Here is a 72,089-nt window from a genome sequence, read left to right as displayed (position 1 = left end):
TTATATCAATGATAACTTGCTTCATTGAGCACACCTCTAAAAACCAACCAACCCGTGATAGCCACTGAAGGTTAGTCAATCAGTAGCCAACTTACTGTAGTGAAGTGTTGCCTTAGTAAGCACACTTCCAAGGCTAACATAGCCTAACCCTACCTCTAAAACCATGACAATCCCCACATTATCCCTGACTCCAAAACTTTACATAAATACTGCCGTCTGCTTTGCTTTTTGGTGAGATTGCGCCTAACTAGCATGTCTTTATATTACTTAAGCTAATAATGAAGCAAGCCCCTGTGTTTAACTCCCTATTCATATATTCGCTCACCCCCGTATGTCACTATTACGTTTTGTTTTAATCTTTTTTTTAAACTGTTTACCACCTATGTGTGTACCCCTAAACTGAGTATCTGGCACCAACCTAGCTGTGTAAGGAAAAACTAACACAGCGTCTGTTATATGAAGACTCCCAGAAGTTGAGCTGGGTGGAGTCTCTTGGCCTTAGCTTTCTGTCTCAAATGTTAAGTGGCAGCCTTTTTCTTTTACATAACTATGGGTTTGAAAAACAATGACCAAGTGCTCACTCACACTTAAGATCACTCCACTCTCGCATCAGAAACTGACACGGGTGTGGACGTGTTACTGTTTACAACTTAACGTTGGACATTTCAGGTCCCATTTGTGGTTCTACTCCTCCAGAGTCTCTACATTGCTTGCCCCAGTCTTGGTCCTCCTCAGCTTAAAACTCCCCTCCAGCACCATGCCAAATCTAATAACGCCTTCTGGAAGACTTCCGCCTCTTCATGGGACAAGAACAATCAGTTATCCAAAGAGAAAGAGTGCTGAATGGGTAATCGGGACACTTGGGTTCAAGTCCCAGTTCAGCAAATAATCAGCGAAGTGACCTTAAGCACGTGTCCTCATGTTCCTAACTGTGCTTCCGTTTTCCTGTGAAATAAAGCTTGAACCAAATCAATAGCTATCCACCTTGGCTGCACATGAGAATCATCTGGCAACTATTTTGAAATACTGACTCCTAAGCCATACCCTAACCAATTAAATCAAATCTCTGAGGGTGAGGCCTGGGCTTCAGTATTTAAATCTCCCACATGATTCTAATGTACATCCAGGGTTGAGAGCTTCGACCAGATGACTTCTGAGGGACCATTCAGGGCTTATACTTGGAATTCTAGGAAGTACTGTGATACATAACTGAATAGGTCAGAAATTATGTTGGTAGGACTCTGTTTGTTGGGTTTCTAAGAGAATAAGAAGCACGTAAAAGGCACAACACAAGAACATCTATGATGCAATTTGTCTATCTGACACATATTGATGAGCAGTATGCATAATGGAAGCTTGTAGAAATCAATGAACACAAAGTGCAGACTGTAATCTTTTCTCAACCATGCCTGTAACTGGTGACTGTAGTTGTGAGTGATAAACATGGTGGGTAATATCCATTAATCACCCTCTAGCTTACTGAGGCTCTATGTGTTGGGAGAAGGGGTAGCTCCAGCTTGTCAGAACCTCAGTCTAAGCAGCTGAAAGGCACGGTGACCACATCTCCAGGGGCCGGGGTCCCTTCTGAAGCAAAGGTTGCACCCAGACTTGGACATCATTAAAGACATCATCCTTGTAGTCGACACTAATTGAGGTGGCTTCCGAGTGCTCCCCAATGTCTGGCTCTGACACCCAAGAGGGGGCAGGCCTCTAGGGGCCATGTCTGAACTCTGTGATTTTGCCCTCCAGGAATCTTTTTTGCAAAAGTGGTTTCTTGGGAGAAAGTCCACTCCTCCTGTTTCTGAGATCCTTGAAGCGGTTCTGTTATATGCCCATCTTGCACCCAGGTTGTTTGGCTATTCCTTTGATTTTTGTAAGCCATCCCAGTACCCATCAGACAAAGTTCCTTTTTCATTTAACTTAGTTTCTATTGCTTTCAACCGAAAGAATCTTAACTATCACAGGTCCCATCCTCAAATAATACTAACTTCCACTTATTGAATATCTGGTATTCACCAGGTACTTAAATATATTATTGCTAATTCTAAAAACAACCATATGTCCCAGGGTTGCCCAAATAAGAAAATAGAGTTTTGAGTAATTTGCTCAAAAGCATAAAGCTAGTAAGCAGCAGAGCCAGGATTTGAATTTACTTCTAACTGAAAATGCTATTTTTTCCCGCTATTCCATGCTAAAAAAAATTTTATTATCTAATGACTAGTCTTTCTACTACCAACTTCTACCCATATCCAAACTCACTCATACTAGTCTCTGAGTAAACCTCACAGAGAGGATGGGGAAGGGCGTGGGAGATTAATCTGTGCCCCACATGCACCTGTCCTTTCTCCTGACGACAGGAGCTTGCTGGGGTCAGAGCCAGGCTCTCAGCACTGAGGGCTTGTGGATGCTTAGCCAATACTAATGAATGGAGATGATAGGAACAAAATTCATGTCCCAAACTTCAGCAAATGAAGAGTTAGCATCAGGAAACTTACAACTTGCATGGACATCCCAGAATAGATGTAGATGAGGATCCTGTGATTGATGAAGAATATTGCTGGAAGGGACCACAGGAGTTGTTTCCTTTTAACTCCTGCTTTTTTTTTTTTTTTTTTTTTTTTCCAGTTGGGAGAACTGAGGCCCAGGAAGAGGAGGACTGAGAAGGAAAGGGTAGCCAGGTTGTCCTCAACGTTGTGGCTAAAGCAGCCAGACCTCTACATCTATGGATTTTTCCCACTGGCTTATCCCCCATCGTCTGTCACCTTAATATCCCTATTTCTGTTGGCAGTGCTGCTTTTGAAAGGGAGTCAGATTTAGAAATTGGCCTATCTTTATCCCCCATGACCTGACTGTGTACATTTCTACCAGGTTTTGTCCTCAAGTCACCCTGGCTCTGAGAAGGAAGTCCTCATCTTCTCACATAGATATCCTGTAATCATCTCTTTCTCTCTGGGGATCCTTATTTTCTTATTAGATTTCTGAAATGCAGGTGTTCAGAAGTGAGAGAAAACTGATGTAGTGGCATCTGAGAGACAAGAAACCCAGAAGGATTTGGATTTCAGATGGACACCCTCAGTGTCACAGGTGATGTTCCCCTGATGACTACATGCTGGCAACGCTGCTCGGGGAACCCAGCCCATCAGTCTCTCTGCCTCAGATGTTGGCAGACATGGAAGCTCCATGAGACCTGAGGATGTACAAACTTCTCACTGGTGAAACCACTCACTGCTTCCTTCAAAGGGTCACTGCAGATCGAAGGGGGTCCCCAGACTCGGGAAGATGTGACACACGCCCGCTCACCGTGCCTCACATCACTGATTTCAGCATGTCTGTGGCAGACAGAGTCCTGCCTCAGGGTACAGAGGAAGCCTCTGCTTTTCTGCCTCCGGGCTTTCTCCAGGGCTGCAGGACTTAGTCCACACCTAGGCGCAGCCAGGAAATGCTGGGGAGTTAATAACCGAAAGGGCAACTCCCAACTACTGGGGGACAGAAGCCAGTGGACAAATATGCCAGGCTTCCATCCTTCAAAGGGACAATTCTGAGGTATATTCTATATGGTTCCCTAGGGTGGTCCTTGCATGACTGAATCCCAGTTTCCCACTGTGGTCCCCAGCTCACTCAATAATGCACTTTAAAAAAAATTACAGCAAATTATATATACACACATATATATGTATATATACTTAAAAAGGGTTAAAATGGCATACTCTGTTTATACATGTACATTTATATTATATATTTTAATATTTTATATTGTTTATATATTTCAATATATGATAAAGTATGCCATTTTAAGTGTACAATTCAGTGGTATTAATTTCATTCACAACGTTGCACCACCATCACCACCACTGATTTCCAAACCGTTTCCATAATAACCCTGTACACCTTAAGCAAGATATCCCTCATCCCCTTCTACCCCCAGCCCCTGGTAACCTCTCATCTACTTTCTGTCACCATGACTTTGCCTTTTTAAGAGATTTCATATAAGTGGATTCACATAATATTTGTCCTTTTGTGTCTGGCTTATTTCACTTAGCATAAGGTTTTCAAGATTCATCCATGTTGTAGCATGGATCAGAACTTCATTCTTTTTATAGCTGAATAATATTCCATTTGTATGTGCAGACCACATTTTGTTTAGCATCTGTTGATAGACACGGTTGTTTCCACCTTTTCGCTATAGTGAATAATGCTGCTTGAGTCTCTCTTCTTCACTCTTTTAGGTATATATCCAGGAGTGAAATTCCTGGGTCATACAGTGACTCTGTATTTAACTTTCTGAGGAACTGCCAAACTATTTTCCATAGTAGCTGAACCATTTTGTATTTCCACCAACAATGTATGAGTTCCAATTCTCCACATTTTTGTATTGTTATTACTGTCATCCTAGTAGGTGAGAAGTGGTATATCATTGCGGTTTTTATTTGTACTTCCCTAATAACTAATGATGTTGAGCATCTTCTCGTTTGCTTATTGGCCATTTGTATATCATCTTTAGAAAAATGTCTAAGTCTTTTGCTCATTTTTAATTGGGTTGTCTTTTTTTGTTGTGTTTAGGAGTTATTTATATATTTTGGATATTAAACACTTATCCAATATATGGTTTGCAAATATTTTTTTCTCATTCTGTAAGCTGTGTTTTCACTTTGATAATGTCCTTTGCACAAAAGTTTTTAGTTTTGATGAAGTCCAATTTACATACTTTTTTCCTTTGTTGCTCATGCTTTTGGTATCATATCTGAGAATCAATTATGAAATCCAGGGTCATGAAGATTCACCCCTTTCTCTAAGAGTTTTATGGTTTTAACTCTTATATTTAGGTTACTGATCGATTTTTGAGTTAATTTTTATATAGTGTGAGGTACGAGTCAAACTTCACTCTTTGGCATTTGGAAATCCAATTTTCCCAGCACCATTTGTTGAATTGACTATTCTTTCCCCTTGAATGGACTTGGTACCCTTGTTGAAAATCAACTGACTATAGATTTATGGGCTTATTTCTGGACTGACTCTATTTCATTGGTCTCTATGTCTTTCTTACACCAATACCACTGTTTTAATTACTGTAGCTTTGTCATAAATTTTGAAATTGGGAAGTGTGTCTTCCAACTTTGTTCTTTTTTTAAGATTGTTTTGGCTACTCAGGGTCCCTTGCAATTCTATATAAATTTGAGGATCAGCTTTTCTATTTCTGCCGAAAAAGACCTGGAATTCTGAGAGTGATTTTGTTGAATCTTTACACTACCATCTTAACAATACTAAATCCTCCAAGCCCTGAACAAGGATGTCATTCCATTCATTTAGGTCTTAATTTTTTTCAGCAACTTTTTATAGTTTTCAGCGTACAAGACTTTCATCTCCTTGGTTAAATTATTCCTTAGTATTTTATTCTTTTAGATACTATTGTAAATGAAATTGCTTTCTTTTCAGATTGTTCATTGCTGGAATATAGAAACACAACTGATTTTGGTGTGTTGATTTTATTTCCTATAAACTTACTGAATTTTTTATAGCTTCTAATAGCTTTCTTATTGTTTCTTTGGGGTTTTCTAGATATAAGATATGTCATCTGTGAATAGGGATAATTTTACTTCTTCCTTACCAGTTTTGATGCTTTATATTTCTTTTTCTTGTCTAATTACTCTGGCTAGAATTTCCAGTACAATGTTAAATAGCAGTGGTGAAAGCAGGCATTCTTTTCTTCTTCCTGATCTTAGAAAACTTTCAGTCCTTTTACCATTGAGTATGCTGTTAGCTGTGGGTTTTTCATAAATGCTGTTTATCATGTTGAGGAAGCTCCTTTTCATTTCTAGTTTTCTGAATTTTTATCATGAAAGGATATTGGATTTTGTTAAATGTATTTTCTGCATCAATTCAGGTGATCTGGGGTTTCTTCCCCTTCATTCTATTAACATGGTTTATTACCTTGATTATCTTATGTTAAACCACCCTTGCATTCCTGGAATAAATCACACTTGCTCATAGTGTATCATCTTTTTAATATGCTGTTGGATTTGGATTGCTAACATTTTGTTGAGGATTCCTGCATCTATAGGCACAGAAGATATTGATCTATAATTTTTTTGTGTGTGATGAATCTTTATGTGGCTCTGTTATCATGGTAGTGCTAGCCTCAAAAATGAATTAGGAAGTGTTCCCTCTTTTTGTATACTTTGGGAGATTTTGAGAAGGATTGGTGTTAATTCTTCTCTAAATGTTTGGTAGAATGCACCACTGTAGCCATCAGGTCCTAGACTAATAGTATATTCTTTTTTACTTTTCCCTTATTCCAGTTTTTCTCTCCCTATTCCCTCGCTTCTTCATCCAGGGATCACCTTCCAAACAAACTCACTGCACCCAAATCTTGCTTCAGCCTCTGTTTTCAGGGGAATCCAAACTAAAAAAATATATAATATGAGAGACTTTATCAATATATGAAAAGGTAAATGTTGTGTGAAAGAACATAACTCATTGGACAATCCAGGGAGATGGAGAGAAGGGGAGAGGGCTTTTCTACCCAACACTGGTGAACTAGGTATCATTATGATGGGCTGGAGACTGGAGATTCAAGAGAGAATGCTGAGACTTCCAGGAAAACTGAATGCAACAAGAAGAGAAATAGCTGGATGTGCTACTTAAGAGTGAAAGAGCTGGAGAAGGGGTCACAGCCCTTTAAAAAGATAAAAAGTAGACCACACAAGAGGAAGAAATTTCGGGGAAATGAAGAACACACCGGTCAAGATGGAAGACTTAGTCTCCAGCCACTGAACAAGGCAAAGGGTAAAGGCTAGTGGAGGAATTTCTATGGAAAGAGAACAGGGTGAGCTGGTAGATATGGTGGGGGGCCGTGGCAGCCCTGAGAATATGCCCTGCAGACCTCCAACTGCAGGGAACTTCGTTGTCCAAGGGCCCCCACCGCTGTGCTCTGAAATCCAATATCATGTTTGCACCAGGGCAATGCTGCATGTTTCAACAGGCTGCTCCCAATCCATGACTGAGTAGCAGGGATACTAAGGTAAGCAAGTCCCGAGAGACGCAGACTCCTCTGACAGGGGACTTTGGCTTGAGAACAACAGCCTTGCCAAACCCTTTTAGAGTGCGTGGAGGCCTAGGGTGTTTCCAGCCAGCCTTCCTTCTCTCTCTCCTTCATTCAGGGCCAGTCTTACCTTGCAGTCTGATAGCTCTTCTGGCCTCTCCTAGCTTCCCTCCTCATCTTCTCCTTTAGTAGGTGTCCCCCCATACTAAAACCCTTGCACATTTAATTCTATCCTAGCATCTGCTTTTTGAAGGACCTGAACTAGACATTGTCTGAGACATGCCCATTTTGACCCAAAGTTAAGGAGGTGGACCTGGTGTCTAGGCAGAAAGAGGCCTTGGTTCATTAGACATCATGGGGAGCAAGGAGACTCTGCTGGCCTGGGACAAGAGAGGGGTGATCCAGCAAGAGAGGGCAGTGGGAGGACAGTCCCAAGGACAGAGAGACAGAAAGAGCCAGTGACTGGGAGGACCCTGGAAACAGCACAGCTGAGACAAGCCCACTGAATGCATGAACTGGTGCTAAGTCACTTGGGTGAGGTGTTTCATACTCCTTATCTCTGTTTTGCATGGTTGGTGCCCTGAGGTCACCCACACTGTATTAAAAATAGCTGTGTATACTCCAGCGACTGACAACACTCCTGTCCATCTTTCCTTTTCAGGTGGTGGCCACAGGCATTTACAAAGCGCAGAAATGCCAGGCACCCGGCCTAAGGGACACCTCCAAACCCCACCCATCTGCCTCAGGGATGCTTCAGGAACATCTCAGACTTCTTCCCACCTCTTCCCTGAAGCATTTTAGATCAGCCCTGTCTCTCTGTGCCTCTTTCTTTAGGTTGGCGGGAGATCACCCTCCACGGAAAAGTATTTTTTAGATCTCCAAGAAACACAAAGTCGGTGGAAGGCTTTTTAGGTGCCCTTAAAGCCATTCCTTTCAACGTCTGAGGGTCAGGCTAGGCTGAGCATCCTTTGGAAAGATGTCTCCACAGGGGAATTGGGCCCCTAACCAGGCAGGGAGGGCTTGGCTTCTGAGGGCTCAGATGGGAGAGCTGGCACCCTGCCGTTTTCCAGGGTTAGAAAGCAGGACGTGGGACTTCCCCTGAGAACTTCCTGCCTCCTCAGAAAGCCTTCTGGATCTCAATATACCCAGAAGGAAAAGGGTTACCTGATTAAGCATCTGAGGCTTTCTCAAGACTGACAAAACCATCCAATATGTCCACGAGACAGAACATTTTTATTTGTGAACAGGTGCAGATAACTTCATAGAAATCACTGAGCCAAAGTGATAAATTGAGCAGGTGAGTCTCCAAGACTCAGCCCTGTTGGTGGAGTGAGCATCCTTGTTTGAAAGGGAGAGTCCTCACTGGACATGTGTAGAAGGGGGTTGGTGGCTCAGGGGCAGAGGTTGGCGAAGGAACGTGTATCAGCCAGGTTCTGTGCAAGAGATGGAAAGGGATCGAACACGTGGGATTAGGTGCCTAAACATCTCAGGAAGGGCTGGAACCATACGGGTTTCAGTCTGGGTGCAGGACCCTGGAGCTGACCTACCAGTGGAACTGTCCCGAGGCCACCACTGTCGGTCCCAGCTGAGTTCAAGATCACACCCACAGCTGTGATGCAGGGTCCAGGAATCCAGGTTAGGGAAGCCAGCCCTGCAGCTGTGCCCGTGTCATGAACCACTGTCGATGCTGGTAATCAGGTCTGCAATGTGCTTTTTCAGCCACTGTGTCCACCACAGCTGCTTCTCAACACCCGAGAACATGAAGAATGGGCATTTGAGTGCTGCTGTAGGGGGAAAAGTCACATCTCCACAGCCTCCTTTTCCAGCAGGGAAACAGCTAAAAGCAGCAGCAAGACAGCCTCCACATCACCTTTGTCCCCCAGGTCTTGGGCAAGTACAAGGAATTAGAGAACTTAATTCACATGCAGAATAATAGCTACAGAGAATCTAAGGAATGTAAGTTTTAGCTTTCCAGCCTTTGCAGTGCAGGGAGACACCCTAAGAGTAGGGCTGAATGGAGGGTGGACCAGCTGCTCCACAGCGCCCCCCCGACAGGAGGCCTCCTACATTAGGAGGAGCCTGTGGGCATGTGTAAAGCCCCCTTAGGGGCTGCCCATTCTCTCACACCTTCTCCATTCTCCTCTCAGAAGGGCTCATGGAGACCCAATATGGCTGGATCCAGTATGCCTCATGTCATATCAAAATCCACTGGACAATAAATTGTATACAGATTTGATTTAGTAATTTTATGGGGTGTGTGTGTGTGTGTGTGTGAAAGAGAGAGAAGGAAGAGAAGAGACACAGACACTGGCATTTTTGTTCTCTGGAGTAATGTTGATATTCAACTGTTCGAATAATTTCATGTCCCCAAGATAACAGAGGTTTTGGATACACACAGACCTGGGTTTAAATCCCAGCTCTGCCACTATGTGACTAGTTGCTTGTCTTTTCTGAGCTCAGTTTTTTCATCTGTAAAGTGGGACTAGTGATATTGCCCTCACAGGGTTATAGCGAGGAATAAAGAGAAAAACCCTGGAAAGTTCCTGGTGCAGTGCCCGGCACACGTACACAGGGGCTCTAATGGCTATCCTGTTGTCCCAGTTAATACATTTGGCAGGAATTGCCAATGCCTATGCCAGGAAATTGACTGTCCGTCTGATAAATATCAATTGTCTCATGGTGTTTGAGAAGGAGACGTGATGAGATTTCTTCCCTCGTGCTTCAGGGAGCCCTCCATAGACCCGCATCACCTGGTGTTCTAGGTGGCACACCTTTCCAGAGATCACCTCTTCCAAACAGAAGGGGTCACATGTGCAGCACAGTGAGGAGGCAGGGCAGTAAGAGGTTCTCATACAATCATCAGGAGCAGTGTTTGTTTAAACTGTAGGTCAAGGCCCGTTAGTGAGGAGCGTTGGTGGTTCAGTGGTAGAATTCTCACCTCTCATTAGTGAGAAGCAAAACCAGTTCAGTGGGTTGTGACCAGTATTTTTCCAAATGGAGGAGGATGGAAGGAAAATAAAAAGAGAAAAGAGGAGGGCTTCCCTGGTGGCACAGTGGTTGAGAGTCCGCCTGCCGATGCAGGGGACGTGGGTTCGTGCCCCGGTCCGGGGAGATCCCACATGCCGCGGAGCGGCTGGGCCCGTGAGCCATGGCCGCTGAGCCTGCGCGTCCGGAGCCTGTGCTCCGCAACGGGAGAGGCCACAACAGTGAGAGGCCCGCGTACCGCAAAAAAATAAAAAAAAATTAAAGAGAGAGAGAAAAGAGGAGATAAGAAAAGAGAATGTGGACGTGCTCGAGCGCCAGGTCACAATGTGAAATATACATTATTTGGATCTGAAGCATGGCTAACAAGGTTGTGAAATAGTAGTCAAGGGAGCCAGCCCCTTACTTTGGAGTGGGGACAACATCGATAACCAACCTGCTATACAACTTGTCACGAAAAGGGATTTGATTGAAAATAACTTTATCGCCCGGGAGATAAGCGTATACCTAGAAGTCTCTCAACAGCCGCACTGCTCACCTCCCAGCTCCTGTGGTCACTGTCCGGTGGCCGCAGGTGACCCAGTGTCAGGTTGCGGATGTGTCTCGTTCAGAGCCGCCACAGTGGCCGCATACCCGCCCCCTGTGCCGCCCCCTCCCTTGCTGCCCTCCTGTCCCAGGTGCTCTGTATCCCGCTCTCCTCCCTGGCTGCTTCCTTCTGCAGCTCCACTCCTGCTGTCTCACCTGCTGCTTCCACTGCTAAACGGCCTTCTGCTCTCAGCCAGCAGACAATTCCCCTCACTCCACAGTCTGCATCCAGCCACCACTGCCGATACCGGGCTGGGCCATCTCAGGCTCTCGGGCTGTCTCCTGGCCCCGATGATGGGACATGGGCGGCACCAGGGAGGCCTGCCACTCGGACCTTGACCTCTCTGAGCCTCTGTTTCCCCATCTGCACAATGGGCATGATAGTCACACGTGCCCAGGCTGCTCATCAACACGATGCAAGCGCCACCCAAGACGATAAAGTGACTCTCAAACCAGTGAGGTCCTTCCCAGGAGCTGTGCAGGTTTAAGGTGTTTTGTGCTCGTCATGAACCTCCCTGTCTGACTCCTCTTTGCCCTCCCCCCCTTCCTTGGTGCTGCTTAGAGCAACCCATCTAAAAACTGTTGATTCCTATGTGCCGTGGCCCTGCATTTAGGAAACTTTTGTCTTAGAAGGAAAGGACCAGCAGGGGACAACCCTCGACCCCTGGACGCCCAACACCACCTCATTTTTCATGCTGTCTGTTATCCTTACTTTGAATCCCCCCGAGTCAAAGGGACCCTCCACTCCCACTTATACTTGGTTGATTGTAAGACAAATGGAAGTGCTTTAAAAATGTAATGGTATGCATATTGGAATATATATGGTTTGACTCCCGGATGGATAAACAGGATCATCGCTGCCCCCCATCTGGTTTTGGACAATGGGGTGCCACATACTAAGCCTCACCACAGGCAAGGCTCTGAGCTAGGTGTTGCAGGTGAACGTTGGGCCTGAAGGACCAGGGAATCTCCTGGGAATCAGACCAGGAATCATGCTTAAGACACAGGAAACACCTTAGAACGGCACTGTCCAGCAGAACGTTCTGTGATGATGGGCATGCTCTATTCATGCTGATACAATAGCCACTAGTCATGCGTGGCCACTGAACACGAACATGAGTGCTAGTATGACCAAGGAACTGAATTTTTAATTTTGTTATATTTTAATTAATTTTCATGTAAGTGTAAGTGTAAATAGCCATGGGTGGCTAGTGGCTATCATACTGGACAGCATAGCCTGACGATCTCCTTCTAGTTCCTCCTCCTTGGCTTCCCCCTGGGAATCTGGCCCGAGTCACTGCTTTCCACGCAGGACACTGAGTCTAAGAAAGGTGAACAGGAAGGTCTCCTTGATCCCCTGGGCCCAGCCTCCTGCAGCCCTCCATCCCCACGACCTCCCCTCCTCCAGCATTCAACAGCCTCCGAATCCAAGATGCAGCTATAATGACAGCAAAGACAGCAGCCCAGAGAAGGGGAAAGACAGGAGGGTAAATACACATTAAGGAAACCAACATGAAGATCAAGTGATTGAGGGAACAGGGCTCCTGCTGAGACAATCCTGCCTAATGGAGCATCACAGACGTCAATCTTTGGACCACGACACTCTATGCCAGGGCCCAGTTCCCTCCCAGCCAAAGAGCTGCCACTTCTTCACTAGCTACGGGTCACCTGCAGCCAGGGACCCCTTCCCTCCCAATAATCCATCTTCCAAGATGAGCTGGGAAGGTGCCAACTCATTTTTCCGTGAGCCTTTTCAAAATCAACAGAGGGAATCCAGGCTGCATACAACCACCATCAGGGGCACCCAGCCCGAAAGCAAAGCGCCGGCCTGGGAGACAGCGGGAGCCCAGGACAAACCAAGGGGCCCTGGAAGCCAGACCCACCTCTGCTGTGAAATCTCTCCCCCAGGTAGGTCACTCACTAGGATCTAGCTTTCCCATTTGTTATGCGGAAATGATGATTAAGCTTAAACAGGAGAAAGGTCTGTCCCTAGCGCTCCACACAATGACTGACACATAGTAGGCACCCAACGCGTGCCCCATACTCATGGCTTCATTGATTAACTCAGCTGTGCAGCTAGTAATTATCAGAAATGGTGAGCACTCTGACCAGACGCTGTATATGGCCCTATAGGGTCCCATGCAGTAGAGGACCTGTTTCAGGAACTGAAAGGGATGAATTTTCATTTAGGAGTAGAAGGAATCTTATTTTTCCTGCTACCCACTGCAGGGAAGACTGATCTCTCTCGCCTTCCTGCTGGCACAGGGGCCCTCAAATATTCTGATTTATAGGCACAGTTTTGCTCCCAGCACGCTTGGTAACTTCGGGCCTCAGTTCCTCCCTCTGTAAAATGGCGGTGGATTCCCCTCCAGCTCTGCAGCTCAAAGATCCCACAGCTTCCCTGCAGAGGGAGACATGCGCATGCTTGGGGACTCTGTTTGACAAAGATTTTCCATGTTGTCACATTTCCTCTTCCCTGTCTCTCTATGAAGATTCTGATTAGGCTCCAGGGGGACCTCCTCCTCCCTTATTGTTCCTTCCCCCACTCACATCCTCTCTTCCCTGCTGTTTCCAACTAGCCTCTTTCGTTCCTCAGCTCTGAGGGTGAATTTGCATATTAATTTGAAAATGAGATCAGTTATTAGCCATAACCTGTCATGTATCATCCAATGCATCTGGACCTGGATTAGATTTAATATTGCCACAGAATAAAGACGGGGGGGGGGGGGAAGAAAACTAAATAATTTAAACTCATTAATTTACTAATCCTCCCGCTTGGCTGGGCTCAGGAGGTAATTGAAAACACGGAGGTTCGCTGAGAAGGCATTTGAGATGAACAATGCCAAGGCAAGCCGTAGAACTCATGGGACTTCATGGTTTTTCCCTCTCATTTGCCCACAGGGAAGGAAAGAGCATGGTGGGGTGAGGTGGGGAGAGACCCCAAGAACACCGGGGAAGAAAGATGGAGTTTGAGGGCATAGGGCCCAATGCCAACGGGGTCAGCGACTTAGTTTCCAGTACAGTGCAGGGGAGTCTCTGCTCCCCCTACAAGGTTCCAGGAAAAGGGAAGAGGGAGGACGCTGTGAGCCCCGCTCCTGCAGACCTTTACCCACCCTGCTCCTTCTGTGCTCTTTCCAGCCTTACACCTAAGAAAGTGCTAAAGTGAGAGTCTGCAAAGGGGCAGCTCGGACTTGTGTTTTGTTTGATCTGATTGGAGTGTCTTTTGTAAAAGATGAGTTTAACGCCAACACTGTCATATCAGGAAATTTCCCATAGAAATTCAGTTTTCTGCTTCCCTTGACAATGCAAAGCTGGGTCCAGTTTCTTGAAACCATTGTGGGCGGGAGCTGGTCAAGTTGTCCACTAACTTAAGTGGAGCTTGGGGTCCCTGGAGAACCACCAGGCGGGCTTCGTTCCTTTGTTACGCGCCTCAACCCCGCCCCACACACACGTCTGTGTTTGCAATCCCGCGTTTCAGGGGATAAAGGCCCTTCCCTTGCAGCTCTCAGGAAATGGATCAGTTGCAATGCGGATAATCAGAATCCCAGACTCACCTTCATCCAGGTATTGTAAGGGTCAACCATATAAGGGCAGGGGCAGGGAACTGATGTTTCTAGAGCACATACTCGGCCAGGTGCTGGCCAGGTTAACAAGAGATGAGACATGGTCCTTAGTGTGGGGAGTCTTAGAGGGGAGATGGGCTGTGTCTGTATAAAGAAAACAAACCAAGAAAGAACTTTCTGACAGGGGTTCTGAGAAAGACTGAGCTGGGATTCCCTGCCCTGGTGGAGCTCCCTAGAGACAGTAGTTCACGCGGCAGAGAGGACCAGACACAGCCCGCTGGGGACAGATGGTGCCCTGACCCGGGTATTCTAGGAGCAGAACCTCTGCAGGGCTGGGGAGAGAGCCCCCGGGGTGGGCAGAAATCACAGTGGTCTGGGCTCCAGGGCGGGCTCTGCCAGCAATTTACTTAGAAGATTGCCCTGGGGCAAACTGCCCAACCGCTCTGAATGCCAACTTCCTCAACCATAAATGGAACTGCTGGTGCTTCTGGCCCTCCCTCTTTCCAGGAGCAGAGAGTAAGATCCGGCAGAGCAATTGCCTCCACTGCAGGGAACTTAGAGGGATGGCAGGGCTGCTCTACGGGAGACTGGAGTCCCGTCCATTCCATGTGCAACCTCTTTTAAGCTACCCAGCCCCTCCCCTCCAGAGAGTGGCACACCTGGCACCAGCCACAAGGGACCCCATCTCCTGTCACAAACCAAATGCTTGGATGTTAGCTCTGTTTATCACTGCTGTAGGGATTAGCTGCTGCTTAATTAATTCCTTAACGAAGAAAACGGTGCGCGTTCCTGCACAGCCAGACACATGGAGCAGACACTGCCCTCCGCCCCCACCCCCCGCCCACTCCCGCGGGCCGGCACTATTATTATAAGTTCTCTTTTAAGGCTGCACCATGAACAAGTCAATTGTCCTCTCTGGGCCTCAGTTTGTTCATCTGTACAATAGGGAGTTAGAACATCATTCGCAAGCATATTATTTTCTGTTTCTTGTCTGTGCATCATTCCCCCGCCCCCATCAACTCCATCATCCCCTGAATCTCAAAACAAAAAAGAGAGTGGGCAATAAAAACAACATACTCTGGTTTTTCATCAGTTAAGCCCTCTAATCATTCGAGGAGCATTTCATTAATCGTTTCCACCCAACCTAGCCTCAGCTCTGTGAAGGGGGGTAGAGAGTCCCTTGATGGCTCCCTAAGTAACTCAAGGAAATGAAGCCAAGTAAATCCCCAGCTCATATCTCACCACTGCGACTCTGGCAGGCTTGTTAGTGAACTTGGAAAATGACCTGTGGTTGACAAGGTCTCTCTTGGGTTGAGAATGAATCTTACATTTGGGTTCGGTCCCCACACATCAGATCCCATGAATCACTGCTGGCTCAGCCCCCGAGGTGCTTTGTACAGCCCTTATCACCAGCATCAGGCTTCTTTGTTTACCAGACTGTCTCCTGGGGTGGGGGGGGGGAGGGAGCGGCATCCTATTGGTCCCTCCAATGTCTGCCCCAGAGCAGGCCCTCTGAGAATGATTGTGAATAAATAAATGAATGATGTGTAGTACCCTAGAACCATGAATTCACTGAGGATTAAGGCTGGGAGGCTCTGTCCAGTTTATCTGCAGTGTGTTCTGGCTGGGCTGTCCCCCCGGGGCTTCTGCAACACCTGGGGTCCTGGGCCTTCACGTTAAGCCTTGGTTGCTCCCTTTGCCATGCTCCTCAAGCCCAGGCCTGCTGTTCTGCATCGTAAAACGTTGGTGATTAGGGCCAGGATTACAGTGAGGTAAGTGAGACACTTGCTAGGGTGTGAAATTTCAGAGGGACACCAAAAAAAGACCTAGTAACCAAGGATTTTAACACACTATTTCCAAAAAATCCAAACGAATGCAAAACTATCCACGATGAACAAAACATCAACATTTTAAAGAAAGACAGGATCCAGTCCTACACTTGCAAGACCCTGCCTCATTCACCTCCCCCTGAAAGAGCCTTTCAGGAGATAATGCCTCAAAAAGAGCTCAGACTGGGAATCTGGCAGTAACATTTCCATCTATTGGCTATGACATCGGTCTCTTGGTTTCCTGAGAAAATGTGGCCCGGGGTACTGGTTTTCAAATTGGGGGTGGGGGGTGGGGCGGGATCCCAGTGTGTGACATTAGTGTCACCTCCCCCACCAGCCCAGTTAGAATTTGAACTCCCCAGACTAGACAGCCACTGAAGCCCCTGCCAGCTAGTCCGGAAGACAAGCGTTTTAAAGAAAGCCAATCAGGGCCAGGCTGGCCTTGCAGTGACCCACAGTGCACGTGAGGAGGTAGCCACGTACTACTCCATTGCTTGGAGCCAGGCCCTGCCATAATTCTGCTGCCCTAAAGGCCGTGGGGTGGTGGTTGCTCCATGTGACGGGATATGAGTGCTGAGTAGGCCCTTATGGATCTTCCGAGCTTCGCAGTACAGGTAGAGCCCCTGCCTCCCACCCCCAGGGGCGTTTGGCAATGTCTGGAGATAATTTTCATTGTCACAATTGGGGAAGAGGACGCTGTTATCATCTAGAAGATAGAGGCCAGGGATGCTGCTAAACATCCTACAAGACAGCCCCTCAAACAAGGAATTACTCAGTCCCAAATGTGAATGGTGCCAAGGTTAGAAACCCTGAGGTAGAGAAACTAGGAAAAATGGGTTCAAAACCACATGGCGGGTGAGTGCGGGACAATCCCTGCTTCTCTGACTCCTCACTGAAAGGCAGCCACCTCTGAATCTGTCCCCCCGAGTCCTGAAAGCTTTGCGGTCAGTTCCGCTGCCCACACCTAAGACCAACCCCAACTCAGGCATTTATGAGAGAGGATTTCATAATTTCCTTAGGTCCTTATAGCTTTCCTTGGCTTTCAGCAAGTCCTTCCTGAGGTCTAGCCTTAATCTCTCCTGCTGCCGTTCAAGAATGTTTGATTTCTCAGTAAGGGTAAGCTCAGATGTCTCTCTCCTGCTCCAACCCCTTTTGATCATTTGAAATAACCTACCATAATATTGCTGATTGAGGTTCCCCAGTCAAAGAAGGGAAAAACAGCTCAGGGATCACGAGAAAACAGCAGCTGTTTCCTTAACACCTTCTACGACCCCCGGGCTCTCAGGCAGCTTGAAGAGAAATCCCTCTTTGGCTCCAAGTGACAAATCCTCAATGCACAGATGCGATCTGAGAAGGAACCCAGGGAGAACCTGTGTCTATAGATTGGATGAAGAGCATCTGCCCGCAGGAGTCATTCCTTCCCTCAGTGAGCACTTCCTGTGTGCCCAGGCAGTGACACTTAACCCTGATGCGCCTTAGAATCCTCTGGAGCGCTGGGTCACACACAGATTCCCGGGCTCGCCCCCCTCCCCCGCCAGTGCACTCAGTGGGTCAGGGTGGAGCCCAAGAGTCTGCATTTCTAACAAGCTCCCAGGTGATGGTGGTGTTGCTGCTGAGGCCATGCCTGGAGAACCCCGGTGCTCAGCTGTCCTGGAAACTAGGGATAGAGCAGGGAATACTCTACACAATAAGCCCAACACACAAGTAAACGATGTGGCGCGTTAGAGGTGATAAATGCTCTGAAAGAAAAGAAATATAAGAGCAGAATGAGTGGGAATCAGGGATGTGGGGGAAGGAACCGGGAGGGGTTGAAATTTTAAATGGAAGAGGCAGGTCTCATTGAAAGAGGGTGACCAGACATGCCGATCTGCCTGGGTCTGTCCTGGTTTTAGAACGGAAAGTCCCACATTCTGGGGAGACTCTGAGTCCCAGGCAACCCAGGACAGCTGGTCACCCTACCTTGAGGTGATACTGGAGGAAGGAAGGGAAAGATTGAAGCAGTTGTCTGTGCAGACATATGGAGGATGAGCCCGCACAAACCCTGCAGCGAGACTTGCCTGTGTGTTCCTGGATCAGCAGAGAGGCTGGAGTGGCTGGAAGGGGGTAGATAAGAGGGAAAGTGGTCGGGCATGAGGTCAGAGAGTAATGGGGGGTCAGATCATGCAAGGCCTCCTAGGAGAGGAGCAGCTTTCCCAGTGTGGGTAACTGGCCCTGACTACCGCAAGCGTGCAGGGAGGAGCATGGCTAGACTCCGGGCTTGGAGCAGAAGACTTGTGATCTAACTCATGTAAGGATCAATGGCTCTGGCTTCTCTACGGAGGACAGCGTGTGGAGGGAGTGTCTTAGATTCTGCCTTGTCGGGGGAGAAAAGCATCTAAGACAAAAGCTTGCCGGCAGGAGGTTTATTTGACCTGTGATTCCATGGAGAAGAGTGAAGGACAGAAGAGTGGGAATGGGAAAGGAGGAGAAGCAGGAAGGAGGATGCATCAACGATTTGGCCACCAGCCCAGGGCCAGCGGGGTTTGGTTTTGGCAGGGTCCTGGGAGAAAGACATCTCAGGACTCTCCTCTCGGACAATGCCAGAGGCCGGCACCACCCCACTGCCTTCCTTGCTCTCTTGCTCAAGTGTGGCCTCGCAGCCCTAACTACCACACACTGCTGGGTTGCCCGTGTGTGCCGCCGAGTGGGCTCCTGCCAGCATCCGTGTGCCTCAGGGCCTGAGAAGTCCCAGCACAGGAAGCAAGAGGTATAGAGCATGATGTACATTATGTAAGGGCCGTTAAATTGCAACCTGCATGAAGCTGGCTGTAGCCTGCACAGGACCGACTGCCACAGCAGTGGCTGGAGTGAGAAGTGGGGATGAGAGGGTGTGAAGTGTCTGGTACAATCCAGCCCTTGAACCACTCAGGCCTTCTTGGGCCTTCTGCTATGTCCAACCCATCATAGGGTTTCCTTCATGGTGGTGGCCGCCTACAATCTCTGCCAAAACTCAACACAGGAAGGTAAGTGGGATTCACTACAGTCCCTGTGGTTGCGGCTGGTCCTGAGACCAAAACTGATACTCACCACCTCCCTCCTCCAGCACACATCCGCAGCTCCCCTCTCCCTTGGCCAGCTGGTCTGGGCTGCTTGCCTGTGAGACACTGCCGCACCTTATCTCCAGGGGTCTGAGCTCTCAGCTGCTTTGCCCTTGTCAGGCTGCGATTGCTGCAGTGCTCTTTACCGTGGCCAGGCACAGAAGCCCAAGAGACAGCTCAGTGAATTCTTGAGCTCTAGACAAGCTCTTCCCTGCCCTCAGTGGGTAACAGCAACCCTAGCTCCTCGTGGGGGTCAGGGCCGATTACTTCCACGTACAGAGTCACTCCTTTCTCTGCTTGCTGGTCCACTGGCAGGAGGAGCCCAGAGTGACCATGCTGTGGTCATAGCTTAAGTGCAGCATCCCCTGGTGGAAGCGTGTTCCCTCCCTGGGAATCTAACAGAGCTCAAGGTTATGAGAACAGGGAGCAAAAGTTCCCTAAGTGGTTCATTAAGTGTGGTGGTGAGAGGAGCGCCATTTATCGGCCATTGGTTCAGTTTGTATCCTAGTGGATGGCACCCCAGATCTGGAGGGTATGTCAACTTAGCTTTTCTTTCCCGTTTACCTCTACACATGCTCATGCGTGTGTACACAGGCCCAAATACATGTTCACATGCACACACACAGACACACATAAGACCACGGACAGAGGTCTTTCCCAACTCTGACATTCCATTCCATTCCATTTCCATGTCCCCACTTACCCCCCAGTTCTTTCCATCCTCTGGTCCTCTCTCAGAGCTACTCTCCTCCAGCCTGTGGGCAAACTCCTAAGAGCACATAGCTGTTCTTGGTGGCACAACTACTACTGCCCTTGCCCCTCCCTGAGGATAACGTTCCACCCAACCCAAGACTAGGATTCATCTTCCAACCCAAGGCTCTCTCTGCTTCATCGGCCAGTCCTGACTCCTTGTATTTTCTCAGACACCTCCATGTGCACACTCACACACACACAAAGATACGATAGCCTTCTAGGACACACCTAATGGACACAGAAGCTAGGCCTCAGATAAAGCATGTGCATCTAAACCGTACGTTATATAATAAAGAATTTGGCAGGTCTTCGTTCCTGGGTCCTTGGAATTTCCCATGCTATTCATAGTGGGCCCTTAGACAACACCTGAGTTTACGCTCACAAGATGAGTCAGGATGGGGGCTGGTCACTCCAGAAAGATGACATATGTAATTAGATGGGTGGGGCTTTGAGCCACATTTCAGCCCAACCTCCTAGAAGGGGCGGAGTACTAGAGATTGAGTTCAATCACATGGCCACTGTTTTAATCGTGCCCAGGTAATGAAATCCCAATAAAATCCTCGACACTATGGTTCAGGTGGTCTTCTCGGGTTCGTAACACTCAACATGGGCTGCAAGAGTGTTGCATCTTGAGGACACAGAAGCTTCACATTTGGGACCCTCCCAGACTTCCTGTGTCTCTTTTCTCGGCTGGTCCTGATTTGTATCCTTTGTAATAAAACTGTAGTTATAAGTAGAGTGCTGTTCTTAGTTCTGAGTCATTCCAGTGAACTATCAAACTTGAGGAGGTAGTGGTACCCCTGAGTTTGTGGCCAGTTGGTCAGAAGTATCAGTGGCTCTGAGGACCCTTCAAAACTGGGGCTGGTGTCTGACGTGAGGGCAGCCTTGTTGGGCGACTCTGCCCTTGACTTATAGAGTTTGACCTAACTCTGAATGGTTAACATCAAAATTGCATTGGCCCAAAGCTGGGTGAACTGGGGTGGAGATGAAAAACAGGTTATGGACAGTCTAAGAAGAATTAGGTGAGAGGGAAAGAACAGAAATGAATGACCCAGAAAAGGCAGATTAGAACCCACTCTCTCCCCAGCTGTTCAGAGCATGTAGAAGCAGACTTGATGGTCAGTCCTCTGCACTGTTGAGATATTAAAATGCTTTCATCCCCACCGCTGCCTTGAGCCCTCCAGCACCCTGCCCTGACTCTCTTCCAGGATACCCCCAACACCGACTACCCTAAGACCCAGAAACTAAAGAGTTAACATTGCTGGGGAGGGGGAGGGGGGAGGAGGCGGGGAGCAGGCCACACCCCCTCTGGCTGCTCAGTGCCAGAGCCCTCCATTGCCTTAAATATTTTAAATTTCAGTCCCAAATTCCAGGGGCCTCAGTAGGGGACCTGTCAGAACAAACCATATTTTCTGGTCTTAAGCTCTGCAAGGACTTTTTCGAGAAAGACTGGTCTATATCAGGGATTTTAGGCCAGAAAAGACAAAAACAGTGACTGGAAAGTGAAAAATTCAGTCAGTTTGGTTATTTGGCAGCTTGTACATTTAGAAGCAATCCGCTGGTCGGATTGAATTCAATGTTATTGTGGGTTTTTTCTTTTCCCCTTTCCCTACGTTCAGCCAGAATAAGAGTCAGCAAGTCAGACAGCATCTCAAAGAAGGAACTCTAATTGCTCTGTTCCCTCACTCGGATATTTTGGGCAATTTCAAGACGCATAAATAAGCCTGTTATTCAGGCACAGAGGAGAGTGAGATTTATTAATTTAAATGAGTTGATTTGGAGGTCTCTGGGGAAAGCCGCCTGCATTATTCACTTGCTAGTCCCAGGGTATAATTTACAGTGAGTTTTCCCTTTATGTTTTGGACCCCGTTGAAGCTAGGGCATAAATTTCCTCAAGTTATTGTTATTATAATTTATTATTCATTGAATGTTGACTCAGTGTAACATAAGCAGTGGCAGAAAGACACGATCCTCCCAAAGGGCAGGAAAGCCCTGTCCCCAACAATTCCAGAGGGACGTGTAAAGAGCTTCTGGGATCAGAGGAGGGTTCCTTCTCCCCAGGACTGGGACGCCACCCGGAGCTTTTTGCTGTCCACTAAAGTCTCCCCAGGAGAAATAGGCTTCCGGCAGGGAGAGTGCACATGCAGGCTCTGTGAGGAATCGGCCACAAATTGGGCTAATTGTTGACCTTAATTCAGACAAAGAGTCCAATAGGATGGGAAAGGGCCACTGCACAGGACTGGGACAGAAGCGAGACCCTGGGGTGGGGTGAGGCAGGAGATGTTCCCACTTGGGGGCCGTTCACTCACTTTTACCTCCTGGTGCCGGGTTAAGAAGCTAAGCGGTTGGGCAGGTGGAAAGCAGCTGGGTGCGGGCATCATCCCCCACCCCTCCCCCACCCTAGTTCACATCTGCCCCTCCTCCCTCTCCCACCCAGGTTCTCCCGTGGGGAGCAGAAGTAGCTCTCTTCGCTCCTCAATCACTTCAAACAATTGTGCAGCTTGGAGGCGCAGGCCCGGGTGACAGAACGTTTTAGACCTAGCAACAGAAAGCAATTACGTGCTGTTTGGCGCGGCCTTTAAGTACAATTGGAATTAGAGGGGAGACAAAAATGATTTCAGAATGCCAAGACTGGGTGACTGGTGACAATGCAATGACAAGCCTTGCTCCCTCCCTCCTTCCCTCATTTCTCGAGCTTCAGTTGTGCGCCAGATTCTGTGCTGTATCTAAGAGGCGTTCGCTGTTAGGTGTGGGGTGGAGGCGGGGGAAGGACACACAAATCAGTGTGTTCTGCCAGGAAGAGCTCTGGGGGTGCAGGGAAGTTACTTAACCTCGCTAAGCCTTAGCTGTCCCGTCTGTAAAAGTGGAGGGCCACCCCACCTCACAGGACAGCTGTGAGGGAAACGTGTAGTGGACAGAGCACACGGTCAGCGACGACTAGCTCTCTATTTCTGTCATTACCAGTAAGTGTTACTCTGTTGGTGGGAATGTAAACTGGTGCAGCCACTATGGAAAACAGTATGGAGGGTCCTCAAAAAATTAAAAGCAGAGCTACCATGTGATCCAGCAATACCACTCCTGGGCATATATCCAGACAAAACTATAATCTGAAAAGACGCATGCACCCCTATGTTCATAGCACCACTATTTACAATAGCCAGGACATGGAAGCCACCTAAATGTCCATCGACAGGTGAATGGATAAAGATGTGATTATATATACATATATATGTGTGTATGTATGTATGTGTGTGTGTGTGTGTGTGTGTGTGTGTGTGTGTGTGTGTAATGGAATACTGCTCAACCATAAAAAAGAATGAAATAGTGCCATTTGGAGCAACATGGATGGACCTGGAGATTATCACACTAAATAAGTCAGACAGAGAAAGACAAACACCAGATAATATCACTTTTATGTGGAATCTAAAATACGATACAAATGAACTTATCTACAAAACAGAAACAGACTTACAGACGTAGAGAACAGACTTTTGGTTGCCAAGGGGGAGTGGGTGGGGGAGAGAAGGACTGGGAGTTTGGAATTAGCAGATGCAAACTATTATGGGATAAACGACAATGTCCTATTGTATAGCACAGGAAAATATATTTAATATCCTGTGATAAACCATAATGGAAAAGAATATGAAAAAGTATATATATGTATAACTGAGTCACTTTGCTGTACAGCAGAAATTAACACAACACTGTAAATCAACTTTACCTCAATAAAACTAAAAAAAAAGACAAAAAAACAAAAACAATAAAGTGTTACTTAAAGATGCAGTGTACTGAAAAGCTATGCTTCCACCAAGCAACCGCTTTTATTTGAAATTGTCAGTGAAACATACGTACAAACACACACACATCATAAATGCACAGCTTGATGAATTCTCACAATTCCACACCCAAATCGAGAAATAGGACATTACCAGGATACCCAGGACCCTCCCCCTACTATGTTCCTATTCACTGCCTCACTCCCAAAGGTAACAATTATCTTGACTTGGAACTGCATGGATTAGTTTTGCCTGTTTTTGTACTTATTATATAAAGGGAATTTCATAGCACGTACTCTTTGTCATCTGAATTCTTTTCTTAAACCTTCTGTTTGTGCGGGACGGGGGTCATCCACTCAGCGACTGACTGCCCTTTGTCAGTGAGTTTTGCAGCTGATCGTATTTTTATGGAGCTGAAAAGCCACAATAACGGCCCACTTCCAGAAACTCTACAGGATCCCCCCGGAGCCATTCTGTACACTCATCTTGCCCTCGCTTCCCCACATTTCCCCATGAACTTTATTCTGTCTCTTTTGGGGAAGTGTAAGAATGTTTGTGACTTATCTCACATCCCATTTGGAATAATATATTCGGAAAAATAATAATACTGATAATTGACTGAATCTTAGTTCTTCTTCCTTCCCTAGTCCAAGCTTCCTCTCACTATACAACTGTTTCAGGGAGAGGATAATGACGACAGTGACGATGGAAGAGGCAGAGGGGAGATGATGCGGGTGAAGCTGACGCCGGTGATGACAGGTAACGCATTTTATGTTGCTTAGTATGTGCCCGGCCTTACTGTAGCCTCCTGACCTGTACTGACTCATGAAATCTTCATCACAACACACTTCTATCCCCATTTTCAATGAAAGAAACCAAGGCACAGAAAGGCTAAAGTATCTTGCCCAAGGCCATCCAGCTGGAAGGCGGTAAAGCTTGGATTAGAGCCCAGCCTGAGCGGTCTGGTTTTGGAACCCTGCTCTCAGCCAGCACCCAGGACGGTCATCGAAGGACAAGGATGTCCTCTGAGCCATTTGTAGTGTCATCCCTTTAGAGTCAGTGCTCCTGGTTTGCTCCCCTGATCCTCTGCATCTGTTACCAAAGCACCAATGACAAGCCTCAGTTGCAGTCTTGCACATGTGTGTGTGTGTGCACGCCCCCACACACACACGCAGGCACACGATGCTTCTGATCTTAATGCAAATGAGCACATACCACACAGCAGAGCAGTCTCCCACCACACTTCCCCCCAATCCCACACCAGGTGTAATTATCACTGCCTTTCAGCAGAGCCATAGGCAGCCTTCGGTGGCATCAACAAAGGGAGAATCTCTGCAAATCAAGCTGACCTGCTTACAGAGGAAGAGCCACGGCTGCCTGGGGAGGCTGATCAGAGCTGTTATCCTTGGGAGAATTTACCCAGAGGCCCCACCAGAATCTCCATTCACTGACTCGATCCAGGCTCTTTAGGTACTTATTTCTACACTTCACAGCCATCCCATAAAGCAGGAGTTACCATCTCCAGTTGAGGAAACTGAGGCTCCGATAAGATGTAGTCAGTTAATGGAAGCCTGAGCAGTCTGGTTTGATTTGCCCTGAAAAAGGAATCCCGGTGTTTGTTAAGGAGAGAAACACACTGATTTTGGGGGTGTTTTTCCCCAACAAAATCAAAGGGACTGGGCCCCCAGAGCAGGAGCAAGGGAGGCCTTAGGTTCAACCCAAGTCACAGTGCACGTGCAAAGGAAGCTCCCTGGCTGTCTTTCCTCTGAGCAGAGCAGGCTCCTCGCCTCCAGGAGCTGCCACTGCAAGTGGGAATAACGGTGAAAATATGCGTTGACCTCAGGCTCCCCAGGAAAGCTACTCCCGTTCTGGGTCCTTCCTTGGGCTTTAGTCCTTCTTACCACTTAATGTCTCAGTAAATTTTGTTGATAAGTGGCCTGTGCTTTCTCCAAGAGCAGTAAACACCTTGTAATTTATAAATCATTTCATCAACAATTGCTTGCAGAAGAAATGAAGCAACCAAAGGCTGGGCGGCGAGGATGGAGAGGAAAGAAGGACCATCCAGTACAAGGGTGCTGCTTAAAGAAACAGAGACAGGCACCCGGGTGCTTAGAAAGGGCTGTGACTAATTCCTGTTGTCACGCTTAGAGCAAAGGAGTGATGCTGAACGTCCCAGGTGCCTGGCATTTCTCAGTTATTATTTCTAACCCATGTGGCCAACCTGCACAGCCAGCATCATGGTCCCAGCTCTCACACGTATGGTGGCTAAGGCTCACCTTGGGTGAGTAGTCTGTCCAAGGTCAGGCAGCCTGCAGGTGGCAGAGCCAGGATCCAAGCCTAATTCTGGCTGCCTTCAAACCCATGCAGGCTCCCAAGGCCACCTTTGTCTCCAATGGACGATGGTTTTTAAGAGCACTTGACTGCAATCCATGGGAAGATATAGATGTGACATCTCCCTGGGCTGGAAATTGTCCCCTCACCCCTTGGGATCCCTCTGCCCCAGGAGCTGTAGGGCACTGCGCCCGTGGCTTTCTTGCCCTCTGGCCTCTGGGAGGCTCTGCGAGTGGGTAGCTCCAGCAGGACATGGAAGGATGGAGAGTGAAGCTAGGGGTATTTTCCCTCCTGGCTTCCTTCCTGCTGGGTTGCAGCAGCCTGGCTGTCCCTCCATAAAAGGCTGTGGCTCCTCTCAAGGTGACCTTTTCTATAGGACTCCCCTGTTGGGCTCTGGAAAGCACTCCCTCCCTACGTTCCTTCTGCCTCAGGGGTGGTAGCAGCCCTACTGCTGCCAGCGCCTGGTCCTGCATCCATGCTTTCCCTATTCTCCACCTTTGTAAACAGTCCGTGAAGCCCGGTGCCAATTATTCTCATTGAAGTGTGTCTTCTGTTTCCTCTTGGGACATGGACTGGCACAGCGACCCAGTACGCATGCGTACACACGTACACGTACACGTACACACACACACACACACACACACACACACCTGAAACAAAAGTTTCAAGGAAACTTCCTATTCTGCCATGCCCTACCCTGCCTCACCAAATAATTAAAATTTTTTCATGGCCCGCATTTTGGAAAAGTCCATTTTAGACTACACCCATGGTAGCATCCATAGTGATCATCTAGCCCAATCCTGCTTTTTTGAAAACTGAGGTTAGGAAAAAGAAGTAACTGGTTTACAAGGATGTATTGTACAACACGGGGAATATAGCCAATATTTTATAATAACTATAAATGGAGTATAACCTTTAAAAATTGTAAATCGCTATATTGTACACCTGTAACATATAATATTGTACAGCAACTATACTTCAAAAAAAAAAAAGTAATTGATCAAGGAAACTTGCTCCAGGCAAAGTCCGGACTAGAATTCGGATGAAGTGACTGCCGATCCTGCTTGCAGCACCTAGACCAAGTCCTGCTGCCTTTGCTGTGGGGACCCTTGACCCTCCCATGCCTTTCTCTCCCAAAGAACTGGTTGGAATATGGTTATCTCCTTACTAACCAGCTTCCCCTTTTCGTTCCTAGTCTTTTCCAAGGCCGCCACTTACTCTCCCACTCACGAATGGCGCCACCACGGTTGATGGGAGCCTCGCTCGTCGGGGCTGGAAGGAGACCAAGCAATCACTCAGCCCACCCCTCTCACCTCACAGGTGAGGAAGCATGTCACCGGAAACAGGACTCGCCACTAAATCAGCACAGGCCTGATTCACAGCACAGTGTCCGGAATCCAACGTTAGAGAGAGAAAGGAGCGTGGCCTGCAGCACGGGCAGTCAGGGAGCACCTCGGGAGTCAGGGGGTGCCCCACTATGGCTCGCCACAGCTCCCCACACCCTCCAAAGGCAGCAGAATCACGAGGAATTCACAGTGGAGGGAAGGGGAGCCTGAGGTTTCACCCTGATCATAAGCGTCTGGGTTTCCTCCTGAGAAACCCTCCTCGTTTTCCTCCCATAAGGGGGAGATGACTCATGATCTTGAAACTGAGCGTGACCCTGTGGGGCTCCTGGGCCTGGAAACCTTTCAAACAGTTGCTAACCAGGGAAGGGAGAGGATGCAGAGAGAAGGGAGGAGCAGGCAAGAAACAACAGGGCAGCCTTGAAGCAGGGTCCTAGTGCCGCCTCAAGAGATACACATAAAAATATCTTGAGCTCTTTACAGATCTAAAACCCCCAACAAATGGAAGTCGTCAGCATTCATTCCAGAGAAGATCACAGTTCGATAACCTTGAAAAGCTCATCAGGAGACCACCTGAGACCAGATTAAAGGACTGCAGCAACCCCCCCTCCCACTCTGACCCTTATCAGCAACTCCGCCCTTGAACCCTTGCTATAAAACTCCTCACCAAATTCTCCCAGGTTGGGATGCACAGTTTTTCAGGGCATGAGTCCGCTGTGTCCCTCTTTGCCGGGCAAAGCAATAAAGCTATTCTTTGCTACTTCACCCAGAACTCCGTCTCTGAGGCTCAATTCGGCACTTGTGCACAGAGGCTGAGTTTTCGGCATCATTCTCAGTGGTTGAATCTCCTCTCCCAGTCCCTGTGGCCATGGCCTCCAAAGTGGGGAGCACAGAGGGTTAGAAAGCAGAATTGAGGGGGGGCAGGGAGGAAATAGTACAATTCCTATTTGTATTTATTTTTACCTTTAAAAAATGTTTTCCTTCTATTACTTCATGTCGTAGCTTTCAGTATTACATGTATAAAACTTACAAATTAATACCCTTATTTTGGGGGTGAGAGGTAAAATGTGTTCATTCTTGGGATACAAATCTGCAAAGGCTCTGCTCTGGGGAACCGGGGACTCTCAGAGTATGGGCTGCATCAGAATCACCCGGGGAGCTCGGTTCAGGGCCCAGGCCAAACCCGCTGCAGCAGGTTCCCCGGGTGCAGGGCCAGCAATCTGCCTGTTAAGCAAGCTCCCCAGGGAAATCCATGGCCACTAGCCTTTGCAGATGGTCACTCTGGACTTTGCCTCTGTAGCAGTTGGGAAGAACCCACTTAGTCCACAGCCATCCCTCTGTCCCCATCCCCAGAGCTGCGTCTCACAGAGAAATAGGTCCTGGCAGCCCTGTCTTCCACGTGCTGCATACAGGGTGCTTGGCCAAGGGGTAGCACGGGGCTGAAGCCCTTGGGATGTGCACCCTGACACGGGAGCTACCTCTACCTCGAAGAAGGGGCACCTCTTTTCTAGTTTACCCAGAGCTGCTCTGAGGGCTGGCGGTGGCTCTGGGCTGCTCTCCATCTGCCTGCTGGGGGAGCCTGAACTTTCACTAGGACCAGGCTGGGATCACCACCGCAAGGACAGTCCCTGTGTGGGCAAGAGGGGAAATGTGACTCAGACACGCCAAGACCGGCCTAGGGTTAGGGAAACACCCCCAAGTCTGGCCCAGGGTTTAGAAAGAACTTCCTGATGTGAGCGTGTTAAAATGGAAAGTCACGGAAGACCCACCTCAGGAAAAGGAGGAGAGAGAAAAAGATGGGATAGAGAAGAAGCAGATGAGAGAGAATAAGACAGGCAGAGACTGAAAGAGGAGAATAAACAGACAATTACCCTTGAAGGGTGGGCACAGTGAGGAGTGGGCAGTAGTCACCGTAGCACATCTGCCCAACAGGCAGAGCTGGGGAGAGGGTAGGTGGTGGGTTATGGCTCGTTTTAGGAAAAAAATTATGCCCCCTGCTAAGGCAGGAGATAGACGGGCTCCAGGCTAGATATTTACAACTGGCTTCCTGTTCACACTTTCTGGGGTGAGAAGAAGTTGGGCTTCAGGCCAGACATTCATTACCAGCCCCCTGTTTACATTTCTGGAACAAGAGACAAACGGGCTCCAGGACTACATATTTATGACCTGACTCCTCTCTATATCTCGAGATCTGCACCTCGATATAAAACCTAGCAACAGAAATAAGGTAAATAACCAGACGTTGGACATTTTTATGGCAGGGACGGAGTAGGACTAAACCCTGTTAAAAGATCAAGAGGTCATACATTTCCCATCCTTGGGGCAAGGGAAGTATTGCACATGCGCAGAAAGGCTCCTTGGGGGTCAAAAAGGAGGTGGAACCACCCCATAATAATGTGATGCTAAGGCCATCCCATAGGCCTCTGGGCTGAAATCCATCTTGGAAAAAAGTTGCACACATATGTGGGGGAGGCTCCTAAGGCGGGTCAGGTGTGGAAAAAGAAACCAGATAATTGGCCAAAGGTGCACAAAGACCCGGAAGAACCGCCCTGCATAAATGATTTAACCGCCTCTTTACTGCACCCCTCCTCCTTAGGGAGAACGCCCACACCCTTTCTCTCCGGGTGGGGATCTCTGCCTCGCTTCTCTCTTAACTAAACAAACGGTTTCTCTGTGTGCTCTCCCACGTGTTGTTGTGCTGTGTCTCTAAAAATAAACTTTGTACCTGTTTTTACAGTTTTGCCTCCATGAGAAGTGCATTTTTTACTGGGGGCAAGAGCCAGGGGGTGTGGGGGCTAGGATTTCCGGTTTTCATCCAGGTTACATAGGCTCAATTCCTGGGCAGGGAATTAAGATCTCGCTTCACACCACCACTCACTCCTGCGTCTCCGAGATCACCGCAACCCTCCAGTCTGTATATTTTCCTTCACACTGGCCCAAAGTGGCTGGAGTAGGAGAGGAAGACCAGGGATGCTCAGCGTTTCTGGGACTTTCCCTGGTGAAGGTGAGGAAAAGCATTTTGCACTGTGTTTTTCCATTGGCCACTGGAGCCTGTTGACATTCGTGCTTTAGCACCTGAGCCGTAAATCAGCAAATTACCTGTTGGGCTGTTTTAACCAGGATGCCCGCCGCTTATGACATGTCCACTGCTGATAGGCACAGGTGGGATTCTACAGGGTGACTGCTATTATCACATCATCAGGAGTTTATCTTGGGAGCGTTTGGGTTTTGCTGATTTAATAACCAAGCCCTGGTGTCTGTGCCATCAGGGAAATATTTAGTCTGATGAAGGGAACAGGTGAGTCCAGCATCTTCTCCCATAGGTCAGGCCAGAGCTTATTTAAGAGAAAGTAAAAAGTGCAAGGGGAACATTTGCTTGTTTAATTGGCCATAGATTTTCCTGGCAATAATTTGCAGGAAGATAAGGGACCTCTTCAAGGTCATGCATCTTGGCTGGCTGGGTAAGGAAAAGGACTTGGGAAATTCTGGGTGCTTGGTTTTTTAAATGAGAGTTTGCTGATTTCTCTTAGACTCATCCATCAGCTGGTGAATGTCTATTGTTTAACTGATGGTTCCTGCCCAGCTGGCCTGGCTCTCTGCTTGGACGTGCTGTGTCTGGATAAAAGCAAAGATGGAGGACTTGCCCTGGGGTCTGTAGTGCCAAAGCCCTTGTATCCAGACCCCCAGGCATAAACCCTGCCCCAAGGTCAATAAGCCACGGAGCCTCATGGCAGAGAGGTAGCTTGGAGAGAGAACAGGCCACCTCTGCACGAAGTGGGATGGACAACAGTGCCTGTGTCCCAGCTTGCACAGGTCCAACACCCTATTCCCAGACCAGCAATCTGCTGGAGCAGAACCTGTGATTCCTTGCATTTATTCCTGGGGTTTAGCACATGGCTTGACGCTCAGCAAATGCTAAGTGCTGGAATAAATGAATGAATGAATGTAGTGACTTGCCCAAGGACACATAGCTGGTGATGGCACAGCCAGGATACCCAAGACTAACGCTGTGCTCCTTATACCCCCCCACCACTGTCTGCCAAGGGGTTAAGTACACAGGCGTCTGGCCCCAGACCCCTGGAGTCTGAGTCCTGGTTTATTTCCTAGCTGCGAGGTGGCTGTGGAGGCATGCCTCTCAGATCCCTCTTCAAGGAGGAATTTCCTGTTCAGTGATAGGAGGGCAGTTAGCTGAGAGCCTCCGGTTATAGCACCTTCAGGGGCCACCTCAGTTCTGGAGCTCAGGCCAGTTCCTCCCAGTCAGGGCCAGCCAGTGACCCAGCACGGCAGGTGCTGGGGCTTGGCCATTTCTGCCCGGAGCCGGACTCGTCTAATGGGCAGTCTGCTGGGGAGCTCCCCATTGGGCGGCCTGAGATGCTGCCGTTGTGCGTGACCTGGTGAATGGTGGTCTGAGGCGTTCCTGCCCCTTTCCCTCCCCCAGCTTGCAGGTCTGCATTACGGTCTGAAGGTTCTCTCTGCCCAAGGACCATAGTTTGCTATGTAATAAATATGATGACACTGCCCAGGGATAACTGATTCCATCACCTGGGCCACAGTGATTGCTGGGGGAGGGAAGTAGAGGGAATACATAACCCAGTTTGGGCCAATGAGTTATGAGATGTATGGGGTGGGGGACTTCTCCAAAGCTCCTTCTTCTTTTATCAGAACCTCTCAGAGAGAAGCTGTTTTATCTCCAGATGGTTCTGTAGCCACCAATGTGGTGGGATTGGGGGGAGGGTGGTCAGAAGAGAAAACTGACCCAGGAGTAGAGTGGAGCCCAGGGAATCACAACAAAATGGGGCCAGAGTCCTGCTAACAAGGAGAACCCCTGGATCAAACCATGCCTGAAGCCAGAGTCTTTTCAATTATCTGAACTTTTCAATAATTCATTCAATTATATCAACTGAGACCAAGCTAAGTGTTCTGTCATTTACAATGAAAATAATCCTGATTCAATTAGGGAACAAGAAAAGAAAAGAGGGATCACCCACCCACCACCCCAGGCCAGGTCACAAAGAAATGAATCTCTGATGGTAAAATTTCAAGCACATGAATGGCAAGGAAATCTCAGGAAGAGGTTTGGGGACAGAGGATTCAGCAGATGTTCCCCAACCCAGATTTCATAGGCAGTGGATGCTCCAGGATCCACCTGTGGCCTGAGAGCTGGATAGACAGAGGCCAGGGGTACAGTGGTGGTATTCCCACCAAGTGGGAAACAAACCAACTCCCTGGGGCAAGAAGAGAGGAGAGCCAGTCCATCTGCCCACACAAACACACACACCCAAAATGAGAGGAGCGGGCTTCCCTGGTGGCGCAGTGGTTGAGAGTCCGTCTGCCGATGCAGGGGACACGGGTTCGTGTCCCGGTCCGGGAAGATCCCACATGCCGCAGAGCGGCTGGGCCCGTGAGCCATGGCCGCTGAGCCTGTGCGTCCGGAGCCTGTGCTCCGCAACGGGAAAGGCCACAGCAGTGAGAGGCCTGCGTACTGCAAAAAAACCAAAATCACCTTTCAAGCCAGGGCTGGGTGAGGGGGTCCTTCCTCAGGCTGGGAAAGGGGATCACAGGCCACACCCGGTGGCTTTTGAGGGACACACCAGCCCAGTGCTGCCAGCTGGCCTGACCCTGAACGTGGTTCAAATTCTGGCGTGGGCTCTGCGCCGTGAAATGATGGTCGAGGTGAGGATGTGGCTGCGGTCCTAGCTCTGCCCTGATGCATCAGGTGAGCCTTTACTAGTTACCTTACCTGGGACTCAATCCTTCTTCTGTTAATGAGGGGTAGTTCTGGAATCAGTGTTTCTCAAAACAGGGGTCTGTTGGCACTTGGGGTGGTCAGTTCTTCCTGTGTAGGACTAGTCCACACATTGCCCCAGGGGGCACATTCACTAGGAATCCCCACTGTCCCCCAACCCTGCAAGATGGCCCCAGCCACTGTGACAACCCAAAACCACACACTCATATCTCAACACATCCACTAGGGAGACAGTGCCAGCCCTGGCTGTGGACCACTCTCCAGTAGCTTTCCTGAACAGCTGGGTGGCCTCCCTGTACCTCAGTGTCTGCATTTCAGAAATGGGGATGATAACGTGCCTGCCTCATTGGGCTATGAAGCTTAAATGAGATACTGCTTATAAAAATGAAGAATGGTGCCTGGCACACAAACGATAAGCATTACCCACAGTAATCAATAATTAATCAAGCATTACCCTCCCAAGTATCTATTATCCAATTTCAATTCTACCTAGTACGTGCCATTATTCCCATTTTACATCTGGGGAAACGGAGGACCTGAGAGGTGAAATCACTCGACAGATTTCAACAATGGCTCAGTGTGACTTCCCAGCCTGGCCTCTTAACGGCCCATTTGCGGGGGACATGACAAGGCCAGGCACTTACTGGCCTCTGTTATAGGATGTCTGTACTGGGGGGCTGGAGAAAGTCGGGACGACTGGAGGTGAGGGCCTTCCTGAATCTGCCCAGCTACATGTTTCTCTGGCACCCTGTCTGTAAATCCAAAATTCAGGTCAAGGAGGTTTTCTCTTTGCTTGCTTAAGATGGCTCTAAGGAACAGGACACGAGGGGCTGAGCTCAGGGGACCAGGTCTGCAATAGCAAGGAGGCTGGGGGCAGGGAGTCCAGAGCGTGGCTGGAGAGGCGGGCGGCCGGGGGCGGCTGCAGGAAGGGCATCGCGCTGGCAGGACACTTCCTCCGTGATATCCTGGGGCAGCAGAGGAAGGCGGGCAGGGGACAGAGCCCAGAGCCCATACCACGGAGAAGCCACAGAAAGCTCCGGGAGACCCCACGGGATGGTAGTCAGGCCCTCGCTATGCCCAGACACCCTGACCTTTCTTTTCCTCCCACCTCAGGGCCTTTGCCCTGTGGTTGGTTCTGCCTGGAATGCTTTTCACCCAGACTTTCCCACGCCTGTCTCCTCCTTATTGCTGGATCTCGCAGCTCAGAAAGGCCTTCCCAAAACACCCCGGGTGAACCAGTCACACAACCCTGCTTCTTAGCGCTTAGCAATGGCAAGAATTGTTTGCTGTTTATCAGTATAATGTTCTGAGAGCCTAGAACAGTGTCTGGCACTAAATAGGTCCTCGGTCAATATCAAATGAATGAATGAAGGACGGAGACACACTTTCCGATGGCAGGGAAACTTCGGTCTGAGGGGAGACGCAGCCCCGCCCTCGGGGAGCCCCGGTCTGAGGGGAGACGCGGCCCCGCCCTCGGGGAGCCCCGGTCTGAGGGGAGACGCAGTTGTTTTCCTTGCGGCAATAGTTATCAGCAGGTACTAACCAAATACAAAATCCTTGCAGGCAGCGTGGCTGAGGAGCCTCACGCTTACAGGACTGTCAGGGAAGACTTCCCGTAGGAAGCTGCCTCTGAAAACTGGAGGCCCCACATCTTAGACCCGTCAAAGGGCTCTCTCCCTAGTGGACCAACACTGTGCTTTTAAATCAGGTCCAGACACACCTACGTGACCACTCCTTTGTGCAGTATAAATACTTGTCTGGCTCTTGATTGGAGAAAAATGTGGTCACAGGCCACCCTCTGCTTGGAACTTCTCCCCTCTTCTCTGATCTCATGTCCTATCTATATCCCCATTTACAGACTCCAGGACCGTGGAATGGGATGCAGACTCACACTGCAGTCTGCCAGTGGCACCTACCTGGAGTTGTGCAGTGCACAACCTGTACAGCTGTGCTTAGCAGCACTGATAAACTCCCAGAGTCTCAGGACTGAAAGGGACATCAGAAAGCCTAAAGCACAGTCACTCAACCTTAAAATGAAGAGCCTGAGGCTGCTGGTGGAGACAAGGCTTTTCCAAGGCCATGCAGTGATGCCTCAGTGAAATGGCTGGGCTGTGGACCCACAGCTCTTGGCTCTCAGAATGGCACCATGAGGTGTCCTCTGCCATCCTCCCTCCCCTCCTCTAGGGCTCTCAAAACGCCCCCTTCCCTCCCCTTCAGCACACCCTGTGCGCCCACCCTGGTTCTGTGCTCTCATTCAGAGTCAGTACATGCCATGCTTTGGGGTCTTCCTAGGTAAATCACATCACCAAGCTGTGGCACCCACCACTGGTCCGCTCAGAGTGGGGGGCCCCCGCCAGAGTGGGTCTGCATCTGTACAAGGGTTAGTAATGGGGTGAAGGGAATGACGAGGAGGTGGGGGAGGACCCCCATGTTTCCTGGCAGAGTAAAAACACAGAGTCAGACACGCTTGGGTAGGAGTTGCTCTGCCCCCACTCTACCCCGCCAGGGGTGTGACCTTGGATGGTCCGGTCCACTCAGCCCTTCTGGGCTCCAGATGTCTCAACTATAAAGGGCAGTAAAAATAACCCTCATTTCTCCCCCCACCCCTCACCGCAGCCTAGTAAGGATTACATAAGGTAATTGATGTGAGGGCCCGAGCTTGGCTCAAGCCACGGCTGCACCTGCCCCTCGGAAACAAGCCCTCCTCCTGGAAGCCTTTCTCAGCCTCTGTTCTGCATGTGTGTTATGGCTCTTCCCCGTGGAAGCCGTTTAAAGGCAGGAACTGCTACTGGGAAGAGAGAAAATCTTTGGCACAGCCCAGCCATTACCAGAGATGTTTAACCAGCCCGCATTCAAGGCAGAAGGACGTGCATGAAAGCGTTTTATCTTCCTCCCACAAAGGGAGAGCAGAGCCCTGTGCCAAGCTGAAATGAAGGCTTGATTTTTTAAAATAGACATTTAGGATTCACTGATGCTTTGCTAACCCCCAGTCAAATCACGACATCAAGGAAAGAAAAACTCCATTTTCTGCTAAGATGTTGAAATGGCCCTTTCCAATTAAGCGGTGGGCTCTGGGAGGGGGAGCCCAGGCAGGCGGCCCAGAGCCGTGTCTGCTCATCTGTGTGTTTCTGGGTCTGTGAGCACCTCGGAGCTGAGCCCACGTGCCCTGGGTGAGGGGGCTGGCCTCCAAGCCATCCTGCCCTCTGGGTCTCCCACCAGGCTGGGTCCCTGGTTGTCCCTGGGAGGGATGTGAGACCTGTTCGTTAGCAGTCACTTACATGTTTTGCATATATCAGTAGGTCTGATCATCTACTTTGAATTAGCAAAGACCAGGACTCTCACAAGATTGCCCACGAAACACGACCACGTGCGAATAACACCATCCATCTGAAACCCACCATTCCCCAGCTCCCCATGGCTGTCTGTCAAGAGAGCACAGACTCATCTATTAAGACTCAGCCCAGGGGCGGTAATTAAAGCAACAACGACAAACACTTGTATGTCCCTTTTGCTGTCAGTCACTGCTCTAGCTGCTTTCCGCATATTAACTCATTTCATCTTTGGGTAACTGTGATGCTTCAAGAATGGCCACAAATCCTTTCCACTCTTCCCACTGGAGAGTTTGAGTCTAAGTCTTCTCACTTTGAACCTGGGCAGGCCCTGGGTCCACTTGATGAGCACAATGTGGTGGAAGTGATACTGTGCCAGTTTCTAGACCAGACCTGAAGACACTAGCAACTTCCACCTCCATCTCTTGGCGCACTCTCTTTGGCAGCCCTGGGCCTCCATGGAAGGAGTCTGACTAGTCCAAGACTGCCATGCTGGAGGGACCACATCCACGTGCTTTAGTGGACAGTCCCAGCTGGACCCAGCCTTTCAGCCATCCTGGCCGAGGTGCCAGACACGTGAGTGAAGCCATCTGGGACCTTCCAGCTGAAGTACCATTGAGTGACCTCAGCTGATGCCACGTGGGGCAAAAGCACCAAGCAGCCAAGCCCTGCCTGAGTAACTGACCACAAAATCATGAGGTATAATAAAATGGCACGAGTACTTTGTTAGGCAGCGGTAGATAACCAGGACAACCTTCTGAGGCAGGTCCAACGGAATACCGTTTGACAGCTGAGAAAGCTGAGACACAGAGACGTTAAGTAATTTGCCCATGGTCACACAGCTAATAAGTGATGAAGCCAGGATTCCAAACCCGGACAGCCTGGTCCCAAAGTCCATGCTCCCTCTTCTCTGAACCCTAAATTGACTACTATTCCACTGTCCTAACATCTCTTGAACTTACCCATTGGTAAATCTTCTCCCTTACTGGATGCAAAGGCTACTGAAAGGCAGATCCCGATTCTTAGTCAATGCATAGCCCTGTCCTGGGACAGAGGAAGAGTGCTCAGTGTTTGCTGCGAGTGGAGGGGGGTGGGGGGTGGATAGATCGATGGACTGATGGATGAACAAATGAATGGGCTTGGATAGGAGACAGCCTGGAGAACGTGGAGGGCCTAGAACTGTCTGGGGTGCGGGCTTATTAGAGGTGCCATGTGAGGATTAGCATGAGGGAAGCAGAGGAACACCACACACCAGGCAGAGGGGTGCAAAGACTCCCTTGACTGACTGTGTGGTTCCCCACCCTCTCCTCTCCAGGGCCTCACGAAGAGTCACTCTTTGAGGCTAAAGATTAATTCTGAAAAAACACTTCTATTTTAGTGTTATATGTTGCCTCCATTCTTTTTTCTCCCCCAGCACAATTTTAACAAGGACCCAAAGCTTCCAATAATAGATATGTCACGTACCTGAAATGTCTAGTCACCAGCTGAACACTAATTTTCCCTGTGAATGTCCTGGTAGCCCAGGCAAAAGGGAAAATACATTGTAGTTAAGAGCTCTCATTTGGGGGAGATTTGCTGACCTCTTAGATCCAGAACCAATAACTACCTTGCAGAAGGCTCACCTCTGACCCTCAGGCAGGGAGTCCCTCCACACTCAGCCTCTGGACGCATGCACCCCGTGTGTTCACCACCAGTCCACCCTGAATGCAGTGGTGCTTATTCCTAACTCCTCCTCTGCTGTGCTCAAAAGGGCGCGGGCTTGAGTTCATTCGTCTCTCAACCATGAATCCTCAGTTCTGCAGATACCGTGCTCATTGCCAGAACGGTCAGTGACCGCAAGGTCTTCCAAACCTCTGGAAACTTCTGGAGAAACAAGAGTCCCTGGGCTCCTCCCACCAGCACTCTTCTCTTTAAGATTCCAGGCAAACAAGGATTCCTATTACCTTGTCCAAGAGTATGTTTCCGGGAAGAATGGTTGTGCTGAACCTCAATGGAAATTTCCACTGGGGCTTCTCTGTTTTCTGGAACTCATTACACAGAGCAGCGTTAAATTTACAGGATGCAATCCCTTAGATGTGGACGCTTAGGTTATATAGTTCACAGGAGCAGATAAAAAGAGGCCAACAGACTCATCTGGAGAGATGAAATTTCTCCTGCAAAGAGGGTAGTCTCTGCTCAGAGCTCAGAAAGAGAAGTCTGTCCTTCCAGGAGGGACTGATTGCATAGATGGCTCTTACAAAGGATGCTGGATAACATAACAGTTGACCCAGAGATGTTCATTGTCTCATTAACCTCCTGAGAGTGACCAGGACAGCAGATTCTGAGCTACTTAGAGAGCACGTCGAGAACAACCAGGCACACCCCTCCTGCCCTGCCCTCACCAGCCTCTACCACTTGGCTTTGCTCACGGCAGGTAATGAACAGACTTGAGGAAAATGCTTAATCCCAAGCCAGATGCCACATTCACTCTACCAGGTCTCCTCCCTGCCACCTCCCACCCCAGCGTGCACACGCACACACGTGTGCACACACACACACACACACACACGTGGGCACGCACAATTTCCCCAGTCTCTGTGTTATGGAACTAATCTACTTTACTACCGCCTTGAGGAACATGTGAATCACTGAGCAAAGACAGAGAGAAAGCTGAAGATAAGTTATTTTTGGAAGGTTGTCATTTTGAAGCCCCAAAGGCAGGCTTCTCCAGGGTGGGCGAGGCCGTAGAAGTGACAGGCAGCTGGGGCCATTCCCTCTTCCCTGAACAGCCCTTTCTCCCCCACACTCTGGACCTTTGCACTGTCGGTTGCCTCCACCTGGGATGCCCTCTTCTGATCGCCATCTTTTCCTAGCAAAATGCCATCTGTCTCTCTGGAGGCCCAGATATTCCTGATCTCCCCACCCCAGCATAAGCTCCCCGAGCTTAGGGCCCTTACCTCTCATGTCCTAGAGTTGCTTCATGGCAAACAGTGTAGACTCTGGAGCCAGTGGCCTGGGCTCAACTTAAGACTGCTACTTACTAGTTGTGTAATAGGGAAGAACAAATCTGACTCCATATTGGATCTGTTTCTTTTACTTTCACCTTTGCATTCCATTGCTTTTGCTACAAGATAAGAATGTTGCCTGTAGCTTGAAACATACAGGATAGCCCATTCTCAAGGCTCTGACCTTTAAAGGTATAACACTGTTCCATTCATATAGAGATACAAAGTTGCAGAACAGACAATAACATTTGTTTTGTTAGAGGTTTATAGGAACATCGTGACTGGGCCTACAGGAACAGCTGCAAGGACAAAGGATTCTGACACCAAGAGGTCTGCATTCTGACACCAAGAGGTCTGCAGGGATCAATCACACCCCCTCCTCTTTTACTATAAGAGAAGCCTAAATTCTAACGAGGGTAAGATGGTTCTCTGCGAAGCTAGTCCGCCGTCTTCTCCATTTGCTGGCTTTCTGAATAAAATCACTATTCCTTGTCCCAACAACTCGTTTCTCAGTTTATTGCCCTGTCATGCGGCGAGCAGTACAAGTTTGGACTTGGTAACAGCTGTGCAACTTTGCACAAGTTACTGCATCTCTCCGTGCTTTAGATGCCCCTTCCATGAGATGAGGAAGATAACCATGTCTACCTGATTAGGGTTGTTGAGAGAATTTTAAAAGCAATGACTGTAAATTGCTGTCATTATCATTATCCCTGGGGACTGCGTGCTCAAGGTTGGGCACTCAAAGGAGCTTGGAATGCCTCCTGAACTGCGGTGTGGGAATAAGGATTTGGCTGCAGTCCGCTAGGGAAGTGGGGACTGAGAGACAATAATGCAGTAGGGGCAGCTCCAGGAGTACTATGGGGGCCCAGGGACGGGGTGGGGCTGGAGGTCCTGCCCAGCACACCCTGACTGCCTCTACCACACCCTGAGATTCTCCTCAGCACCAGCCCCCACCTCCTCCTCCAGACTCGGGGACCATCTGAGAGCAGACTCGAAAGGGAGCTCCTGCCTCAGATCTGCCCTGCAGGGAGCTGCAGCCTTGGTAGGTTGGAAAATGTTCACAATCCGCTCTTGGGAGGAGGAGAGGCGCAACTGTGATTCACAGTGTCTGCCAACTGCCAAGGTGTAAATACTCCCAGCATGGCGGGTTTCAAGCTCCTGACACGACCTCACTGAATGCGGAGTTGAGAATGGATGGGCAGTTCCCTCTACTACATGGCAATGTCACTGTATGCCTACAATAGATGTAAATAACCTGAAGCGCATGGATCCGAGTAAAATGCACAGAATTAGAATGTAGCTAAATAGTTACAAAGTAATAGGTTGCAAACATATATTACATTTCTTTTTGATATAATAATTTAATATAATTTTAAATCATGGTTGTGTTGAAAAAGTAGCTATCAGGATGCCTGAAACGGTTGGTTGTTTGGCCTGAGGTGACCCAGCACTGGAGCCTACCCAGCTCTCTGGTGGGGCTAATGGCAGACACTGGGAGGGCTCAAGGCAAGGAGTACTTCCCAGAACTTCTGCCGCCAGTGTCCTTGTCCCCACGGTGAGCCACAGCCACCCCCCGCCTCTGCAGGAGACCCTCCAACACTACCAGGTAGAGCAAATGAATCTAGAAAATTATATGGAGTCCAGTTCCACCCTGAAGTTGGTCTTACAGAAAATGGGAAAGTAATACTGAAGAATCTCCTCTTCGACATATCTGGGTGCAGTGGGACCTTCACTGTGCAGAACAGAGAACTTGAGTGCACTCAAGAGATCAAAGAGAGAGTCGGCACATCAAAAGTTTTGGTTTTGCTCAGTGGTGGAGTGGACGCAACAGTTTGCACAGCTTTGTTGAATCGTGCTTTAAACCAAGGTCAAGTCATTGCTGTGCACATTGATAATGGCTTTATGAGAAAACGAGAATGTCAGTCTGTCGAAGGGGCCCTCAAAAAGCTTGGAATTCAAGTCAAAGTGATAAATGCCGTTCATTCTTTCTACAATGGAACAACAGCTCTACCAATATCAGATGAAGACAGATCTCCACGAAAGACAATTAGCAAAACCTTAAAATGACTACGAGTCCTGAGGAGAAAAGAAAAATCATTGGGATTACTTTTGTCAAGATTGCCAATGAAGTAGTTGGAGAAATGAACCTGAAACCAGAGGAGGTCTTCCTTGCCCAAGGTACTTTATGGCCTGATCTAATTGAAAGTGCATCCCTTGTTGCAAGTGGCAAAGCTGAACTCATCAAAACCCATTATATACACTATCAAACCTAAGGTAGATAGCTAGTGGGAAGCAGCCGCATAGCACAGGAAGATCAGCTCGGTGCTTTGTGACCACCTAGAGGGGTGGGATAGGGAGGGTGGGAGGGAGACGCAAGAGGGAGGAGATATGGGGATATATGTATATGTATAACTGATTCACTTTGTTATAAAGCAGAAACTAACACACCATTGTAAAGCAATTATACCCCAATAAAGATGTTTAAAACATTAAAAAATAAAATGTTTTAAGTCACAAAAAAAAATAAAATAAACACTATAACGACACAGAGCTTATCAGAAAGTTGAGAGAGGAGGGAAAAGTCATAGCACCTTTGAAAGATTTTCATCAAGACGAAGTAAGGATCTTAGGCAGAGAATTTGGACTTCCGGAAGAGTTCGTTTCCAGGCATCCATTCCCAGGTCCGAGCCTGGCAATCAGAGTAATATGTGCTGAGGAACCTTACATTTGTAAGGATTTTCCTGAAACCAACAATATTTTGAAAATAGTAGCTGATTTTTTTGCAAGCGTTATAAAGCCACATACACTATTACAGAGAGTCAAAGCCTGCACAACTGAAGAGGCTCAGGAGAAGCTGGTGCAAATTACAAGTCTGCATTCACTGAATGCCTTCCTGCTACCAGTTAAAACTGTGGGTGTGCGGGGTGACTGTCGTTCTTACAGTTATGTGTGTGGAATCTCCAGTAAGGATGAGCCTGACTGGGAATCTCCAATTTTCCTGGCTAGACTTATACCTCGCCTGTGTCACAACATTAACAGAGTTGTCTATATATTTGGCCCACCAGTTAAAGAACCTCCTACAGAAGTTACCCCCACTTTCTTGACAACAGGGGTGCTCACTACTTTACGCCAAGCTGATTTTGAGGCCCATAACGTTCTCAGGGAGTCTGGGTATGCTGGGAAAGTCAGCCAGATGCCGGTGATTTTGACACCTTTACATTTTGATCGGGACCCACTTCAGAAGCATCCTTCATGCCAGAGAGCCATGGTTATTCGAACCTTTATTACTAGTGATTTCATGACTGGTATACCTGGAACCCTTGGCATTGAGATCCCTGTAGAGGTGGTGTTAAAGACGGTCACCGAGATTAAGAAGATTCCTGGTATTTCTCAAATTATGTACAACTTAACATCAAAGCTCCCAGCAACTACTGAGTGAGAGTAATAAACTTCTTGTTCTGCTTAAAAAAAAAAAAAAAAAAGATGCCTGAAACTTCAGCAATTGGTTCTCCCCTCATTAGTAACCCTGATACTCTTTGTAGCACATACCTACCTCAGGACCTTTGCACCTACAGTCTCCCCCACATGGTATGCTCTTTCCCCAGATAACCCTGTGATTCCTTCCCCACTTCCTTTAGCTCCAGCTCAAGCACCACTCTGTCACTTATTAAAAGACCTTCTCTGGCCATTCTATATAAATAGCAGCACCCTTTCCCTCAGTCCTTCCTAACCCCCAGCTCTGCTGTATTTTCCTCCAGAGCCCTTGACACCATGGACACTCTATTTGTTCATTCATCATCCATCCTCCCCCACTGAAATCCCCACAAGGACAGGGATTTCTGTCCACTGTGTTAACTGACCCCCAGTTAAATTACGTCTGACAGCAGGTACTAAATATAGATCCATAGAATAAGTATCTACAGCTGTCCAGAGTCTACAAGGTGCAGCCACAATTATCTCATCTGCTCTTAGCAGCAGGGTAGTTATGACAACTCCCATTTTACAGAGAACTCCTTCCCCTACCACAGAAGGTATGAGGTTTGGGGATAAATTGACTTCCCCAAGATCACAGCTAACCAGACAACCTGCCAGACCAGTATTCCATTCTTGTGACCACAAACCCGGGTTCTGCCCTCAATACTGCAATGCCTCTCAGAAAAGCAGGAGATCTCCCCTGGGTGATGCACCCCTGAAGACCCAGGATTCGCAGTCACACTATGTATTACCTCTCTTGAGGCCCCAGTGAAGTTCCTGGGACACATTAACTGCTCAATAAACAGGTTTCTAAGTTGAAGTCAGACAAGTTCTTTTCCCAATGTCCTCCCTCACCCTCGCCCTGCACACTCCCAAAGTCCCATCCCTCCACCTACAAGGTCTCCTCCGCTGTTGGGAAGCTCTAATGAAGCTCTAGGGTGAAGCTTTGTCTGCTAAGGTTTAGGGCATTTTTTCAGGTCAGATGTAATTGCAAGCATCCTCATCCCCTAGCACGCTACCTGGCACAAGGACATGCTCTATAAATAAATGTGATTGAATAAAGCGTGTGTGTGTGTGTGTGTGTGTGTGGAAGTGAGAGGATGCAAAGACTGCTACACTGACGGTGGGGTTTCAGGTACCCTATGAGGCAGGGAAAGGAGAGAGGGTCCTCTGGAACCACAGTTCTGGGAGCACAAGGCCGAGAGGCCAGGAACCTCCCTTCCCTGTCAGTCCTGAGACAATGAGTCTGCCCCAGAATTTAAAAATGGGTTGAAAGGGGAGCAAAGGGGGCGGCTCCTTTTTCTGATGACTGGTGAGCCCAGCGCCTGCTCAGGTCTCCTTGTTATTCTTAGCGGGGATGCTCTTCCCCGGCAGGGAGGAAGGAGGGGCGGGGGAGCTGGGCTCCGCAGGTTGGCTTCCAGAAAATGAGATGTCAGCTGGCAGGAATGAATTAATAAAAGGAAGTGACCCCTGCTGACCCAGACTCATTCTTGGTAAATTTTGGATTCTGGAAGTTTCTCCATGGCCTCCACTTCTTCCCAGGGGAGCCATGGAGGCCGGGTGTGGAGGAGTGGAGGAGTGTGAAGGTTGAGGTGGGTTTTTTAATTATCTGCTCCCCAGCTCTTCTGAAAATTACCTGCTTGTAAAGGGGAAATACTGTTTCCTGGACACCTTTTTTTCTGGAGAGGACCAGAGGCAAGCTGGGGAGAATCCAGGCCTTCGGGGAACCTTGGGCAACAGGAGCAGGTTGTGTCCTCAGTGATTACAAGGCTTCCCAACCTTGTCCAGTGCTACCAATCACCTGCTGTAATCGTTAAGCAATTCAAATTCTAGGCTATGGCTGTCACGTTAGCAGACATCAGACTCACCTGGAGAGCCTGTTCAAACAAATGGGGGGTCTGGGCTATGGCCGTCACATTCGCAGGCATCAGACTCACCTGGAGAGCTTGTTCAAACAAATGGGGGGCCTGGGCCCTGGCCCTCGAGATTCCGATTCAGCAGCCCTAGTGTGGGACCTGACTGTGCAAGCGTAACAAATCCCCAGGTGTGCCGGGTGCCTGTGCTCCTGGGACCACACTTTGAGAATCACTGCCCTAGGCCAGCTCGCTGGACCACAATCTCCAGGGGAGGGATCGGTGTTTTTCACAACTTCCTAGGTGATTCTCAGCACCAAGACAGTTCAGGAAGCTGCTAAAATGTGAGGGCCACCTGCAGCCGAAGCCCCTGGGACCCTTGGTATGAGGCAGATTCCCAGGCTCTGCCTCAGCTCTGAGGACTCAGAACCTCTGGGCGGTGGGGCCCAGGAATCAGAATTTAACCACTACAGTTTGAGAGTCCTGACCCTATATACAGAGGAGTAATCACTTAGTTATCAAAGTGAACGCCAAACCGGGCTGTTTTCCAATACAAGAACAATCCAAGGTTCGGGCAAGCTCGAGTTGCCCTGGGAGTCTCAACCTCCACCCCCAACCCTCCAACCCCGGAGGAGTTTGGCCAGAGTCCTCTGGACCCTGGAGCTCTCTCCCTCTTTAGGCGCAAGAGCCACGAGGCACAATTCCCCAAGCACGCCGCCCTCCCTCGCGTTGCCGTGCCTCTGTGGCTTTGCACAACCTAAGGTGTCAACCAGGATGCCCTCTCCGCCTCCTGGCATCTTTCACATCTCAGCCCTCACTCATCCCTCCGTGAAGCTCAGTGACCTCCAGCCCGCAGGCACGCTTTCCCCGGACTTGCACTGACCTTGCACGATTGTCCATTACTGCTCTTGCTGCAGAGACGGGGCCAACGTATTGAAGGATCACAGCCGTCGCCACCTTCCAGGGTGTTGGTCCTGCTTGGTGATGCCTCCGTTGTACTGGCCGCGGGTAACAGGCAGGGAGGAACATTGGGACGGTGCTACTGAAACCGTGGTTAAATCCACTTCACTTGCTTTCACTAATCCAAGTCGTTTTAAGACTCGCCCGTCCTCCAAGCGGCATGTAGCCTAAACGGTAAGATGTTTGCCCCAATCGTTTCCCAGGAACTTGGGGTCAGTTGCCTAGTTCAAGCTGAGCAGCTTAAGACCGGAAGGGATCCCCGACCCTTTAACTGGGCATGCGCGAGCGTCCTTGGTGAACTTTCGCACGTGTGGAGGCATAGAGTTTAGTTACTCCTGCACGGAACAAAGATTATCACACCTTTTTCCAATCACCTTTCCCCCACGCTCCCCACGCCTGAGACTGCCCTGCTTCTTTATTCTTTATTCCATAAATACCCCCGAGGCCCTTGCCTTCAGGTGGGCACATTTGAGATTTCTCCTCCTGTCTCCTTGATTGGCTGCCTTGCAGATAAACCCTCTCTCTGCTGCAAACCCTCTGTGTCTCAATGTTTTGGCTTCCTGTGCATTGGGCAAAACAAACCTAGTTCGGTAACACTACCAATGGAAGCGTTGTGGAAGCACGACACAGGTGGGCTGGAGTTCTGAAAAAAGCAGACCCATCTAGAGAGCATTTTCTAGAAGGAAGTGGAGGTTAAAGAAGATTTTTAAGGAGTTTGGGTCTCTGCTGTGAGATGTAATTCCCACCTCACTCCTACCCCTTCCAGAGAATCTTCAGCAAACTGCTCATTATTTGCAAAACCTTTCGGATGCAGGTTTTTCTGTATCATCACTGTGATGCTGTGCTGATGTGTTCCTTAGATGGAGTCAAGAAGGCCCATTTTCAATGGGTCCTGACAATCTGTACTGTCCTGTATTGGTTATTGCTGCTTGACAAGTTACGTTAAGACTTAATGGTTTAAAACAGCAATAAATATCTATGGTTTCTGGGTCAGAAATCTGGATGCAGCTTAGCTGGGTGGTGCTGGCTCGAGATTTCTCATCAGGTCGTAGTTAAGGTGTTGGTCAGGGATACTTTCATCTGAAGGCCTGGCTGGGGTTGGAGGAGCCCGGGAGGAGAAGCAGCGGCTTCCCACGGATCCCTCACACGGCTGCAAAGCTGATGCTGGCTTGGCAGGAGGCGCTGTGTGCCTCAGGGTGGCCTCTCCCTGGTTGCACGAGTGCCTTGAAGCTGGCTGCCTTTCCCCAGAGTGAGCAATTCAAGAGAAAGAGAGGCAGACAGAACAATGTCTTTTATGACCTAGCTTTGGGAGTCACACATCGTCACTTCCACTACATTCTATTGACTAGGAAAAACATCACTAAGGACATCCCACATTCAACGGAATTAGGCTCCTTCTTTTGAAGGGAGGAGTACCAAAGATTCCGTGGGCAGATTTAAAAATACCCCAGTTGTCATGTATGGGGGACTGGGTACCTACTTCTGGTACATAGGAGATGCTTACTAAATGTCTGGTGAACTGGACAGACAGCCCATCTTTCCCTAATGCCACTCTGAAGCTGAGATGGAACAGGAAGCAGCGGTGGCTGGCCTGGGGCAGCACTGTCTGTGGGCATCTCTAGCTGTCCGATGCTGCTCTTGGCTGCCGGCCTATCTGGGACATAACAGAGCAGCCTTTCGTGGCCTGGGTCTCTGACCAACAGTATCCTTCCTGCCCTGTGCACCCCTCTGGCTCCCAGTCTCCTGTGTGTGCCTCTTACATGACTCCTGTTGACTCCAAAAGGCCTGGACAGGCAGCCACTTCCACATGGGGTTTGCTTCCAGGCCTGGATTCCTTCTAGAGGGAGACTATTATTCCACTGTGACATGGTAGGGACAGATCAAGGGGGTGGGAACGACCTTCCTCCAAGGCTACTACAATATGGATATTAATCAGACCAGCTCCTTTCCTCATAGCCTTTATATGTACATTTCAGTCTCTAAGACTTTGCTTGTGCAGTTCCCCCACCCAGAATGCCCTTCCTTGTCCTCTCTGCCCTGCTAGATCCTGCTCCCTGGGAGGCAGTGTGGCACAGTGGAGAGAACACAGGCCTTAGAATCTAAAGGCAGGAAGGAACCCAAGGCTCCGCTTCACCATACAGTACTTGAGCACCTTGGACAAGTCAGCCCATGACCTTTCTGAGCCTCGATTTTTCCTGTTTGTAAAATGGGGCCATTATACCACCTTAGGGTATAATAAGTCGTTTCTAGGCTTAAATGAGAAAACAGAAGGAAGAGAAAACAGCATAAAGCACTATCTGTAAAGAATCTTTATTTTTCCTTTTCATCCTCTTGAACGCACCTCAGTTCTAACTCTCCCAGGAGAACCTCTTCACATTTATGAATCTTTCTAGCAATCACGTTTCAACCACACAGACGTGCATTTGATCTGACACCCTCAAATTTTTCTCTTCATTTGTGTTAGGCCAGTTTCTGACATGGAGAGTTGAGTCCAACAGGACTTGCCTGTGTCTCTACCACACACCCAGCACAGTGCTGGGTCCACATGGGAGCCTGGAGCATCCGTGCCCACAGACCACACAGGGGCATGCTGATCTGGGGGGCTCCGTTTTCTATTCTGCTGTCTGCCATCCTCTTGATCCCCGTTTAGTGGAGATTCTGTGCAGCCGGTCTCCAGCTTCCATTTAGTTTCTAATGGCCCACGCCTGTTATTCTCATCAAAGAACTGCCTTTGGGAACTGCTTGGTCCACACTTGCAGTGGACCAAGTGCCTGGGAGTTTACACCCTCTCTGGCTCCCGGCAGTCCTTAGTCGATGACTGACCTGTGCAGAAGAAGTCTGAAAGCCCAGCTGCCTTGCCTTAGAAATGCAGAAGTATAATTTATGCTCCAGAGCTCCCGCTGGGATGTGGCCTGAAGTTGCACCTTGCCTCGCCTTCCTCGTCCTGCCTCCCCGACTCCTTTCCAGCTTCCTAAAAACATCCTTTGCGCACAAATCCTCAGCTCCGGATTTACTTCTAAGGAGCCTGACTAAGAGATCCCCATCCAGGCTCCCATAAGAATGAGCAAGGTGGCACTGATGAGCCACGTGGGCCGAGATCTGCAGAAAGGAAAGGGAGGGAAGAAAACCACGTCTCTTTTCCTCCTTTGGTTGCTTCCTGATCACCACCAACGCCACAACTGGGGAGAAAAAAGAAGTGATTCATTTTCAGTTTACATTTTCTTTAACATAACAAACTCCCGCCTTTGGAGGCTTAATTGGATCTATTCTTGGATGTGACAAAAAGTTAGTGGGAGATGAAAGGGGCACATCAAGGAAGAAAAAACATTCCAAGTGAATAATTTAAGATCACATCCATAATTAATGGCATTTGGCATGTTTCCCCTGGAAGCCTAATCATAGCGTGGAATGTGCTAATTAGAGCAGTTTGGTGCAAATCAGTCATTGCAGGTGTGGAAAAGCTGCCTCTTTTCTTTTCAGCACTGGTGGCGGCTGTGACACTGGATCCTCAGGTGGGGCAGGGCTTGAGTAAATGATGGAGCTCCGTTTTGAAACGTCTAATGGTGTGAAATGAGTTTCTCTTCTTGTTGAGGAGGGGGACGTGTATGTGGTATGTGGTGTTTGATGGTGGGACATGGCAAGTTGGAGCTGGAGAGACATCTGAGGTTAGTTCTTTCCCTCTCTTATCTTTGGGGAAGACAAGAGAATGAAACAGGGTCAGAGTTGGAAGGAGGGAAGTGAGGAGAGGAAGTAACTCCCCCAGCCCCTGCACCTACCCAACACCCAGTGGGATAGGGGAGATGACCTGTTGCAGGGCCAGGTGCACCTCGGAAAAGGTAAGGCACCAGGGCATCTTTGGTTTACTCTTTCGTGTCCACGCTCCATCCCAGGAGGCTGAAACTGCGCACTCAGCCCTGCCTGATGTCTGACTTCTGGTCAGATTTAGCACATGGGAGACCCTATTAGAGATTGGAGGGAAGGAGGGAAGAGATAGAGAGCTCAGGTGATTTACTTCCCATCTCCTGCCTCCTCCTTGCTGGGATCTGCCTGCCCCCTAGAGCTGAGATTCCACTTGTTGTAGATCAGCCTTCTACTCACAGCCTTCTCGTTGTCCCAGGGTCTCGCTGACCTGGGCTTCAGGGCCTGGGGCATCACATCCCCACCCTTCCCAGCCTGGTCTACAAGTGCTCTCCCTTGTGGTTCCCGCTATACCTGCACCTTTGTAAACACCCCTTTAATAAATTCTCCTCAAATGATCCTTAATTTGAGGGTGACATTTCTTAACAGCTGTGTCAAGACCCTGAAAAAGAACTATTTCACAAGAGTGACATTCTTTTTAAATGGAGCTCTTTCCCTTAGAAACCAGTGTTTTGGCCAATATTCTTCGGCAGTCTTTATAAAATGCATCCGTTATTTCCCTGCTGTCTGAAAGAGAAGTAACTACACATGATTGAAAAGCTACCCTTGCTAGTTCTTTATGAACATCAACTGTTGTCCCACGGTGGGCACTGCAGACTTTGGTGACTGTTATGGTCTGAATAGTGGCCCCCCAGATTCATATGTTGAAGCCCTAACCCCCTAATACGACTGTATTTGGATATAGAAACTTTAAGGGGGTAATTAAGATTAATGATGTCATAAGAGTGGGGACTGGTTTTCTTAAAAGCATAGGAAAAGACACCAGAGCTTTCTCTCTCCTCCTGTGCCCACAGAGAAAAGGCCACGTGAAGACACAGTGTGGAGACAGCAGTCTGCAAGCCAAGAAGAGAACCCTCACCAGAAACCAACCATGCTGGCTCCCTGATCTTGGACTTCTAGCTTCCAAAATTATAAGAAAATAAATGTCTGTTTAAGCCACACAGTCAGTCTATGGTATTTTGCTTTGGCAGTCTTGAGGCAGGAGATAGATGGGCCCCAGTTTAGACATTTACAACTGGCCTCCCATTTACATTTCATGGGGTAGGAAAAAAGTGGGCTTTGGGCTGGGCACTAGCTTCCTGCTTGCATTTCCTGAGACAGGAGATAGATGGGCTTCAGGTTAGACATTTAAAATCAGCCTCCTGGGACTTCCCTGGTGGTGCAGTGGTTAAGAATCCACCTGCCAATGCAGGAGACACGGGCTCGAGCCCTGATCCGGGAAGATCCCACATGCCAGAGAGCCACTAAGCCCATGTGCCACAACTACTGAGTCTGCACTCTAGAGCCCGAGAGCCACAACTACTGAGCCCACATGCCACAACTACTGAAGCCCACGCACCTGGAGCCTGTGCTCCGCAACAAGAGAAGCCACCGCAATGAGAAGCCCGTGCACTGCAATGAAGAGTAGCCCCCGCTCGCTGCAACTAGAGAAAGCTCGCACACAGCAACGAACACCCAACTCAGCCAAAACTAAATTAATTAATTAATTAATTAAAAATAAAATAAAATCAGCCTCTGTTTACTCTCCAAAATGGAAGAAACTACCGAGACAGAGTAAACAGCCAGGCTTTGTCTCTCGTGGATGCCTTAAGATAACAGTCATGGCAAGAACAAAGAGGGGCAAAACCTTGTTTGAATAAAGGATCAAGGGATCTCTTCCCCCTCCTTGGAGCAAGGAAGGCTTCCCCCTCCTTGGGGCAAGGAAGACACCACACATGGGCAGAAAGTCTCCTTGGGGGTCAAAAGTCAGAGGACAATGCTAGGTCATAGTGAGCCTTGCTTCTCCCAGATGCTTTCACGTCAAGTTCCACCTTGGCTGAGAGGCGCGTGTGCACCTAAAGGGAGGGCCCTGAGACAAATTAGCCAGGGGGACAAAACAAGATGATTGGCCAGAAGGAAGACAAAAAAGACCTGGAACACTGTCCCTCTATAAAGGATTTTAACTTCCCAAAGGCACGACTCTTTCTCTCTGAGTTCGCCCATGCGTCTCTCCACATGTACTCTGCTTTTCCAATAAGCTTTTTACATTTCTATTTACTTTCTACCTCCTTCCCTGAATTCTTTCCTGACAAGGTGGGCAAGAACTGGGGGTTTAGGGTGTAGCCTCTGGCCTCTGTGGTCTAGCAGTTAGGACTCCCGGTCCGGGAACTAAGATCTTGCTTCCAGCTACTGCTTGTTGCAAGCTGCTGCGTGCGTCCGAAATCAGTCTGATCACAGACTAATACAGAGACTCCAGAATATAGGACAGTTTGCCCTTGCCCTAAGTGGTTCCAAATTTCATGCTCACCCCACTCTGGTTTTATAGTCCCTTTGCCTTATCTCTGAGCTATTACCTCTTGTGGCCAATAACGTCACTACCTTTAGCATAGCCATCCCTTACTCACTTAAATCTTACCTGTTTCCTAGTACTAAACTGTCATGTGAGACCAGAAAAATAAAGCTCATTAGAATTATGTATAAAGCAAGAGTTAATAGGTTCTGAGGGTCTGAATTGCTCTTCCTTGAGTAACGCATGTGTTTTAATGCAGAGACTTTATCATGAGGACTTTTTAAGTGCCCGGAAGCCATTTTTTTCTTACTCTGGAATCCTTGTTATATTCTTGTACAGCTGAGGTTGCCAAATCAGTGGCCTAAGGAAAAACGCGGTCTCACAGTAACTTCTCTCTTTTCTTTTCTGAACTGGTTAGAACACAATGAAACTTCAAATCTTGTACGATCAGGTCTTACCTCACACCTGAGGATCCTTTGGCTTGAAATTATTAGAAACTTGGCTCCTGGCCCCTGCTACATGCCCCCTGGTAGGAGAGGGGCCTCTGGATTCATTTAGCCCAGTGGGTTCCTGGAGAATTTGATTAGCTCTCAGGCCTTGCATTAGCCATCCTTTGTCTCGGCCTGGACGGCCCTGCAGCCCGTTGATACGGGACCGATTTTATGAGGCAACTCCCCTCCAACCTCCTCGGTTTGTAATGCTCATTGGCAGAGACAGCTAATCGATTGTTGCTCCTTGCCAGCCCCCCAGATATCGACTCAGGTCTTGGGAAGACTTTATAAAGAGTCATCGGGGGGAATCTTCCAGTTCAAATTGAACTGTGGGCCATTAAATCTCTTTAGTAAAAGACTGTGCCTCATATCATATGCCAATGCACCTTCTGAATTTTTAACCTGTGCAAGAGAACAACCGCCTTTCCTACAGCCATCTCAGCAGGTCCCGGGTTGTTTTTTTTCCCTCCAGCGGATCTGGTTAATTGTTATGGATTTTCCAGCAGGTAAAAGAATTTGGAGTTTGGAAAGAGCAGGCTTTGTTTTCTCTTCTAAAGAAAACCAGTTCAGGTGGCTCTGCCTAGAGACACAGGAAGGAGGGAAGAAAGAGGGAAAAGGAGAGAGGATGGGACCTGGGGTGACTGCCATCCGGGGCATCTCAGACAAAACTGGCTATTGACCAGATGCCACACGTGTGCACCCCACACATGCAGCTCAACACACACAAGCAGACCCACATGCGCACGCACACACACACGTCCACACCAAAGGCACAGATATGTACACAGATACACACGTAACACACATGTTCATGTGCACACATGCACACACGCGATGTGCACACAAACACACTCGTGTGTGTGCAGATGCCCAAACATACACACATGAATGTACACACAGCAGCTTCATCATTGTTAACATGTGACATTAGGTGAGTTATGTAACTTCTCCCAACCTTGATGTTCTCATCTATAAACCCAGAGGTAATCTGGGTCACCGTGCAGGGTAAATTAGTCCATAGGTGAGAACCCTCAGGCATGTAATAGGTATTAAATGTCTGGCCCTGCTGCCTGCAATCCTTGGTGAGGTCTGCCATGGAATCAGAGACGGGAGGAACTTTTAAAACTCTCATTTTATCCAGGAGGACACAGAGGCCCCCATAGAAGACATACTTTGTCCAAGGTTAGCCAGCGAGTTAGTAACAGGTGGGACTAAACTCCTGGTCTGCTTCTTTCTGGTACTGTTTTCTATTACGCTGCCTCCATCAAGGAGAAGGAAGAGGCCTGGCCAGCCACATGCTCAACCCCAACAAGATCACTTGTTTTCATTAACAACTCACATTTGTGTAGCATTTTACTCTTTTCAAAGAGCCGAGGCTAATTAGAAATTGCAGTCCTCAGAGAGGCTGCCCTGGGCTTCCTGCGGGCGCCCTTGCCCAGGGTGAAGGAAAGCGAGGCTAGAGAATAGGTCTCATTTAATGCGAAGACGTCACTCCCAGGTCTGCCATCCCGGGCCTGTGTGTGTGCCTTGAGAGCGCAGGGTCACCTGGGAACGGCCTCAGGCTCCCCTGCCCAGCAACACCATTGACGTCAGCAAGGGCAGCACTGCATTATGGATGCAGGTGCAGGCCAGGCTGGGAACCAGAGCCCAGACTCACAACACAACATGTAGTCAGGAGTGGAGGGGGAGCCAAAGTCAGGAACACCGGGGTCGGAGTTAGGACAGGAATTTGATTGAGTAAATATTGCCAAGCACTCTGCCCTGTCTGGGAATGGTTAATAACACACACAAGGTGTGTGAGGCTGGAAACGCCCCTGGCCTTGCGGGGCTCACGGTTTAGTAACATTTGAGCACTCACCACATGCCAGGTACTACGGTCAGGCTCTCCATGTAATCACTCATCCAATGCTCAGAACAGCTCTATGAGGTAGGGTCTGTCATTATGCCCATCTTACACACGAGGAAATGGAGGCAAAGAGAGCTTAAGTCTCTGACCCAAGGTCTAAGTAATAGAAATAGGATCTGAATCCGCACACCAATGATGCCACTGTTCATTTGGGCTCCCCTACAGAGGCCTGAGTAAGGACTTGTGTGCAAGGAGCTCATGCAGGAGCTGATCCTGGAAAACTCAGGAAGAGGAGAAGGGAGGTGGGGCAGGCAAGGGAAGGAAGACAATACAGTGTGCATTGATGATAAGATCACCAGCTGATCCTGCTTCCTCTTGCTAGGAGCTCTAGAAGCCAGTGCAGAGCCTGCACCTTGGACTTCTGTGCCCATGGAGGTGAGGGAGCTGGGGCATTTATACACCTGCTCCCATCAATCACGGGCTGAGCTACTCCCGGGTTGTTTATTCCCCAGCTCTTCTAGCCCTCCATGAAGGGGCACGAAAGGCTTCCAAGGCCAAGGAACGCTCTCAGCCAAAAACTTAAAAGCATCTGGAAGTGGGCTGTCGTGTACCAGAGGGGATATGGGGGGGGGCACTGACAGTTCAGTGTGGTCACCCCAACATTCTAGATGGCAGAAGAGGATAGGGATCCTCGCGTCCAGCTCAGATACTGAAGCAGGTAGACCCAGAGGGGTGAGCGATTAAAGATCTGAAATACCTGGTACATTGGGTGATGTCCCCACCTCCCCTCATCCCAGCTTACAGATCAGCCCCTGCAGCCTCATTCCACGAACTTCCCCAAGTTCTAGCACAGAACCTTCCTGTCAGGCCTGAACATGGGGAACTTAAGTTCAAGGATAAGACAAAGACCTCACCTGATCTAAGAGCTTCACCTGTCCTACTCCTGCCCCCACCCTTAACCTTGAGAGGCACAACACCTGTGTCATGTACATGTCCCTAATTCTCCCACCCTGGCAGGGGAGCTCCCGCAAGGCAAGGCACGTAGGCAGGAGAAGGAAGGAACTGGATGTCCCACTGCAAAGGGCCACTTGCCCCCAACGTTGTGAGCCCTGAGGCACCGGAAGCAGCAGCCCGGCTCGGGAGAGGAGAGCCGGCAGCGATGAATATATACACCCTTGTCCGCTGTGAATTGGTGTAACTGGGCTATTCTGTTGGCTGAGTATTGGAGAATGCCAGTGGAATGTGGAGAGAAGTCAATAGACATATGTAAAAAGAAATCATTGCATTTAAAATGATTTCCCCCTGCAGGCCTTGGGAAACTGTTGCTATCAAGGAAAGAAGTGGGCCTCTGCTGAGCTGGGAAATGCTCGTGGGCTTGGGCGGCTGTGCCATCCTGCAGACCAGACGGTCCTTCCTCAACTGCTCAGCAGTGATTTGTCAGGCACCACCCAGGGTGACCCTGGTACTGGGATGTGGACGAGGAAGCAGCATGTTCACAGTAACCCCCTGCCCAGGGAAGGGTCAGAGTTATTCTTGACCTGCTGGCGTTTACATATGTATTTTTTTTATTCCAAGCACTCAGGGAAGCACTGACATCCAAAAGTCTGTGTCCTCATGGAGATAACAGTGTCCTTACCTGTAGGTTGGGGATAATAATGACCCCCGGAATTGTTATAAGGAATAAAGTCTATGAAGTATCTAAAATACAGCACATGCCTGGCGCTGGGTCTTACTGGAACCATCACTGAGCTGCTCGTTGTCTGTCTCCCACCTGGAAAGTGGGCTCCATGAGGGAAGAGAGGAGCTGTTGACCTCCTGTCCATCCGGGCCGTGGGGCTTGGCAAATTGTGGTTTTCGGTAAGCAGTGAATGAATGAGTGAGTGAGTGAGTGGAGCTGTGACAACTCCTGATACATAGTAACCTCGAGCTTTATTGTGTAAGATTTTAACCCCAGGTTAGGTAAATTCCCCTGTACTTTTCTCTCAAACACCCATCCCAATCCTATTTACTAATATTTTCTATCGCCATTTGCTTACTATCTGTCTCTTCTATTAGAATCAAAGTCCATGAAGGTGGGGTTGTGTCTTCCTCTTCACTGTGTAGCCCTAGGGCTGAGCATTCTTCCAAAACTGGTGCTCAATGATCGATGGAAGGGAGGAGTGGAAGAGGGAGGGATGGATGAAGGGAGGAAGGGAGGGAGAGAGGGAGACAATGAATATGAAAAGTGGAAGAGTGACTTGGAAAGCTGTAGGTGCTGAGCACCAGAGGCTTTCGCTGCCCTTGTGATGGGAAGGCGGGGTCCTCAGCTGGGACCAGGGGTGGGGGTAGAACTGCAGGAATGAGCCTGTGATTAGGAATGAGGCTGCCCTGCTTGGACTCTGTGAAGCTCCCCCTTGCTCCAGCCCCCAGCTTGGCATGCTGTTCCCTCAGCAGCCTCTGTGTTTTCCCAGGGGAGAGAGTTGCGATTCGGTGCCTGTTAATGCCTGTTAATGATGCCTGTTAATGAACCTGGCCCGTGGAGGGATTTCATTTCCTCCCTGCAAAGGTCACTCTCTTCCCCCCACCAGGTGGAGGGGTGCACAAAACAGAGGGGGATCAGGCAGCTTCTCGGGGGAGCTCCACTGCCCAGCTCCCTAGGACCTGTGCCAGCTTTGCACATCCCTGGCTATGCTTGGAAAAGGCACCAAATGTCCCCTTTTGTCCCTTGGTAAAAAGCTGTGTTTTCCACTTTGTAATTAGTATGGCTCTGCTTGTAACACCATGTCCCTTTAATCACCAAAGGGTAAGCTTGCAGTTAGCATAATGCAACATGTTCCTCCTCAAACACACAGGCAGGAGGAGGACAGAGAGAGAGAAGGGATGAGCAGTGGGCCCACAGGCAGCATTCTTGCCTGGGAGAGAACAGCCGTCCTCTGGAGCAGAAAGCAGACTGGAGCACTGCCGGGGGCGGGGTGGGGACAGATGCCGAGGAGCCAGAGGAGGGGATAGGGAAACTCCCGGCCCTGCCCTCAGGAGTCCCAGTCTGAGGGGGAGACAGGTCCCTTGACCTCAGGGGATCCCCAGACTAACGGCAGAAGGAAGGGAAGTAAACGCCATTAAGCTCCTACTGTGCACGGCTAGATGCACCCGCCACCTCACTTTACCCCATGGTGTAAGCAGAGCTACGTGTCACACACCAAGGGGCATCACTTGTGTGGAACACAAGGAGGGTGGTGCCCTGAAGGTGTCTCTGGGTATAAGCATGCCTCCCACCAACTTACAGACAAGAAGATGGGAGACAGAGGCTAAGCCCAAGGACTCACAGCTGAAAGCTCAGAACCAGGATTTGAACTTGGTCTCTGAATTCAGGTCAAGTGCCGCTTGGGCAGTTCCCGGTGTGTGAAGGAAAGTGGGACAGAGAGAGAGCAAGGCCTCCCTGCACATCCCGTGACTCGGCTGACTTGCCCTGAGACAAAGGCTCACAGGCCTGTGGGCAGTTTCCTGGGAAGTGGTCCCTGCAAGTGGGATGGAGTGAGAAGGGGAGATGGCACCGAGAAGGGTCAAAGCAAAGCCAAGTTTGTATTGTCAGATTGGCCACCTGTGTAGGCAACTGGTTCTGGACCCCACGGGTCATCTTAGGAGTCTTGGGGCACATGTCTCAGAGCTGTACACCAGGAGATGAGTGGGAGGAAAAAAATTCTCAGTGGCTGCCACCCCCTCTTGACCAAGGGTGGCCAGTGCTTTCTGGTTGCAGTTACCTAAGCACCAAGCAGGTACTCCAAGCAAGTACTCCCACGATGGATCTGTTTCTTTTACTTTCACCTTTGTATTCTATTGCTTTTGCTACAAGTTAAGAATGTTGCCTATAGCTTGAAATATACAGGATAGCTCATTCTCAAGACTCTGACTTTTAAGGGTATAACACTTTTCCATTCATACAGAGATAAAAAGTTGCAGAACAGAGAATAACATTTGTCTTGTTAGAGGTTTATAGGAACATCACCACGGGACCTACAGGGACAGCTGCAAGAACAAAGGATTCTGACACCAAGAAGTTTGCAGCAAACAATCACACCCCCTCCCCTTTCAGTATAAAAGAAGCCTGAATTCTAACTGGGGTAAGATGGTTCTTTGGGACACTAGTCCACCATCTTCCTGGTCTGCTAGCTTTCTTGGTCTGCTAGAACAATGAAGTCACTGTTCCTTGCCCCAACACCTTGTCTCTCGATTTATTGGCCTGTCGTGCAGCAAGCAGTATGAACTTGGACTCGGTAACACCGGGAGAGCCATGCTGGGGCCTCAGAGAAGCCCTGGGCAGGAAGCAAGAGATGCAGGTCACCGGCAGAGATGAGGGCTGCAGGGCTGCACCTGCAAGAAGCTGGTCCAAGCCTATCTGAGACCGTGAGCAGTGGCCAGAGAAAGGGGCCTTGCCAAGCAGCTGAAAGTGGTGAACAAACTGTCTGGGAAGCAGAGACTGAGAAGGAGTTAGGAAGAAAAAGTCTCATTGGGAAGTACCACTTGAGAAGGAAAAGAGAGAAAGCAGACTAGACAGGGGAGTCTGCTTTGGGATCTAGAGCCTACAAGGACCCAGTCTTCTAGTCCCTAACAACAATCTGAGACTCTGTGATGGGGACATATATCACAGTCCTCTTGGCCCCAAACACATGCAGTGGTAGAAGTTCCTAGCTCAGAATTCTGCCATCCTTGGCCAGGAAGGATTCTGATTTGTGGTAGAGGCTGCTAGATGTCCTCAATCTCTCTTTCTTCCATCTTCCTTAGTGATAACATCCCTAATTTTTTGCTGGGCACATAGACTCCTGGAATAAAGTTTATATTCCCATCTGTCTTACAAGTAGTTGTGGCCATTTGACTGAATTCTAGCCAATAGGACATAAGCTAAATCAGCATAGACAGCTCTTTGGAAGTGTTCTTAAAGGGATAAGTGCCCTTCTCTTCCTCATTTCCTTTACTTTGCTGGCTGGAATGTGGCTGAGATGGCTGGAGCTCCAGCAGCCATAATGGATCACACAATGAAAGCTGTGTGTGGAGGGTGAAGGGACAAGAGGATGGGTCTTAGATGCATATAGAGCTGCCGTACCAGCCCTGGGCTACCTACTTCTCTAATTGATTAATGTTAGACAGAAATGAATGTCTGTCTTGCTTAAGTGACTGTTTGGGGTTTTCTGTAATTATTTGTATATGTATCTATCTCCCTAGTGTGGGGACTCAGGGAAAGCAGCGACCTGACAAAACTTATTTCTCTTTGTGGCTCTTGCCCCTAGCATGGAGGCTGTCATAGTGTTTGTTGAATGACACACTTTCATTCCCACCTGCCTCCTGGAAAGGTGACCTAACAGCCTCCCTCTAGTCTCATATCGAGAGGGCAGAATGGAAGCCTAAGCTGGAGGCCCAGGGTCCAAGCACCCAGTTTGGGTCACACCCTGCACCACTCAGTTCTACTATTCAAGAGGCCTAGGGGCAAGAGGCAGAAACCATGACCCTAGGTGGGGAGCCCCTCCAGAGGCACATGGCCCAGTGAGCAGTAGCCTGCTGCAACAGGCTGAGGGAGAGGTGTCCGGAAGGGCTGGTAGCTCTTGAAACTGCCCTGCTGTCTCCTGCCTCGTGGACTTTGCACCTGCAGGTCCCTCTGCCGGGCATGCCTTTTCCTTCCCCCAGCCTCCCCCATTTTGCTTGCCTGGATTACTTCTCCCAGATTTCAACAAAACTACTCCTTCCTGGAGACTTTTCTTGAAGCCTCATCCCCGGTGAGCGCTCCCTCGGCTGTGCTCACCCCATCTTAGAAGTCCTTTCCGTACTGGATTGTGCCCTCCGTGAGGTCAGGGACTGCATCCCCTTTCCTGTGGAACCTGGTGCAGGTGGGCCCTCAGGGAGGGCTCTTTGCGCTGTCTCTGAGCCTCCCACAGGAGAAGAGCTTAGAAGTCAGGTGGCTTGGAAAGGATCGGACAGCTCAGTGCCGGCCACGAGTCCCAGCCCTTCCGCCAGCCCTTCAGCCATCTTCTTCCCTCCCTCCCCTCTCCCCCACCCGCCTCTGCAATGCCCTGGCAGGACTGAGTGTTTTCTGCTCTTGGTAACCTGTGACCAAAGCCACTTGCAGCTAATTAGCACTGGCTGTGTGTTTGACCCCTGCCCCTGGCTGGCGCACACCACCCCAGCTCATTCCCATTTAATGGGCTCGGCACCCGCCTGGCAACACCCCGTCTCTTCCCCTTCACATGACTGAGCTTCTAGCCTGAGGATTTTTTCTTTTTTCTTTCTGGTTTGCTTCACTTCATAATTAACACTTTCTTCTGGCTGTTCTCTTCCCTCCTCCACTCACTGTGTGTGTGATGCTGGCTTGGGTCCCCTAAAGACAGGCTGAGGCAGTCATGGGCCCTGCCCCTGGGGAACCTTTAGTTGGGGCTGACGCGATGATGTGGAGGGACAAGGATGGGGCACAGGGATGCACAGAGGGAGGGACCCCAGAGAACGTGTGGTCCAAGGTCTACCCACTGTGCAGAGGGGAAGACTGAGGCCCAGAGAGGGTGAGCAAGCAGACCAAGCTGACTCAGTGATCTAAAATGTCTTGGCCCGGGTCCCCCTAACCCCCAAAGCGTGAAACAAGGTCTACGGATATGGGAAGAAACAGAAGTAGGGAGCTGGGAAGAATGCAATAGGAAGGAGAATAAGCCAATTTGAGTGCTTTACCATCACACTGGGGGCCTCTAAGTGCTTCTAAAATGCCTCCTCAAGGTGGGGGTGGGGTGGAGTGGGAGGGCACTATTTATCCTTCAGCTTCGGGCCAGCACTGGGCAACGGCTGCCTCGTGCCACGGCGGTGTCGACATCCGTGCACTTTTTCGTATGTCTGCGTGCTGGGCAGGCTCTAGGCAGCTATTGCCAAGGTGTGGGGAGGGGTGCTGTGAACAGCTGATTCCCACAACAACGGCTATGATGAAAAGTTGGGCTGAACACGTTGGAGCTGACATATGGTGGAGCTGTGCAAGGACAAGAGAGCACGGCCAACTGCCTCAGTCAGGAATGTGCTGGGCAGCAATGATCAGTGTCCAAAACAGAGAAAACTTCATTTTTCTCCCATAATAAGAATACGTAGGTAGCTGCCGGTACAAGTTCAAGGACGTCAGCCCTGAAGTCTGAGATTTTCTTAGTCTTTCTGTTCTAAGCCCAGGAAGGTTGCCGAAGTCCCAGCAATCACATTTGCATTTCCAGCAGGAGAAAGTGGAAGTATGGTGGAGGGGAGAGAGGCAGTATCTGTATTAGGTCAGCAAGAGCTGTCCCCATGATCCCTCCAGCACATGTTGATTGGCTAGAAGGGTTGACACTTAGTACCTTCATGTGGAAGGGAAGGGGGTTGGAATGAGGGCTGGGGCAGCCAACCAGCCATCTGCCATCCAGACATGGCCCCATTTTCCTTTTCTTTGTGCAGCTGCTGTCCTTTTCCCCTGTTCCCACTACACACTTCGTTTGTTGCTTCTAACTCATGGCTGGCCCTGGTCTTTGGGACAATTTAGGCATATGTTGGATTCTTTTCACTGAGACCAGACAGATGAGAACGGATGGAAAATAACCATGAGTTGCTCCATTTTGTCTTCCTCCACTTTTATCTCCCTTTGAAAGAAGGAGAAGCCCCTGGGGGAGACGAAGCGAGCGTCATCTGATTCCATCACTGACTGAGCACTGGCCACCATGAGAAGGGTGCATCTGGGTGTGGCTGTTCCCCTCTCCTGGCCAGTGGGTGATTTCACCCAGTGGTGAGCCTAGAGGAGGGTGCTGAGGGGAGAAATGAGATCTGGGCCCCCGCAGCTGTCCCTGTGTGTGCTCGGGACACAGGGATGCTGGGCAGTGTGGGGTCCCTGCCGTCTGCACACCTGACCCAAGCACCATCCATCTGAGGGCTTTGGTTAAGTTCAAAGTCCTGAGCAGTTATTCAGGCTCCTCCGAACTCCTGATGGGCAGCGGTACTCATGTCCCAGCCTCTCTAGACAGCTTAGCAGGAAAGCCTTTGTCTGGTCTCCCCAAAAAGCCAACCCTGAGATAAGAATTCGAGTGAAAATAAGGGAGTTGAGAGTAAGACAAGGAATGGAAGGAACCCATGGACAACGATATCATCCTAGGTCCCACTGTGGGCAACAGAGTCCTCTGGAGACCCTGTGGAATGGAGCTCAGAGTTACCTACCCAAGGGATAGGGAGCTGGGGTGTGTATACACCAACTCCCTCAGTTACTGGTGAGGGCTGCTCCCAGGGCCTGTTAACTCCTAGAATTCTGGCTGTTAATGTGAGCTGCCAGAGAAAGCCCTCTGGTGAAGAAACGCAGGTGGTGCCAACTGGGAGCTAATCTGGGAGTGGCTAAAACGGTCAAGGCCGGGGCCAGCGGCTGGAGCACCAACAGTGGCTCCTGCATACAGGCGGATGTCCCAGCTGGGCACGTCTCAGCGGGCACTACCAGCATTTTGGGGGAACGATTTTTCTCGGGTGGAACAATCGCTCCTTGTAGGATGCTGGCATCCCTGGCCATCACACTTCCTCGTCACTGTGACAACCAAAAAGGCCCCCCCCCCACATTTCTAAATACTCTCCCTCAGTTAAGAACCGTTAAGAATGGCTAAGAACCGTGGATCCAGTCCGACCCCTTTGTTTTCCAGATGAAGGCAAGTGACTTGCCCAGCAACACACAGCTAGTTCTGAGAGGCGGAGTCAGACCTGGAGGGCAGGTTTCCTGAGTCATTAACTTGCTTGTTCCCCAAAATATTGGGACGGGTCAGCACACTCACTCATTCACGCATTAATCAAAAAATAATGAAACGTTCCCTCTGAGCTCTGGGCCCAGTGTCCCCTCACTAGCCTGGCACCCTCCTGCCGGGACCCATACCCCTCCTGCTTATTCCAGCCTCCCTGGAGGGGGCCGTGTGCCCTGTGGCTGACGGGCTCTGTGTGAGGGGAGGGCCGGTGGCTACAAGATGGACTGACGTGGGCTGTCGCTGGATGGGAACTCCACTCTTGAGCAAGGCTTCCCCGATGCCCTTTCCTGCTGCTGACAAGGGCCCCACAGCTGCAGTGATGGTCACAAGGCCCTTAAGTAGGGAACAGAATGCTTTGGGGATGCTGCCCGGCAGCCCTCTCGTCCCTGTCTCCAAACCATCCATCTGCTGTCTGCCCGCGGCACCTGCAGCCAGGCTCCTGGCCACTCTGCCCACTCCAGGCCCCTGGCTCCTCTGTGATTGGCGGCCCTGCTCAGCCTGGCACAGACTCCTGGCACCAGGTGCCCTGTGAGCGCAGCGACAGCCTTGGAAATGATGGCGCGTCCCTGGCTCCTGCACCGAGGGGCCTGGTTACCCTCCCTCCCTGTCTCCAGCCAGGATCCGCCTGGCCTGGCTCCCTCTGCTCTGCGAACGGCCGGGACCAGATGGCGGATCATCAGGGCTGATTTACACTCACAGCTAAGACGGCCGAGGATGAAGTGTGGATGCCAATGGGCCATGCCCTGACAGAGGGGCCTGCCGGGTAGCGATGGGGGACAGAGTGGGGAGAGACAGGACGTGCCCCAAGGAGAGAAAGTGGGACAAAGAGTGAAGGAGAAGCACGGGGCCATGAGAGGAGAGAGAGGAGTGGGAGAACAGAGTCTGGGAGACGCGAGGGAGGAAGCAGCACAGCCAATGTTTATGGGGTACTTACCATATGCCAGGCCTGCATTTTCTCGTGGGCTTTGGTTTAGAGCCGGGCTGTCCAATCTGGTAGCCACTAGCCCCAGGTGGCATTTTAAGTTAAAATTGAAATTAATTATAATTAACTATAATTGAAAATTCAGTCCCTTAGTCACACGAGCCACATGTCAGATGCTCCACAGTCACACGTGACTGGCGGCTGCCGTACCGCACAGTGTGGATACGGAACGTTTCCACCGTGGCAGAAAGTTCTGTTGCACAGGCTGGCACAGGGAAGGCCGATATCAAACAATAGGTGATACTTTCATGTTGCTGACACACACCTATATCTCCATCCATCCATCTACCCATCTATCTATCTGTCTACCTACCTAGCTACATATCTATCTAACATCTATAGCCAATCTATATCTATATGGATATCAGGCGCTGTTCTAAGAACTCTACATGTAATAATTCATTTATATCAACCCTAGATGGTAGGTATTTATCTCAAAGGTCAGCAAATATTTTCTGTAAAGAACCAGATAGTAAATATTTTAGGCTTTAATATTTTAGGCTTTGTGGGCCCTGCAGTCTGTCACACATGGCTCCATTCCACTATCGTAATATGGAAGCAGCAGTATGGGGGTGGCTGTGTTCCAATAAAACTTTATTTATGGTCACTGAAATTTCACATAATTTTCACGAGTCACAAAATATTCTTCTTTTGACTTTTTTCAACCATTTAAAAATGTAAAAGCCTTCTTAACTTGTGGGTCAGCCAAAAAACAGGCAGTGGATTCGATTTGGCCCGTGGGTCTGATTAGATCACCCCCATTTCACAGATGTGGAAACTGAGGCACAGAGACACCGTCTGGGTTGTCTGAGGTCACACAGATAGAAATGGCAGAGCTGAGATTTGCACCCAGGTAGTCGGGCTCCAGAACCTAGGCTCTTAACTTCTAGACACATTCATGAACAATGTCATCTCAAGTAGTGATGATTGCTGGGGAAAACTATAAGTGTGACATGGTAGCAACCGGGCGTGGGTGTGTGGGTGGGGTGGTCACCTGGATGTGATGCACAAAGAAGACTTTGAGAAGATGCCTTTTGACTCAAGACAGATGACCGGAAGTATCCAGCCACAGGATGAGCCAGGAGAGCATCCTAGGCGTGGAAGGGACAAATGTTATGCCCTACAGCAGGACCACAGGCCAGTGTGGCCGAAGCACAGAGGCACAAAGGCATAGAGAATGAGAGCAGAGATGGACGTGACCACAAGTTTCATGAACTACGATAAGGAGGCAGTATCGTAAATGTGATGGGTCTTTCGGCATTTTAGCGGAAGAATGATTGACACGATTCACATATAAAACCAAAGAGAACCCTGGGTGCATAAAAGAGGTGCCCATCTAGTTAGGAGGCTCCTGCAGCCACACACACAAGCAATGAGTGGCTTGAAGTGAGGCAGGAGCTGTGGAGACATAGGTACAAGGATAGTTATGGGTTATGTTTTGTATTGGAACCAATAGAACTTACTGTTCACATAGATATGAGAGGAGAGGGAAAAGCCTGGGACTGCCTCCTACTCTGGGGGTTTTGAGCGATGGGTGGAAGGTATTGCCATGTAGAGATTGGAAGGACAGGACAGGAACAGGTCTGGGGTGGGGAAATCAGGACTTCTGCTTTGGGACATGCTAGGTTAGAGATGCCATTGGACATCCAAGCAGTGATGTCAAATAGGTGGTTCTGTATCGGAGGCCAGAGCCCAGTGGAGAAGCCAGCGTGGGGGATGTAAATCTGGGACCAAGGAAGATACGGGCGACAAAGAACAGTGGGTCCCAGGACTGCACACAGCCTCTGAGGGGGGCGTCGAGATGGAGGCTCCAGCAAGGGACAGAGAAAAGGAGCAGGAAGCAGAGGGAGAACCACGAGTGTGAGGTCACCGAAGCCAGGAGAAGAGAGAGTTTAAAAGATCTAAGAGAACTTAAGAATATGTCAAAAGATGCAGGATGGTCCAGCAAGATGGGGATAGGTGACTAACCAATGGGATTCAGCCACATAGAGGACAACGGTGACCTTGAAAAGAGCAGCTTCCATAGGTGGTAGAACTAGAAGTTTCCAAAGCATTACCTCATGGTTAAAAGGGGTGCCAGAGCAGGACAGGGGTGAAGAAGGCAGCATGGGAGAGTCCCGTGGCCGGCTGAGGGCAGCGGGAGTTAGGTACAGGCCAATCTTGTGGTGCTATGACTCCTCAGGGGAGTGGCATTCTGGGAGCTCCAGGAATGAGCTCCAAGTTCCCCGAGTTGCCTGAGATGCACCTTCCTGGAACCTCTATTGCCCCATCGCATGCTCCCTCCACACCCAGCCCTGCCCAAGGTCGTGTGGCTGGGCCACCAGGCACCAGGGCATGGCTGGCACGTGCTGTTCTACAACAGACCTGGTTTGTTTTCCCCACTCATTGGCGCCACCTCCAGGTAAACTTTCTCGCCTCCTAAAGGGTGGGGAGTGGGGTCCCATCTTCTTCTAACTGTCTGCCTGATGTCCCAGGCTGAGGGCTGCCCTCCAGCCATGGGGTGCACTCCGTGCCCAGAGGCCAGGTCACAATGGAGCCTGTGCAAGGCTGAAGATCACTGCAACCACCAGGGGGAGGGTGCAAGAGTCAAGCCTTCTGTTTCCTGCAGGAGCCACTGACCACCTCACAAGGTCCAGGGCAGGAGGTCACCAACGACTTCCCCTCCTTCCGAATACTTGAAAGCAGAATGCCTAGAGCAGGGATGGGCAAACTTGGTCTGTGAAGGGCCACACAGTAAATATCATAGGTCTTGGGGATCCTATGATCTCTGTCACAACTACTGGACTCTTTCTTTTTGGCTTGAAAGCAGCCACAGACATGATATAAAACTTTATTTACCGAATCAGGCAGTGGGCTGCAGTTCTGCTGACCGGTTAGGGAACTGGGGCGGGAAGGAGTCTCAGGGGGAGAGGGGTGGGCGCTGGGCTCCAGCAGAGAGGATGAGAAGGCCTGGGAAGGACCTCAAACTGGGCAGTAGAGGTGAGGAAGGGCCCTCGGAGGGAGGTGACAGGATAGACAGTCTAATGCCTACTCCTGACTTAACTACTTTTTGGCAGGAGGCAGAGGCTCTAACCGGCAGGTGTTGGAGAGACCAAGAGCAGGCAAGGTGGGCGTGTGCACCTGTGTGGGGGGAGGGGGCCAGCAGGAAGGGCTAGCGGTCCAGGCTGGAGGTGGCTTGACGGGCTGCCCCATCAAGCCACCTCCCCCAGGAGCTGCAACAATTGTTTCCTGTGGTTCAGGTCACCGCGGGCTTCCAGCACAGGACAAGCGTAACCATTACCCCTTCCCACTGAAATGGCAGTAAAGACTGTCTAAAGGGAGTGTATCCATCCCCTGCAAGACAGGAGGGAGACATCCATGGACCCTCTGAGGTCTGAGAGGAGAGCAGGGACTGATTGAGTCAGGTCAGGGGAGAACCCAGAGCAGAGAGGCAACCCGCCACACTCACCAGGTCTTAGAAGGACAGCGGGGAGGGAGAGACTTGTTCTTCTCTTGCAGCCAACAAATGCGAGGCCGGAAGAGGAAGAGCGGATCAGAGTCGAGGTGATTCGTTGGGAGACTGTCTATAGAACAGCTGTTCAGTCAGCTGCCCCCAGGCCCCAGCGTGGAGAGTGGCTGCAGGGGGGATGTTTACCCCGGGCTGGAACCGGAATGGTGCTCTGGGAGAATAATTTCCTAAGACTTCTGGGATGTAGGTGTTAGCCTCACACCGTCACACCTTCCTTCACGTGTCAACATTCCATGCTGTGCACATTCACAGAGGTTACAGGAAGGCCTCTCATTCTGGGGATTTCTGATTCTCATCTTATCATTTTATACCCTTCTGTACTGTTGGATTTTTTTTTTTTACTGCAAGCATGTATTACATTTAAAAAATTTCTGAAGCAGAGCTAAGATAAAATATTTATACCATATTTAACAAAATACTAATATTTATACTATGTGAAGAGTTTTTATAAATAATCATAAAGGCAGCGCTATAAAAATGGGTAAAGTATATGAATAGGCAATTTACAACAAGCAACAGGCTGGTGTGTCATACAGAGCCCGGACAGGAAACAGAGCTCACCCCCAGACGGTTCAAATGATGGCAGTTACATAAGGGACCAGCTTATGGGGGGGTGAACAGGGTTAAGGGAATAAGCAAAGGATGGCAAGGCCCCCAGAGGCCAGCCAGAGCAAGAGGATGTCACCACTCACGGGCTAAACGGACTTCAGTCCCACGAGAGGTGAAGCATGTGTAGGGGCTGCCCTGGGGGAGCTGTAGTCTTAGAACAATGCCAACGTCGGAGACATGGGGCTGAACCAGGGAAGAAATACCCCGACCTCTCTCTCCTACCACCCTTCAAACTGCTCACCCAGCATTCCAGAAAAATACTCCATAGGCAAATTCACACACAAAATCTTCATTGTAGCATTCCTTATAATAGGAAAGACTGGAAATAATGTTAATTAATGTCCATCAATAATAGTGATTATAACGTTGGTGAAGATCACGAGAGCTAATAGTTTTGTCTGTGTGTGTGCGTGCGCACGTATGTGCCGGGATTGATTCTAAGAAATTTGCATGCATTATCTCATTTAATCTCACCATAATCCTGTGTGGCAGGTACTATTATTATCTGCATTCTACAGAGTTAACTGAACATTAGTAGAGGTGGAGTGAAATTCTGATACAGCCACTTTATGGAACAGTACGGCCATTTAAAAAAGAAGATAGGTCTAAATACATGAATCTGAAGAGAAACACATTAAGGGAAAAACGGTCATAGAAATGTTTGTATAGTGTAATCTCTTTTATATTTTCAAAATGTCAACTGTGTGTGTGTGTGTGCATGTAGATAAAAGGCCTGGAAGGACGCACTTGACAAATACTGGTGCTCACCAACGGGAAGGGGGACTACTGGGGATTGAAAGAATTTCATTTTTATCTTACACGTAAGCAGAAGGTACTCACATATTTCTTGTGTACAAAAAAATGAAGGAATAAACAAGTGAAAGGAAATAGAAGAACGAGCCTCCGTGTGGAAACTGGGGCTTCAGCCCACCAACGTGGCCACTGCCCTTGTCTAGCTGTGTGTTCCTGCTCCCTGCTTCTCTAGGCTCAGTTTCTTTGTCTACAAAGAAGGGTTCTAATGGCTGTACCCTCCCTATAGCTGGCGTGAGGAGTGGGTGGGTAGCCAGTGAGGAGTGCCCCACAGACCCGCCCAGTAAGCGCTATGCTTCCAGCCCCGGGATGGCTGGGGAAGGTGGGTGGGTAGGGGCCCACTTCTGGCCTTAAGGCTCCCTAGTGTCCAGGGGACACTGTCCTCCCTGACCGAACAGAGCTCGAAACCCAGACCTGAGGCCTGACCTGCCCTCATGTAGGCCAGGCACGTCCTCTGTGCTTGGCTTCTCAGTTTGGCAGAAAATGGCCTGAAGGATCATATCCTGGGACTCAGCAGCCTCATCCCCTGATCAGAAGTTGGAACAGAGGCCAAGGTCATTCAGTAGAAAAGTGAGTTAGAGAAACCCTGGCATATACCTCTGTGACTTTCTAGACCTTAATGGTAATTATCTGCAGAGTGTTGCCAACCCCCCTCTGAAGGTCTATTTTAATAAAGCTCACATGCTCTGAGCACAGTGATGAGGGCTGATAGGGAGCTAAACGCTGCCCGGGAGAAACAGCTGGTCTGCGCCCTCTCCAGCAGCTTATTCAAAGGCGAATCTTTACCCAATGTTGACAGGGATCTGAATTTTACATCTCCAAGGACTGCATTGTAAAACACAAGTGTATAACTTTAAAGTCTGGAAGGGTAAGTACCAAACTTACCCCAGAAGTTACCTCTGGTGAATGCGTTGTATGGGGGTGGAGTTGGGGGGCAGGGGGAGGTCCCCTAAGCGGGTGGTCAGGGAAGACATTTGTATTTTACTCCAAATACTGAAGCAGTGCTTGACTCTGCTACTATGAGAATGTTTGCAAATATTTCTTGTGGAAAAAATTAATAAGAAAAAAAAAGGAGAAATGCACCAAACCAGGTTTCTCTGTGGAATAAACAAGCTCATGGATATGAATACGTAGTTGGCCCTTATTTAGGCTGTTTAGACATAAAGGATACACTAGACTATGTATTGAACCCTGATGAGGTGCCAGGTGCTGTTAGACATGCGTTAGCATATTGAGTTGACCAGATGACCCTACCAGGTAAGTATTATTTGCCCCCTTTGCAGACAGGGAGTCAGGGCACAGGTGGAACTACACCCAGAGCCCTCAGCCGTGCATTTACGGGTTAGTGAAATCACAGAGCAATGTGAAGTGGATTTTCTCCTCCCAGAGAAAAGCAAAGAACCTCACGGAGAAAATTCTTCCCTGCCTACCTGGGAATCCTCGGAGAGAAACTTGCAGCATCTGTTCACATGTTATTGGGGAGCAAAATGCTAGGAAAATTGGAAACCCTGCAATTCCGCCCCGCTGGAACGAGTCTGGGAGGGTAATCAATCCTCCTGACAAGGAGGAAGAGCGAGGGGTCCTGGTCACCCAGGGGAGCAAGCCAGGTCACCCCTTTTCAGTGGACACTCAGGGAAGACTCCAAACAGGGGGTCGTGGTGGGGGGGGGCAGGGAGGGTCCCTTTTCCCCAGAAACGGGGCCGGCAGCCAGCAAGCTCACAGCTGCCCTGTCCCAACGCTAAGATGGATTTTATAGGAGCAGCTAGATGGGCATAAATCACACACAGGTAGGTTGTTACTCGCTCCAGATTGGTCATGCTGAACGCAGGCCTTGGCTTTTAGAACCAGCTTCCTGCCTTCCCCACAGCTAGAGGCAGATGGAAGAGGAAAAGTCGCAGCTGGAACTGCTCTCCTGGTGACTGTGCCACCCCCAGCCCTGGGACCCCAGGGGCCTGTCAGCCCCTCCCTCAGCTTCCCTGGAAGTTCCTTGGAGGCTTTCCTTTTCCCTCCCCCAAGCCCCTAGTCACTAGGTGGCAGATAGCCAAGGACTCCCACCACACCAACGGTCGAGTTTACAACCCAATTACATGGGATTTCTGTGGCTGAACACAGCTTGCGATTACTCTCAACCTTGACAGGATTCTAGGGGTGGGGGCTTTGGATTCAGGTCTTCTGGATTCATCGTCAAGCTCACGGCCCCTGGACCGGGTTAGAGTCACTCCTCCACCTTGTGGTCATCCTTGGAACTGCACCCCGGGAAGGAAAGCAGATCCTGAGAGCTCTTAGCCCAGCCGATAGGGATCCGGAGGTGGGGGGGGGGACTTAGGATGATGACTTATTGATGACCACGATGATGACGCTGAGTCAGTGAGTTTGAAATCGCTGGCTTCTTTCCACTTTCTGCTCACATCACCTCCTCACAGAGGCGTTCTCTGACTACCTTACTTAAAATAACACCCACCCATCATTCTACCCTCTACCCGGCTTTACTTTTTGTAGCCCTTATCATCACCTGAAACATTATTCGTTTGTTTATTTGTTGATAGTGTAAAGCTCCACGAGGGCAGGAACTCTGTCTTGTCCACTGACTTACCCTCCCTCACTAAGAGTGCCTGGCATGCATGCAGTAGGTGCTCAGTAAATGTGTGGGGAATGAAGGAGTTAATAATGACCCCCTTACCCACCCCTGTGCGCAGCAGTCCTCCAAGCCCCTGGCAAGGCCTCATGTCCCTCTCCCGCAGGCCCAGCGATGCCCCTTGTGCTGGGAATAATTACCATGTTGGACCCCTGGGCTCAGCCCAAGCCAGCCTGTGCTGGCCTGGCCCTTCATGCTCAAGCCCCTGCCTCAGTTCTCACCTTTAGTACCTGCGTCCCTCAGTGTCATTCCCTGTGCCTGTGGCTCTGCCTAAGTCACAGCGGCTTCAACTTATTGCCCATGCATTGAGTGCCTGCCCCCGGGGCTAGGTGTTTTGTGTACACTAACCTCTAATCTTCATAGCAGCCTGCAAGGCAGGTGTTGGTTACCCTCATTTTTCAGATGAGAAATGAGTTCAGAGAAATTAAGTGATTTTGCACATGTGATTGCTGCCACCCTGGTGTTTCCTAGAGACCATGCCCCATGACGCTAATGGGTGAAACAAATAAAGAAAAATTCGTATGAACCAGAGTTTCCATGGTGAGAGATTTTAGAAAATGCTAAACATGGCAGGATTGTTTATACCAGGACTTCTCAGAACCTTTAAAATACCCACGGGCATCGCCACCCTGCAAATGGGGAGGAGCATATGGAAAGCACAG

General features: G+C 49.4%; 1 pseudogene; it reads left to right on the top strand.

Annotated features, from left to right (window-relative positions):
- The first annotated feature begins 24,329 nt into the window (after positions 1–24,329).
- On the top strand, positions 24,330–42,776 carry LOC114907556 (annotated as a pseudogene).
- Positions 42,777–72,089: the final 29,313 nt, after the last annotated feature.

The sequence above is a fragment of the Monodon monoceros genome, unplaced genomic scaffold, assembly GCF_005190385.1.
Source record: "Monodon monoceros isolate NGI ecotype Baffin Bay Population unplaced genomic scaffold, NGI_Narwhal_1 Super_Scaffold_3, whole genome shotgun sequence".
NCBI classification, from domain to species: Eukaryota; Metazoa; Chordata; class Mammalia; order Artiodactyla; family Monodontidae; genus Monodon; species Monodon monoceros.
The sequence above is the reverse complement of the archived record's forward strand: the minus strand, read 5'-3'. Positions and strand labels throughout refer to the sequence as shown.